At 36.9% G+C, this 61,165-nt stretch overlaps 1 protein-coding gene across 1 annotated transcript; it reads right to left on the bottom strand.

The window, feature by feature from the left end:
• Positions 1-4,805: 4,805 nt before the first annotated feature.
• LOC123547659 (uncharacterized) lies at positions 4,806-52,697 on the bottom strand. Its single transcript, XM_053535653.1, has 10 exons — positions 52,043-52,697; positions 43,871-44,167; positions 42,965-43,234; positions 40,023-40,319; positions 35,961-36,686; positions 27,846-27,873; positions 26,631-26,815; positions 12,159-12,220; positions 7,965-9,084; positions 4,806-5,694 (listed from the first exon to the last, which is right to left on the bottom strand). The coding sequence occupies exons 2-10, from the start codon at positions 44,046-44,048 to the stop codon at positions 4,934-4,936; spliced, it is 3,627 nt and encodes a 1,208-aa protein (XP_053391628.1). The 5' UTR covers positions 44,049-44,167; positions 52,043-52,697; the 3' UTR covers positions 4,806-4,933.
• Between the last annotated feature and the right edge of the window lie 8,468 nt (positions 52,698-61,165).

Genomic DNA, 61,165 nt, shown 5'->3' on the forward strand with positions numbered 1-61,165 from the left:
CTGACAAAAAATCAATAACTGACTGCTAGCTTACTTGTTTGCATAATGCCTTTGTTAAATTTTGAATACATGTAGACATGTGACAATTAGGCAATCAACAACACCGTGTCAAAATTAGGTTGTTTGCATTGATAACAAGCGTGTAACATTGGTCAACTATCAAGCCGTTTAGTTTGCATCAATTAAGCAGACGACATGAAAATTTGAGTGAATAAAAAAATCAAACAACGTGTCCAGTTTTGTAATAAAATGCAGCCGTTTTTCGTAATCATCCCATTCTCACTTCTTTATTATTGTAGATCTAGTTTATTTTACGAATTTCTATCTTATTTTATCCATTTTGTAAAACTGTTCGCAATTTTTTCTCCGTAAATCTACATTTTTACTTATTTTCCACGTGTTTAAAAACACGTGCTATTGTAATTTACACAACCGTGCGCTTCTCACACAGTGTTATATGTTTACTTCCGGGATTCAGAATTTCAACTTTCTTTTAGAATTACGACTAAATCGGATGATGACACAACATTATAATTTTTTAAATGTATTTTCCAGTAGCATATAAGGTAAATCAATGTCCCGTTTATACACTTAGAATTTGATATTTTAAAAGGAAGCAGCCTTCAAAATCATCTAATGCATCACGGGTGGGTGGGGTATTGCGCAATCAGCATATACGGCCAACCCGCGTTATAAATTTAACCCTGCTAGATCTGCGGGTCTCGAACCTTGGACCCCGACGACAGCGTTATAAAGGGGTCCCAGTGTATTTATGACAAAAACAACAACTTAAATTATTTTACTGTAAATAAATAATATAAGCTTTTTCTACAAACCATTCAGCTTTTAAGATTTCTTTCTATAAAGCTTTTGGACAGTGCCTGTCATTAATTATATACACACTGATTTAGTCCTTATCGGATAACTTTGGTTTTCATGAGATTTTTGTGGAAGAAAACAGCACAAAACATGCACCACAAATGCACCTCAGAATTTCAGTTCTGCAGCCAGTGTATTTAAGAGGCGCATTAATTATCACTCCATCTGTTATACCGGTACTCAAAAGTCTGCTAGACATAACAGCAGGCTTCGCAAAAATGTTGGACATTTAAGTCAGACAAACAACTTTAGTCAGATGGAGAAAAAAAATCAAAAAATAAATTAAATAACTGGCGAAACGAAACCGTTTTAATTTTTATACATATTTGTATCAATCCAGATATTTTGAGCCGCACCATGAGAAATCCAACATAGTGCGTTTGCGACCAGCATGGGTTCAGACCAGCCTGTGCATCAGTGCAGTCTGGTCAGGATCCATGCTGTTCGCTTTCAAAGCCTATTGCAACTAGAGAAACTGTTAGCGAACAGAACGGATCCTGACCAGACTGTGCGGATCTGCAGGTCCATGCTCGGGTCACAAATGCACTATGTTGGTTTACTCTTGGTGCGACTGAAGTGAGCAGAATCTGTCTTAAAACAATTCAATTTTTAAGTTGGTCAAATCTGTTATCCGATGGCTTGCTACAGTCTGACATATTGCCGTATCAAAAAGGTGAGTATTAATATCATCGCTGCGCCCGTTGAAAATTCGTGTTTTGTTAGACGAAATTGTATCGAATACATGTGTATCCATGCATTAATATAGTATCTTATGTTGTACATTTGCTGAAGGAAGATTATCCGTGAGGGAATATTATTTAGAAAACATACATGTCTTTGATTCTCATGGCAGGTCACATTGCAAACAATATTGAATGAATTTTAACTGAATATTCTTTTGTTTTGTTCACTCTCGTATTGCAAAGCATATTTAATTATATTTTGTTCTTAATATAACTATGAACTGTACAGTTATATCAATAAATTACTGTCCTGTCCAGTTCTGTTCATAAATCATCTTACTAAATTAGTGCGCTAATTAGTGTTAATTGGCAGTAGCAACGCCTGAGGAAATCCGTATCACTGCTGATAATCGATTTTCTATAAATAGCCTAATTAACATGTGGTCATATTTTTGAGTGTTTGAAACAACAACGAGACAGTAACTGTCTAAAATTCGGTAACATTCTTAGATCACTGGGGTTGCATTAATATAATATCTTATAATTTGATAGCTATGATTGACTAACATTTAAGTTTATTCTGACATACTTGAAAATTGTTACAACTTGCTGGAAAAGCTATGGTAGGTACAAACTGGTATTGTCTATGGACCGGAAATGTTCGGAAACTTTTCCGTTGAAATTCTGTTTCTATTTTTAGCCGTGGATTATCTGTAGATGTATATAATCTGTAGATTATTGCTATTAGAAGTCATCATTCTTTATCAAATACAGTCTTATATTTCGGGAGTTATACATGTGACAATGCGGTTAGGAAACATGTTTGGATTGTCAGTCTGGATTCCCGGCTAGGTTTCTACCTTTTCTATGTTATAAGCTACGTGACCTCTACGGCAGTACTATGCAATAGCTAATCAATATCATCGCTCAGTTCAGGTGGCATGAGGTCACCGTTTATTCACGTGATCATAAATTTGCATATTTGTATTCATACACGTGGTTGTTTTAATTAAAACGTTGACTTCAGTTTGTATTGATTTTAGTTGCCGAATTGACATTAAAAATGGTATTAAGGCATATTTTGTAGCATTGCATATTCTGCACGTTGTGTAGATAATTATTTCACTGGAAAGCCTTGAACTATTTTTGGTTGTGTTGTTAGGATGGTCTTAAGAACTGACAAGATTTCTCAAACAGAGTATTCTTTTTAACACCGGTGGCAGCAGCCACCAAAAATGAAAATGTTTTTTTTTTTTGGAGTTCATGCAAAATGAACGAAAGAATAAGATCGGCAAATCCACTTACTATAGTAACTTGTGTTTAATTTGCCAATCATATTCTGTTGTTCATTTTGCATGAACATCCTTAAATTGAATTGGAAGAATGTGAACAATCTTGGCAGAGACAGGACCACTTGCATGAAATTATCAAAATGGAACAAGGAGTTTAGGAGGAGATACTGCTTGAAGATTTTTCTAATTTTAGCTCCTGGGCCCATATGAGCAACCGAGGTTTCAGAGAAGATTTTGTTTGAAAAATGGGCAGACAAATGGACGACAGATGATTAGTGTTCAATACAGCTTACCATGAGCACTTTGTTCTCAGGTGAACTAATAATGTAAGGAGCAGAAATTGTTGTCTACCTTTGAAAGTTGTTTTAATAGTTTTCTGTTCTTTGAAATTTCTGAAAACTTACTTTTCTGTAATAACCAGAATGTTTTAGCCCAAAGGCCAACAATGTCAAGCCAATTATTTATTTACACACAAGTTTCAAAATAGGCTATTTATAGGAACAACAAATAGACATAGTTTACAATGTGCTACTTAATTGTAATGTATGGCATGGAACTTCCTTCTAGCCATACGAGAACACCATCTCATAATTAACAAGAGCTCGTCGAACACGAAATGTCCCTCTTGATGCATTCAGTAATTGCACAAGGAACAAAAATTATTTGCTCACTGTAAACAAAAGTTCTAAGGTTCTGGTTCAATGTGACACTGACCTTTGACCTACTAACCTCAAAATCAACAACAGTCATCTCCTGGTCATGATCAACCTCCCTATCAAGTTTAGTGATCCTAGGCCCAAGCATTCTCAAGGTATCGTCTGGAAAGGGTTTAACTGTTCCGGGTAAATGTGACCTTGACCTTTAGCCTACAGATCTCAAAATCTATAGGGGTCATCTACAGGTCATGACCAACCTCCCTATCAAGTTTCATGATCCTAGGCCCAAGCATTCTCAAGTTATTGTCTGGAAACGGTTTAAATGTTCTGGGTCGCTGTAACCTTGACCTTTGACCTACTGACCTTAAAATCGATAGGGGTCATCTGCTGGTCATGATGAACCTCACTACCATCTTTCATGACCCTTGGCCTAAGCTTTCTCAAGTTATCGTCCAGAAACCGTTTTATCTGTTCCTGGCTAATCTGACCTTGAACTTTGACCAAATCTCCCTATCAATTTTCCTGATCCTAGGCCCAAGCCTTCTCGAGTTATCGCCCAGAAACCGTTTTACTGTTCCTGGTCACTATGACCTTGACCTCTGACCTACTGATCTCAAAATCAATAGGGGTCATCTGCTGGTTATGACCAACCTCCCTATCAACTTTCATGATCCTAGACCCAAGCAATCTCGAGTTATCATCCTGAAACCGTTTGTGTTTAACTTTCTGGGTAACTGTGACCTTGAACTTTGATATACTGACCTCAATATCAATAGGGGTCATCTGCTGGTCATGAACAACCTCCCTATCAACTTTCATGATCCTAGGCCCAAGCGTTCTTGAGTTATCATCCGGAAACCGTTTAACTGTTCAGGGTCACTGTGACCTTGACCTTTGACATACAGATCTCAAAACCAATGGGGGTCTTCTGCAGGTGATGACCAACCTTCCTATCAACTTTCATGTTCCTAGGCCCAAGCATTCTTGAGTTATCATCTGGAAACGGATTGGTCTACATACAGACTGGCCTACCGACAGACAGACCGACGACATCTGCAAAACAATATACGCCACCTTCTTCCAAGGGGGGCATAAATATGAATGGATTGACTTTTCCTTGGAAATCCTTTCCCTTTTCAGCCCGTATCAAGCACCTATAATTAATCTGATCCTAGGATCAAAGGACAGTTAACCAGTTATTTTATACGTACTTAGCATATCGAATAATACATTAAGTTTTTCTAAAATAGCATGCTGATTAGATGGTATAACAGAACAAAAGCTAAAATCGCCACTCAGGGTCTGAAATAATTCTACCTGTAAATCTTTCTCATTTGCTGCATAGCCAAAATGCTTATAATCAAATGAGGAAATCCAAACTAAATCTAGAACAATAAATTTCACATTATTCTCTTCATAAACATTAAAGAAATATATTACCTATGCCTATCAGAGGCAAAACCACGGATGATATGTCTTTATCCAAGTACGCAGTACAGAAAATATTCCAGTAGGTCTTTTGGATGTCCATCTGGCGTTGCTCCAAAGTATTTCGTCTTGTGTAGTATGGAAACACTGCATGAATGATGAAGTTAAACCCACAATCAAATCCATGAGTTCTGATTATGCCTCCAAGATACTTGTTAACCCTTAGACCATTGGAAAGCTGACGACGGTATTCTGAAGCTTGACTCATATTGACCTTCTTGAAAATCTGTTTTCCTAAAGTTCCATACTCTCCAAGTTCATTAATAGTCACAACAACTGCTGATGCCTTCGAGTCAAAAATGTTACCGATTGTAGCAACAATTTTCTGATCATCAACACCACAAAAGATATATGCATATGTCATCCATTTTTCTTCATAGGACAAAGGGGTAGGCAGATAACTGCTGACTTCAGGAAAATTTTTCTTTTCATGCAAGCTTTTCTCGTGCTTCTTTGAATTTGCAGACCTCCCACTTTCTTTACTGATAAATTGGTTGATATCAAAATCTGGAGGTGATGCTGTTTCTCCTAACCAATCTTCAAACATGTTCCTTATTTTTGCAATAGTATCTTTATTTCTGTCAACAAAGTGAATTTCTTTAAGTGCCTTTGATTTTGATGCATATGATCTACTGTACAGAACAGTTGCTTTCACATAATGATAAATACACAGCTTCTCCGGAACACCAAATATAGCTGCAAGAAAATAATGTATACACGGTTTTAACAATGTTAACCATTATTTTGTCATTTTAAAGCCTAACAAGTCTTTTTTGTTAAGGAAACATTTATTTACAAGAGGACTTTGATCTATCTAAAGATGCTTTACTGACCTTGACCTTTAGAACTTAAATATTATGTCTTATTAAATGTAACACTTTCATTCAATGCCAAAAACATTCATACCAAAACATGACAGTCACTGTAAGAAGGAAGAAGTAAAGTGGAACCATTTGCCAAAACTTGAGATGAGGTCTTTAACCAAGTTTTAAATTAGTGAAAATCCATCAAATGGTTCATAATTAGAGGCTCTTATGACCCCTAAGTAATGATCCTCTGTCAAGAAGAACCACTTGCAAAGTTTTGAAAAAGGTTCACCCAAGGATGCTACATACAAGATTTGGTGAAGATCCTTCAAGCAGTTCATATTAAGAAGTCATTTAAAGAGGTTTCTATTTCTAGATGTAACAGGCTGTAAAATGAGCAAAGCCACATCATTTGAACAAAATAGGACAGAAATCCATAAAGGCTGACACATAACAATTTTATCTGGATATAGATCCTATGAAGGAATAAAAATGCAAGCAAACAAATATGAGCTCCTAGCACAGGCTTAAGCAGAACTCTATTTCAGGTAATAACTCCATAACATCAGCGAAATGTAAGTTTGTTGAAGAAGTTGCTTAAAGTATTTCTATTTCAAGCTCTTAAAATAATATTTGCCATATGAAACAATTTGAACAATCTTAAAAGAGGATCATGCAAGGATGCTACAGACAAAAGTTTGCTGAAGCCCCATCAAGTAGTTCAGACAAACTAAAGATAGAGATAAATGAGAATGCCTAATTAAAATAAGATGTCCATAAGTCAATTCACAAGTAGGAATGTACTTCAAATCTTATGTGTACTTAAACAAGAGGGCCAAGATGGCCCTAGGTCGCTCACCTGAGAAACACACCATAACACAGCATATTAAACAGAGTAAACATGTTTGACCTAGTGATTTCATGGAAAAAAATATTCTGACCAATTATCATTAAAATTGGAGCAAAAATATTGAGTATAAGTAAATATTTTCTTTGATTTGACCTAGTGACCTAGTTTTTGACTCAAGATGACCCATATTCGAACTTGACCTAGATTTCATCAAGGCTATCATTCTGACCAAATTTCATGAAGATCAATTGAAAAATACAGCCTCTATCGCATACACAAGGTGTTTCTTTGATTTGACCTAGTGACCTACTTTTTGACCCAAGATGATCCATTTTCAAAATGGGCCTAGATTTCATTAAGGTAATCATTTTGACTTAATTTCATGAAGATCAATTGAAAAATACAGCCTCTATCGCATATACAAGCTTTTCCTTTGATTTGACCTAGTGACCTAGTTCTTGACCCCAGATGACCCATATTCGAACTTGACCTAGATTTCATCAGGGCAATCATTCGGACCAAAATTCATGAAGATTAATTGAAAAATACAGCCTCTATCGCATACACAAGGTTTTTCTTTGATTTGACCTAGTGACCTAGTTTTTGACCCAAGATGACCCATTTTCAAACTCGGTCTAGATTTCATCAAGGTAATCATTCTGACGAAAATTCATGAAGATTAATTGAAAAATACAGCCTCTATCGCGTACACAAGGTTTTTCTTTTATTTGACCTAGTGACCTAGTTTTTGACCTCAGATGACCAATATTTAAACTCGGCCTAGATTTCATCAAGGTTATCATTCTGATTAAAATTCATGAAGATTAATTGAAAAATGCAGCCTCTATTGCATACACAAGGTTTTTCTTTGATTTGACCTAGTGACCTAGTTTTTGACCCCAGATGACCCATTTTCGAACTTGGTCTAGATTTCATCAAGGTAATCATTCTGACCAAAATTCATGAAGATTAATTGAAAAATACAGCCTCTATCGCATACACAATGTTTTTCTTTGATTTGACCTAGTGACCTAGTTTTTGACCCCAGATGACCCAGTTTCAAACTTGGCCTAGATTTCATCAAGATAATCATTCTAACCAAATTTCATGAAGATCAGTTGAAAAATACAGCCTCTATCGCATACACAAGCTAAATGTTGACAGACGACAGACAGACGCCGGACATCGGGCGATCACAAAAACTCACCTGAGCAATGCTCAGGTGAGCTAAAAAGCTATATTTTTGTATGTTTTTTATGCTTTGCCAAAACAAACAGATTTTTAAAACTAGTGATAACAAATGTTCCTACCTGAACTGATTGCAGGAAGAGCTATTGACTTTAAATTGTGATGTTCTGCCTCCAGGAAACTGTTGGTAACTGCATCCATCAGGTCCATCCCACATTCTCTTACTTTCTCTACATTGTGTGGATAGTAATCTGACCAACAGGGCCCGACAGCATGTATGACACAGTCATATTTGAGGTCTCCAGCTGTTGTTGTACAAGCCTCACCCGCTTTCAATTTTCCATGTTTTGATATATAGTCCCGACTTGCTTTCTTGAGAGCATATCCAGCTCCGCACTGTATAGCAGCTGCAACTCCTCCACCATGCTGCAATCTGTCATTTGCAGCATTTACAATGCAATCAACATCTAGGTTCAATATGTCTGCAACACAGACATACACTTTGACACCCTCTTTTGTCTGGAAAAAATCTCTTTCCCTGACATCATCTCTCACAGGAAGAATTTTCTTATTGGTTTCAACTGGCTCCTCTTGATTTTTTGACTCTTTTGTGAAACGCCTTCCTCGTGCAGTCGATTTGATTTCACCCTTCTTAACACGCAACAAATACTTAACCTTCATATTATTTTCGTAAGTATTACAAAATGCAAGTACCAAGTTTGTTTTTGGATTGTACACACAACACTCTTGTTCCAATTCTTCCTCTATTTCACTGCACCATTTCTTGATATTCTCCTCAGGAAATTTCTTTTCAGGATTAACTGGAAGTTCCAGGAATACCCGTTTTGATAAAGAATTCACATAGGTCTGCAATACCGAAAATATGTCACTTAACAGATCTTTGTTAGAAGCTGATAGGTGTATTTTGCCATTTTTAAACTCAATATTACCTCCATTTGCAGTAAACTCCCCAATATGTGCCTGTTTAACAAGACTCACAACATTCCAAATGTTATCTGAAACATTGTCTATTGTTTTACATGTAATGTCCAATGATTTCCAATCAGAAATAATGTGCTTCACAACCTTTAGTTGGTAAGTAGTACCAGCCTGAACTGTTCCATTTGTACACACATGCACATGAATGTCTTTCATTTTCTTCACAAACTCGTCATATTTTTGCTGAGAAGCAAGTAGCTGAAGCCATGCTCTGTCAACTGTTATCATGGGATCATGAAGGCACTGAAATTAAATCAAAATGGTCATGAAGATCTTGTACTGCACAGGTGACTGAGCTTCTAAGAAGACTTAAGATTTCATTAAGACAAACATTCTGACATGGTTTCAGGAAAATCATGTATTGGTGTGTTAATAAGGGTTTTTAAGACTTATTTTATATTCAAGTTGACATACTTCCTAATTTGACAAAAATTTCATGAAACAATTTTAAGATATGTGGATTCTGGAGTGCTAACACACTTTTTCTAATATTTGTCCTAGTGACATAGTAAAAAGCCAAAAGGGAATAAAATCTAACAAGAGGGTCATGATGACCCTGGATCGCTCACCTGAGTAATATGAGCTACATGTTTCAAATGTCAAACTGATGATAACATATTAAGAAAGTCAGTAGGTCACATTCATGGTCAATGAAATTCAGTTTTACGATTTGTGTGCAAAACTGTGTATGTCATTAAAATTTCAAGGCTGTATCTTAAAAAAACAAGAAAGTAGGTCAGTAGGTCAAGGTCACAGTCAAGTGATATCATATTACTTGGGGTCATCAGGTATTTATAATTTAACATTTTTTTTGTTGGGTTTAACTTCGCACCGACACAATTATAGGTCATAATTATGGCGACTTTCCAGCTTTTTAATGGTGGAGGAAGACCCCAGGTGCCCCTCCGTGCTTTATTTCATCACGAGCGGGCACCTGGGTAGAACCACCGACCTTCCGTAAGCCAGCTGGATAGCTTCCTCACATGAAGAATTCAGCACCCCGAGTGAGGCTCGAACCCACATCGATGAGGGGCAAGTGATTTGAAGTCAGCTACCTTAACCACTCGGCCACGGAGGCCCCTTATACTTTAACAGTCTTGGAAATAGGATCAGATGATTTTTTAAGTCTTTTATCTATATAACTCAAATAATAACTATGTGACCCCAGGGTGGGGCCTCTTTTAATCCCAGGGGCATAATTTGAACAATTTTGGTAGAGGATTACTAGACAATGCATCATACTACCAAATATCAAAAGCCTAGGTCGTATGGTTTCAGACAAGAAGATTTTTAAGGCTTTTTCCTATATAAGTCTATATAAAACTTGGGACCCCCCAGGGCAGGGCCTCTTTTCACCCAAGGGGTACAATTTGAACAATTTTGGTTAAGGACCATAAGACAATGCTACAAGCTAAATATCAAACATGTAAGTATTGTGGTTTCAGTCAAGAAGATTTTTAAACTTTTTTCCTATATAAGTCTATGTAAAACTTGGGACCCCCGGGGCGTGGCCATATTTGACCCTAGGGGGATAATTTGAACTATCTTGGTAGAGAACCACTAGATGATGCTACATACCAAATATCAAAGCCCTAGGCCATGTGGTTTTGTACAAGAAGATTTTCAAAGTTTTCTCTATATAAGTCTATATAAACCATGTGACCCCCGGGGCGGGGCCATATTTGACCCTAGGGGGATAATTTGAAAAATTTTGGTAGAGGACCACTAGATGATGCTACATACCCTAGGCCATGTGGTTTTGTACAAGAAGATTTTCAAAGTTTTCCCTATACAAGTCTATATAAAACATGTGACCCCCGGAGCGGGGCCATATTTGACCCTAGGGGGATAATTTAAACTATCTTGGTAGAGGACCACTAGATGATGCTACATACCAAATATCAAAGCCCTAGGCCATGTGGTTTTGTACAAGAAGATTTTCAAAGTTTTCCCTATATAAGTCTATATAAACCATGTGACCCCCGGGGCGGGGCCATATTTGACCCTAGGTGGATAATTTCAAAAATTTTGGTAGAGGACCACTAGATGATGCTACATACCAGATATCAAAGCCCTAGGCCCTGTGGTTTTAAACAAGAAGATTTTTTAAGTTTTTCCTTTGGGTTGCCATGGCAACCAGAGTTGTGCATGGAATTCAATTCTTTGAACAATTTTGGAAGGGGGCCACCCAAGGATCATTCCTGTGAAGTTTGGTGTAATTCTGCCAAGTGGTTTTCAAGAAGAAGATTTTTTTAGGAAATGTTGACGAACGGACGCAGACAATGCACGACGGACACCGGACATTGAGCGGTCACAAAAGCTCACAAGAACAAGGCAAACAGTGAAAATTGCAGACTCGGGATGACTGAGTCTGTTCAAGAGCAGTAATGGAAAATGCAACACTGCCCACGCCCTCTAGCTCCGAAGCTTAGAAGCAGTATTCAATCTTCAAATCTAAATGAGTTGAAATCAATGATCCCAAAGGACCAGAAAATATGACAACAGATGACAATAGAGGCGGTAGTTAAGGAGATATAGTAAAACTGAGACGCTTGGGATCATGATTTTGCAAATACATGTTACCTGTTAGGTGTCATTATATCTTTATTTATGTCTCATTTTAGCACACAATTCATACATTTACAATAGATAAATAAACATAAATAAACATAAAATCATGTGCAAAACCATTCTATTAAAGAATTACAGGAGCCTGAAACAGCTACTATTCATATCACAATATTCTATTAAATTACTATTACTATATATTAAGAGTTATTAAAACTAGATGCCCACGGGCAACATGTTGAGCCCCCACTTTGACCCCTAACTGTGACCTTGACCTTTGAGATAGAGTCTGTCTCACTGAGTTAAACATTCATGCAAATATAAACCGGATTCCTCAATACATGTCAAAGTTATGGGCCGGACAAGATCTGACATAACATTTGACCTCTGTGACCTTGACCTTTAAGATAGGAGCCTGGGGTTTGTGCATGACACTCAATCTCACTACGGTTAACATTCATGCTACATATTAACAAGATTGCACTATGCATGTCAAAGTTATGTTCCAGATAAACAAATCCGGTGGAACACATGCATGTGCATACTCCGAATAGTCATTTGGACAACTATGTCTTCGCTTCCGCAAGCAGGCTATGCTATGTAAAGACCGAGATGCTGGCATTAATCTAGGCTCTTAAATCCCTAACAACTGCCATGAAAATTACATTATTGGCTGTTGTGCATAAATTCACACCTTTGTATTTGTATAATCTGGGTAACTGATCGAAAAGATGAGTTTGTTTACTTACCAGTTCGTGGGGCTCAAATTCGAAAACATCGAATTTGCCAAGTCTGCAGAGTTTTGCTGCATCTGAAATTATATAAGTACGCTTTATAGCAGACATTTGCAAATACTGAAACACGTAAAGGAACATTGTTAATACAGTAAACCTCGCTTATAAGGAACAGCTTGGGACCTCTAAAAATTGTTCCTTATAACCGAAGTTCCTTATATCCGTATAGCGAACTAGTTCCTTGTAACCGAGGTTTGTATAACGAACACAATTTGTATAGCGAACACTATTTGACTGACGTTTGAAAAGGGCTATGTGTTCACACTCCGGGCCGACAATGAATCTTTATGTGACAATGTTGTGAGTCTAGTACCGGTCCTTTCCTGGAGAGATGATAATGTAAACTGCCTGCATGTTTATGACTGAAATAGTGTTGAAACACGGCGTTAAACCTAAACTAAGCCAAAATGTACGTCGGTAAGAATGACCCTAAATTGTGTTTATTTTTTGTGGGTTTTTCCTATCTTCTTTTTTTTAGAGAGCGCTACATTATGACTATGAGATATGTTGCAGTTACTCCCTTTACCTTGCTCGACTGCATGTTATGTGAATAGGCATCAATACTATACAAAAATGTTCAAATTTCAATTACAAAAATGTTAAACTAGACTACCCATTAAAATCTGGTGTTTATGACATATAGTGCATTACGACTAGACAACAGCGCCATACATACGGATTAAAGTGTAAATTATACCTATAGTTCTGCAATTGTCCATTTTAGCACCTGCTATATTTTTTACAATTGGAAATTTGATAAACTGGACTGTTTGCCATTGTTAATGACGTGTAATTAGCACATTTATTTAGGACAGTATGACCGTGACCGTTACTGATTTCGTTCACTGTTGTCAACATGAAATACCTAATACATGTAGATCTAGCTCTCGAACGTAATCTTGAGTAAATATAAGTCTTGTATTTGGTAAATGTTAATGATATTATATATTTTCTTTTTTTATCGTATCCGTGAATATCATGGAAATGAAATAAGTTGTGTTTATTCATGTGTATTAAAGCGCGTGAAAATGCCGACATTACTCTGATGTCATCAGCGATTCTCCTGTTTATTTCTGGTTTTCAATAATTTTTATTCTTTATGTCTGTTCGCTATAACCAAGGGGTTTTCCATTGAAGTTCGTCCTTTGGGACTAGAAGAAGTGTTCCTTATAACCGAGTGTTCCTTATAACCGAGTTCCCTATAACCGAGGATTTTTACATTGAATAAAGAAGGAATTAGATCAGGGATTTGAAAACTGTTCCTTATAACCGAGTGTTCCTTATATCCGAGTTCCTTATAAGTGAGGTTTACTGTAATGTTAATACAATGCTGGTGTGACAACTGATACACAATTACTTCTAGTAATTACTTCTGATATTTTTTTAGTATTTTGGTTATAATATTCAAATTACTAAGTCAAGGACTATAACTCTGGTCTGGCTGTGTGAAATCCCAGAAAACATCAGGTGCGCAATTTCACATGCTGAATGAAAATCTTGTAAGGTTTGATGACACTTGGTCAAATACTTCTTGAGATGTGCAACACAAATTAGACTGATGGATGGACATAGTACTGACAATGGCAAACCTAAGTGCGCCCCCCACTCTCCACCCCTACAAAAATGTTATTTCTGGCACAAATAAAATAACTAAGAAGTAACTTTAGAATGGACAGCAATATGCAACAGATGACTTTGTGCACACAAATAGTTGTTTCTTACTTACGACACTTTCTATAAAAGTTAGGTTCTTCATTGCAACATAATTATTGAAATTCATGATTCATGAGCGAAAATAACATTTACATTCAGAAAAGTGTGTGTGTGTGTGTGTGTTGTGTTGTGTGTGTTGTGTGTTGTGTGTTGTGTGTGTGTGTGTGTGTTTTCGGGTTTAAGGCCTTAACATCTTTTTCAGCAATTTTTCAGTCATATAAACGATGGTGTCTAGTTGTAGTAGTGAGCACGATGTCCAACTTTATAGTGCTGCTTCACTGAAATATCACACATGACATAATACCCCACCTAGTCACATTATACTGACACCGGGCTGACCAGTCCTAGCACTATCCTCTAAATGCTGAGTGACAAGTGAGGCAGCTACTAGTACCATTTTTTACGTCTTTGGTATGACATGGCCAGGGAACAAACCCAGGATCTCCCGCACGCAAAGCGGGCTCTCTACCACTAGGCTACCAAGGTAGTGCTCTGTAATGGTGTGTGTGTTCGGTTCAACGTCTTTTTCAACAATTTTTCAGTCATATAAACGACAGTATCTACTTGTAGCAGTGAGCACAATGCTAAACTTTATAGTGCTGCCTCACTGGAATATCACGCCGTAGACAAGTGACATGATACCCCACCCAGTCACATTATACTGACACTGGGCTGACCAGTCCTAGCACTACCCTCTTATTGCTGAGCGCCAAGCGAGGAAATTACTAGTGCCATTTTTTACGTCTTTGGTATGACGTGGAGTTTAGATTAATGTTCTGCAGCTGTTTGTAACTTATAAAAAAATTGCTCTTCAGTGGGCCAATAAAATATTTTATTATTTGTTTTGTTTTTCTTTCATTTTTTTTTATATAAACTGACAAGTTTCACAGAAAACGGTTTTATCCAGTTTAAGATTGTTTCTCATTTCCAATAAACCTTTCATAAACTTCAATTCTGAGCACATGTAAAAGTCATATAATTTTTTTATCAATGAATAATTTAACAACAAAATTCATTGGTGACACAAGTTATGATTCAGTCATATTCATTTTAATGTCTGAACATGTTGGTGAAACTGTCTAAACCTCTGTCTTGATAGGTGCTCATTTGACATAATGCTAAACCTATCTAAACTGGGTACCCAACTAAACCGGGTTGAGAACAAGAGCTGTCCATAAGACAACGCGCTCCACTATTCGGCGATTTGACAGTAAAATGAATTTATGTCTCAATAAGAGACCTCTACTTTAAAAGGAAGATACAAAAAGATATAACAAGAGGACCATTATGGTCCTGAATCGCTCACCTGTCCCCACATGACCAGTTTTGAACTGAGTATGACGTCGTTTTTTTCTATTATTTGACATAGTGACCTAGTATTTGAGCTCATGTGACCCAGTTTTGAACTTGACCTAGATACCGAGATAAAAATTCTGACAAAGTTTCATGAAGATCCATTGAAAAATATGGCCTCTAGAGAGGTCACAAGGTTTTCCTATTATCTGACCTAATGACCTAGTTTTTGAAGGCACTTGACCCAGTTTTGACTTGACCTAGATACCATCAAGGTGAACATTCTCACCAATTTTCATGAAGATCTCATGAAAAGTACGGCCTCTGAAGAGGTCACAAGGTTTTTCTATTAATTGACCTAAGGACCTAGTTTTTAAAGGAACGTGACCCAGTTTCGATCTTGACCTAGATATCATCAAGGTGAACATTCTGACCAATTTTAATGAAGATCTCACGAAAAGTATGGCCTCTAGAGAGGTCACAAGGTTTTTCTATTTTTAGACCTAATGACCTAGTTTTTGACCACACGTCATCCCCTTTCGAACTTGACCAAGATATCATCAAGGTGAACATTCTGACTAATTTTCATGAAGATCCATTGAAAAATAAGGCCTCTAGAGAGGTCACAAGGTTTTTCTATTTTTAGACCTAATGACCTAGTTTTTGACCGCATGTGACCCACTTTCGAACTTGATCTAGATATCATCAAAGTGAACATTCAGACCAACTTTCATGAAGATCCATGGAAAAATATGGCCTCTAGAGAGGTCACAAGGTTTTTCTATTTTTAGACCTAATGACCTAGTTTTGGACCGCACGTGACCCAGTTTCGAACTTGACGTAGATATCATCAAGGAGAACATTCTGACTAATTTTCATGCAGATCCATTGAAAAATATGGCCTCTAGAGAGGTCTCAAAGTTTTTCTATTTTAAGACCTACTGACCTAGTTTTTGAAAGCACGTGACCCAGTTTCGAACTTGACCTAGATATCATCAAGATGAACATTCTGACTAATTTTCATTAATATCCATTTAAAAATATGGCCTCTAGGGAGGTCACATGGTTTTTCTATTTTTAGACCTACTGACCTACTTTTGGACCGCACATGACCCACTTTCGAACATGGCCTAGATATCATCAAGATGAACATTCTGACCAATTTTCATGATGATCCATTGAAAAATATGGCCTCTAGAGATGTCACAACGTTTTTCTATTTTTAGACCTACTGACCTAGTTTTTGACCGCACGTGACCCACTTTCGAACATGGCCTAGATATCATCAAGATGAACATTCTGATCAATTTTCATTAATATCCATTTAAAAATATGGCCTCTAAGGAGGTCACAAGGTTTTTCTGTTTTTAGACCTACTGACCTAGTTTTTGACCGCACGTGACCCACTTTCGAACATGGCCTAGATATCATCAAGATGAACATTCTTCCGTCCAATTTTCATGAAGATCCATTGAAAAATATGGCCTCTAGGGAGGTCACAAGGTTTTTCTATTTTTAGACCTACTGACCTAGTTTTTGACCGCACATGACCCACTTTCGAACAGGGCCTAGATATCATCAAGATGAACATTCTCACCAATTTTCATTAATATCCATTGAAAAATATGGCCTCTAAGGAGGTCACAAGGTTTTTCTATTTTTAGACCTACTGACCTACTTTTTGAAGTATGTGACCCACTTTCGAACATGGCATAGATATCATCAAGATGAACATTCTGACCAATTTTCATGAAGATCCATTGAAAAATATGGCCTCTAGGGAGGTCACAAGGTTTTTCTATTTTTAGACCTATTGACCTAGTTTTTGACCGCACGTGACCCACTTTCGAACATGGCCTAGATATCATCAAGATGAACATTCTGACCAATTTTCATGAAGATCCATGGAAAAATATGGCCTCTAGGGAGGTCACAAGGTTTTTCTATTTTTAGACCTAATGACCTAGTTTTGGACCGCACGTGACCCAGTTTCGAACTTGACCTAGATATCATCAAGATGAACATTCTGACCAATTTTCATGAAGATCCATTGAAAAATATGGCCTCTAGAGAGGTCACAAGGTTTTTCTATTTTTAGACCTACTGACCTAGTTTTGGATAGCATGTGACCCAGTTTCAAACTCGACCTAGATATCATCAAGATGAACATTCAGACTAACTTTCATACAGATCCCATGAAAAATATGGCCTCTGGAGAGGTCACAAGGTTTTTCTATTATTTGACCTACTGACCTAGTTTTTGAAGGCACGTGACCCAGTTTCGAACTTGACCTAGGTATCATCAAGGTGAACATTCTAATTTTCATGAAGATCCATTGAAAAATATGGCCTCTAGAGAGGTCACAAGGTTTTTCTATTTTTAGACCTACTGACCTAGTTTTTGACCGCAGTTGACCCAGTTTCGAACTTGACCTAGATATCATCAAGATGAACATTCTGACCAACTTTCATAAAGTTCCCATGAAAAATTTGACCTCTAGACTGGTCACAAGCAAAAGTTTATGCACGGACGCACGACGGACGCTGCGCGATCACAAAAGCTCACACTGTCACTTTGTGACAAGTGAGCTAAAAAGACTGTACTACTCAGAGGGGTTAAAGGTCAAGTATGAAAGGGGTAATGATGATGATGATAAAGATATATTTTGAGTTTCAAGTCATTATCTTATATAGTACCAAAGTTATGTCCAATAAACGAAGTTTGTCAAAAACTTTATGAAAGGGGCATAATTTGGTCAAAAATACAAATCAGATTCATGGGGATTGTTACCACACATGCAGAGGATGATGATAAAGATGCATTTTAAGTTTCAAGTCATTATCTTATATTCTACTAAAGTTATATCAAGAAAGCAAAGATTGCAAAAAAACTTTTAAGTATGAAAGGGGCATAATTTTCTTCAAGATCTATTGAAACTCACTTTGCACTGGAAAACAAGCTTTGGAATGGAAATTATTTCCTATTGTTAATTATTCTTTAAAATATCTAGGACAATTAAAATGTAGAGTAAAACCTGATTCAGGCTAAATACCTTTTACTGTTGATATATGTTTTTGTGTTGTATTGTATGTCCATATCATTCTGTGATATGTAGTTTGTACAGCGCTTTTGAATGTTTATTTTATAGATGAAAAGAGCGCTATAAAAATCTGGTAAATAATAATAATAATAATAATTCTGTCAAAAATACAATAAGAGTTATAAGGATTGTAACCACACATGCAGATGATGATGATAAAGAAATATTTTTAATTTCAAGTCATTATCTTTTAAAGTACCAAAGATATGTCTATAAACAAAGCTTTCAAAAAACTAACATAATGTTTATGTTTAGTTACAGTAAGATACACGAGTTACACTGCTTGCCTGAACAGTTTTGGAAAATAATCATGCAAAGAAAATGTTAAATTATTATGAAATACCGTATAGCGGGTTACTTCTGCGGTCAAAATATTCTGCGTTTTGGCCCAAAAAATTGTGAAACACATTTCTGCGTGTTTAATTTCTGCGTTTTCACATAAAAGGAAGAGAAATTTCTGCGTTTTTGATGCCAAAGAGGAGGTAATTCCTCGCATGATCGGGCGTTGTGAGAATGGCAGCGTATGAAAACAATAAAGTAAATTACCGCTAACTGTTGTAAAACAACTTTACATTTAATGAATACATTGTAGGATATAATAACATGAAAATTAAAAAAATATAAGTCCAACAAAAATTGCACAAACAACAACTGCAAACTACAGTATATCGGCATAACGGTTGCTCTTATATAAAGGTTATTAAAGTACAGTTCTTACTTACAAGGGATTAATAAGAACAACACAAGTGAAAATCACTCAGTTTATTTTTTAATTCAGTCAAAATGCTTGATAGAATTGCCTCCTCCTTTTTACAAACTGAGGTCATGATGGTAAACAAGTATGCAAAATATCAAAGCAATATCTCAATGGACTTTGAAAATATTTGGAGTGGTACGCAAACTTAACATTTATTCTAAGTCGAAAAGGGGCCATAATTCAGTCAAAATGCTTGATAGAGTTGCCTCCTCCTTTTTACAGACTGGGGTCATGATGGTAAACAAGTATGCAAAATATCAAAGCAATATCTCAATGGACTTTAAAAATATTTGGACTGATACGCAAACTTTAACATTTATTCTAAGTAGAAAAGGGGCCATAATTCAGCCAAAATGCTTGATAGAGTTGCCTCCTCCTTTTAACAGACGGGGGTCATGATGGTAAACAAGTATACAAAATATCAAAGCAATATCTCAATGGACTTTGAAAATATTTGGGGTGGTACGCAAACTTTAACATTTATTCCAAGTTGAAAAGGGGCCATAATTCAGTCAAAATGCTTGATAGAGTTGCCGCCTCCTTTTTACAAACTGAGGTCATGATGGTAAACAAGTATGCAAAATCTCTAAGCAATATCTCAATGGACTTTGAAAATATTTGAAGTGGTACGCAAACTTTAACATTTATTCTAAGTTGAAAAGGGGCCATAATTCAGTCAAAATGCTTGATAGAGTTGCCTCCTCCTTTTTACAGACTGGGGTCATGATGGTAAATAAGTATGCAAAATATCAAAGCAATATCTCAATGGACTTTAAAAATATTTAGGGTGGTACGCAAACTTTAACATTTATTCTAAGTAGAAAAGGGGCCATAATTCAGCCAAAATGCTTGATAGAGTTGCCTCCTCCTTTTAACAGACGGGGGTCATGATGGTAAACAAGTATACAAAATATCAAAGCAATATCTCAATGGACTTTGAAAATATTTGGGGTGGTACGCAAACTTTAACATTTATTCAAAGTTGAAAAGGGGCCATAATTCAGTCAAAATGCTTGATAGAGTTGCCGCCTCCTTTTTACAAACTGAGGTCATGATGGTAAACAAGTATGCAAAATCTCTAAGCAATATCTCAATGGACTTTGAAAATATTTAGGGTGGTACGCAAACTTTAACATTTATTCCAAGTTGAAAAGGGGCCATAATTCAGTGAAAATGCTTGATAGAGTTGCCTCCTCCTTTTTACAGACTGGGGTCATGATGGTAAACAAGTAAACAGAATATCAAAGCAATATCTCAATGGACTTTGAAAATATTTGGGATGGTACGCAAACTTTAACATTTGTGTGCCGCTCACGCTCACGCCGACGCCGGGGCGAGTAGGATAGCTCCCCTATTCTTCGAATAGTCAAGCTAAAAATAGTAACTTTTGACCTTTTTTTTGATCATTAAGCTAGGGACCTGGGTTAGCTCATTGCACCTCATCAGATTATAAAGAACAAATATGTTAAGTAATATTGTAATCCTTCAATGAATAGCAGAGTTCTTAACAAGACGGGAAACAGACACTGTGAATGCCATGATAAGATTTGACTTCCAAGTGTGACCTAGACCTTTAAGCTAGGGGTATGAATGTTATGCACTACACATTATCTTATTATGGGGAATTTTTGCTTCAAGCAATATTAAAATCCCTTGATAGATATTTGAGTCAAAGATCAGACAAGAAAAGCCTGATTGACTGTTCCCCTCAGTGTGAACTTGACCTTTGAGCAAGGGTCCAAATTTTGCATAAGACAGGTCCACTTATTATGGGGAACATGTGTGCCAAGTAATATTAAAATCCCTCGATGGATGACAGGGTTATGGACCTGACACAGACTTGTGGATGGACAGACCGAAAGGAAAAGTGATATTCTATAGTCCCCGAAACTAGTTTTCAACATGTGCCCTCTATGTGCCGCAATTATGATAAGCCACATTTTGTTGGGTTTCATGTAACAGCAACACAATTATTGGTCATATGGCATCTTTCCAGCTTTGATGGTGAAGGAAGACCCCAGGAGTCCCTCTGTGAATTATTTCATCACAGACGGGCACCTAGGTAAAACCACCGACCTTCCAGAAGCCAGTTGGATGGTTTCCACATGACATTTCATGGACAGGCATGATGAAGTCAGGTTTTCCTGAGTGTAACCTTGGAGTAGCTATGGAAATTTTTGCTTTTCCTCCAAAAAAAGAAACAATTGTCAGTAAATGCATTGAAAGTTTTTTCCCTTTCCTCTTAACATTTTAAGATAACTCACAGTTTTCATAATATAAAAAAGGAAAGAGAAGACACTTGAAAGTATATTACAATGACATGTGCTGCAGTTTCAAAGCTAAATTGGGACAATGTATGATCAGCTGTGCTTCGGAAATGAAAACTCAATGGGTCTAAAATGAAATCACATCCTTCTACATATCACATCAGTGCTACCCCACCCACCGTATTATACATTTATACTCTATTGTAAAGTGATAGTGTATAGAAATTAGTGTGTCATGCAATAAAAATGATTTACCGGTCACGCTAAGTTACCATAAAATGAAAACGGTCATTCAGTGTTAAATGTGATTGTTACCTTGTTTTAATTTTAATGTTTTTCCGAAAAAATACTTGAAATGATAAAATTGCTGAGTCATTGTTTTCTTAGCACCATGTTTACCTAACTAGTCAAAAAAGCCAATGCACATGTCTTTGGTACCATATATGGTACTATTTATCTGAACTGTCAAAACATGTTCCTGGCTTTCATTATATTCTATTCACACCTATATAAGATTAACATGAAAGCCAGAAACATGTTTTGACAGTTCATATAAATAGTACAATAAACGGTATGTACTTTGTCATGTTTCCTCATTATTTGACGGATTTTAATAAAATACAAAGTGTCAAAGTAATTTACTCAACACATAGTCCTGCCAAATATCCTCTTGATTTTTATGAGTACTCAGCCACAAACCAAATGTGTAGGTTATGTGAATGTGTTTTTTAAGACATACAAAACGGCCATTGTGCAAAACAGTCGGCCAAGGTCGAGGTAATTTAAACTTTTTGTTTTAAAGTTGGCTAACGGTCTAAATTACAGGAGGGTTATGATGACCCTGGACGCTCGCCTGAGTAATTGGGCCTACAGCCTCTAGAGTGTTAACAGGTTTTTCCTTTGATTAACCATGTGACCTAGTTTTTGACCCTACATGACTCAGATTCAAACATGGTGAAAAGATCATCAAGATAAACATTCTGACCAAGTTTCATGAAGACAGGATCATAAATGTGGCTCCTAGAGTGTTAACAAGCTTTTCATGTGATAGGAACATGTGACCTAGTTTTTGACCCCACATGACCCAGTTTTGAACTTGACCAATGGATCATCAAGATAAACATTCTGATCAACTTTCATGAAGATAGGGTCATAAATGTAGCCTCTAGTGTAAGCTTTTCCTTTGATTTCAGCGAGTGACATAGTTTTTGAATTCACATCACTCAAATTCAAACTTGGCCTTGGAATCATCAAGATAAACATTCTAACCAAGTTTCATGAAGATCGGGTCAGAATTGTGGCCTCTATGGTATTAACAAGCTTTTCCCTTGAATTGAGAGGGTGACCTAGTTTTTGACCCCACACGACCCAGTTTCAAATTTTGCCTTGGAATCATCAAGTTAAATATTCTGACCAAGTTTCATGAAGATAGGATCATAAATGTGGCTTCTAGTGTTAACAAGTGTTCCTCTGATTTGTGTGGTTTTTGACTCCACATGACCCAGATTCTAACTTGACCTAGTCATCAGACAAACATTCTGACCAATTCTCATGAGTTTTAAACTTAAACTGTGGACTCTAGAGTGTTAACAAGATTTTCTTTGACCTGGCCTTCTGACCTAGTTTTTGACCCCACATGACCCAGTTTCAAACATGAACTAGAGATCATCAAGACGAACATTCTGACTGAGTTTCATAAAGACTGGGTCACAACTGTGGCCTCTAGAATGTTAACAAGGCTAATGTTGGCGGACGACCTAGGACGGCGGTGCTGGACGATAACCAGTCTCAATAGCTCACCTTGAGCACTTTATGTTCAGGTGAGCTAACAAGAGGGCCAAGATGGCCCTAGGTCGCTCACCTGAGAAACACACCATAACAGTGTAAACATGTTTGACCTAGTGATTTCATGGAAACAAATATTCTGGCCAATTTGAATTATTTGTTGGATTTAACATCGCACCGACACATGATAGGTCATATGGCGACTTTAATTTGAATTAAGATTGGACCAAAAATGTGGTCTCTTGAGTTTAAACAAGTATTTTCTTAGATATGATCTAGTGACCTAGATGACCCATATTCGAACTTGACCTAGATTTTATCAAGGCATTCATCCTGACCAAATTTCATGAAGATCAATTGAAAAATACAGTCTCTATTGCAAACACAAGGTTTTTCTTTGATTTGACCTATGACCTACATTTTTACCCCAGATGACCCATACTCAAACTCGAACTAGATTTCATCAAGGCAATCATTCTGACATAATTTTATGAAGATCAATTGAAAAATACAGCCTCTATCGCATAAACAAGGTTTTTCTTTGATTTGACCTAGTGACCTAGTTTTTTATCCCAGATGGCCCATATTCAAACTTGACCTAGATTTTATCAAGGCAATCATTCCGACCAAATTTCATGAAGATCAATTGAAAAATACAGCCTCTACCTCATACACAAGGATTTTCCTTGATTTGACCTAGTGACCTAGTTTTTGACCCCAGTTGACCCATTTTCAAAATCGGCCTAGATTTCATCAAGGTAATCATTCTGACCAATATTCATGAAGATCAATTGAAAAATACAGCCTCTATCGCATACACAAGGTTTTTCTTTGATTTGACCTAGTGACCTAGTTTTTGATCCCAGATGACCCATTTTCGAACTCTGCCTAGATTTCATCAAGGTTATCATTCTGACCAATATTCATGAAGATCAATTGAAAAATACAGCCTCTATTACATACACAAGGTTTTTGCTTGATTTGATCTAGTGACCTAGTTTTTGACCCCAGATGACCCATACTCCAACTCGAACTAGATTTCATCAAAGTAATCATTCTGACCAATATTCATGAAGATCAATTGAAAAATACAGCCTCTATCGCATACACAAGGTTTTTCCTTGATTTGACCTAGTGACCTAGTTTTTGACCCCAGATGACCCATTTTCGAACTCAGCCTAGATTTCATCAAGGTAATCATTCTGACCAATATTCATAAGATCAACTGAAAAATACAGCCTCTATCGCATACACAAGGTTTTTGCTTGAATTGACCTAGTGACCTAGTTTTTGATCCCAGATGACCCATTTTTAAACTCGGCCTAGATTTCATCAAGGTAATCATTCTGACCAATATTCATGAAGATTAATTGAAAAATACAGCCTCTATCGCATACACAAGGTTTTTCCTTGATTTGACCTAGTGACCTAGTTTTTGACCCCAGATGACCCATTTTCAAACTCGGCCTAGATTTCATCAAGGTAATCATTCTGACCAAATCTCATGAAGATCAGTTGAAAAATACAGCCTCTATCGCATACACAAGCTAAATGTTGATGACACCGGACATCGAGCAATCAGAAAAACTCACCTGAGCATTGCTCAGGTGAGCTAAAAAGAAGTGGGTCCCAGTCAAAAGCATTTGGGTCCAGTCAGAAGTTTTTAAGAAATTGTAAAATTAAGCTGGCTGCAAACATTTAAGGATTTGCTGCGAGAGTACTGTAGTGTCACATGCTAATTACAGACCAAATACCAAGGTGACAATCAGAATATGACATTTATTGACTACCCGAGGGTGCGATCAACAAGTTCATGCTTGGAAGGTTGTTCTGTATTGAGACTTCACACCAAATTTTATACTTTTTCTTTATTTACTTTTACCAGATCAATATTTTTTATTATTTAATGAATCGGTCTGAAAAGCTAACAAGAGTGCCAGAATGTCACAATATACGCCCATCATAGCAAATGGAATTTTAATTTTGTGGTTGTTTATAATTATTGTAATTCTTTTGTTTTTCTTAATCCACATAAAAACTCCTTACCAGGTAGAGATACCTTAAAATACACCTAAAATTTGAAAGTAACATCTATGTTGTTCCACAGAAAAGTGGTCTTGGTTTTTCCCTACGGTCAATTATAAAAAAAGTTACAATATAAGTTATTTATATTTACCAGGCAGACATTGGTAAAAATATACCTCAAAATTGGATGTAACATGCATGTTGTACTACAGAAAAGTGGTCTCAATTTTTCCCTACGACTAGTAATGAAACTAATGAAAAAGTTACAATATAAGCTATTTATAGTAACAACAAAGGGAAGTAATTCTAAAGAAGGGACCTGCGCATGACACTTTGTCTCATGATGGTGTACAATTGTGCCAAGTTTCATCAAAATCCCTCCATGCATGAAGAAGAAATACTTCAGACAAAGTCATTCTTGCATCTGACATTTGGCCTTTAAGTGTGACCTTGATCTTACACCTAGGGACCTGGTTCTTGCGCATGACACTCTGTCGCATGGTGGTGAACATTTGTGCCAAGTTTCATCAAAATCCCTCCATGTATGAAGAAGATATGCTCCGGACAGTCATTCTTGTATCTGACCTTTGGCCTCTAAGTGTGGAGCTCTGGACAAAGTCATTCTTGTATCTGACCTTTGGCCTCTAAGTGTGACCTTGACCTTAGACCTAGGGACCTGGTTCTTGTGCAGGACACTCCTTCTCGTGGTGGTGAATATTTGTGCCAAGGTAAATTAAAATCCCTCCATGCAAGAAGACATGCTCCTGACAAAGTTTTCATTCTTGTATCCTTTGACCTCTAAGTGTGACCTTGACCTTAGACCTAGGGATCTGGTTCTTGTGTATAACACTCCGTCTCATAATGGTGAACAATTGTGCCAAGTTTCATCAAAGTCCCACAATGCAAGAAGAAGATATGCTCTGGAAGTCATTCTTGAATTTGACTTTTGACCTCAAAGTGAGACCTTGACCTTAGACCCAGGGACCTGGTTCTTGCGCAGGACACTCCGGCTCATGATGGTGAACAACTGTGCCAAGTTTCATCAAAATCCCTCCATGCATGAAGAAGATATGCTCCGGACAAAGTCTGTGGATGCCGTCCGCCCGCCCACCAGCCCACCAAGGGCGTTCCCATAATACATCCCGTTTTTCAAACAGGCCTATAAAAACTGGTCCAAAACCAACAAACAGGCAAATTTCTGAAGCCCTGATGATCAGAACAGCTTGCCTGTAAGCGTTAAGCTCAGGCAGTTAAACCAGAATACAAATTTTAACCAGATACAATACAATACTTGTGTTGAAAAATTAAGTGCATAAGAGAACTGTGACACAAACAAAATCATTTTATGCATGAAATAAATATCTGGTTTCACCAATCACAGCAAACTACATTAGATCTACCTGTGAAAATTTAAGATTTAACCTTTTAATCTTCTTTTCAACTGTATCCAATAGAATACAGAGCACATAATTTTAGCTTTAAATACCTGCTTCACTGTTGCAAATCAGCAATGCATCTTTTTCTTTAGGATGATATATCAGTAATGGTGGTACAACTGGAAATCCTGGTTCGATCATATCTCTCCAGAGGCTTTCACTGCTACAACCTTTCGGAACATTTTTGACTAAAACATAACATTCCTTATTTTTGTCCTCTGTAGGTTCCATATATCTGAATAACATAAATTAAACTCATGCTGCAGCTTATTTATATATGTACATACCTGACGAAATGAACTTTAAAACAATTACAGGGTGATAATTCTGCAATAACTGAAGTGACATTTCTGCCCAAAAGTGACCTGTATTACTTCATACTGTCATAAAAAACATCAGTAGAGGTTACTTTAACAGCATATTTTTACTGAATCAAGGGGAAAAACAGTTACTGCTTTTACTGGGTCAAGGGGAAAAACAGTTACTGCTTTTACTGGGTCAAGGGAGGATATAACAATATGTGAACAAAGGTTGTGTGCAAAGTAATAACTAGGTAAAGTTTGGCTAGAGTAGCTAAAATATTTTTTAAATTACAAGCATTTTCAATTTTGGAAAGAAGGATGAACAATGCCCAATCTTTAATCTTCCCACCTTCCAGTGGGAGGATTAAGCACACTGATCATAAATATGAATATGAGTTGCACAGTGTATTAATTTAACAAAACTATTGTTATAATTATATGGGAAAGATTATTAATAAATAAAATTATTTTACACACTGTTTTTATCCAACAGGATACTGAATGTTTAAAGACTCTAATGTTCACTCTTTTTTACTTCATTAGTGCTTCTAAAGCTATGAGCTAAAAACTTAAAAGTTAATGCAAGTAACTCAAAACTTGATTTGTGAATATCTTTTAACCTTTAACCTGCTAAATTCTAAAATGGACAGGTCCATTATTCAGTTTGGGCTATACCTATTATCGTTTGAAGGGGTGTTTACTGAAGCTTTACTGACTGAACTGCAAACAGTGCAGAGCAAGATTAACCAGCACTGGATGTACAGGCTGATCTTAGTCTGCACTGGCCACAAAGGCAGAATTACTTGCCGCCAGCAAGCATTAGTGCCATGTTTTCACAAGCTTTTAGAAAGAAAATTCATTCACATAAACATTAAGTTGGGAGAGATCACAAGTAAGTCACTAAAATTAAGTTCAGGTGAGATGAAATATGACAATTTATGTATCAAAAGGACCAAAACTTACCTATTCTGGCTATCTCGAGACTGATAATCTGAAAGTTGAAAGGTAATTTCTGTTATCTTTTTGTGTTTTGTGTTCCTTTATCTTATTTTGTTTGAAATCATTTGACTGTGAAAATATTTTTGTGAAATAAAGCATAACAAAAGATACAAAAAAGATCAATTGACCACTATGATGACCTGTTGCTGAAAATGTAACATAATGGACGTTTTATTTCCTTTAATATTCTAAGCAAAGAAAAACTAAACAAGAGGGTCATGATTACCCTGAATCACTCACCTGAGTAATACGTGCAACATGATTCAAATGACAAAATGATCCTAAAATATAAAGAAAGTATGTCAGTATAGGTCACATTCATGGTCACTGAAAGTCAGTTTTAAGATCTGTGTGCTAACTGTACATGTCATCCGAATTACAAGGTTGTATCTTAGAAAAACATGAAAGCAGGTCAGTAGGTTAAGGTCACAGTCAGGTGACCCCTAATCACTTGGGGTCATCAGGTAATTATAATTAACAGTCTAGGAACTATAATCTAATAATTTTTAAGTACCTTTTCCTATATAATTCATACAACAAGTGATCCCCTGGGATCAGTGATCCCTCTTTTCATCCAAGGGGTATAATTTTAACAATCTTGTAAGAGATCCACTAGGCAATGCTACATGCCAAATATCAAAGGCCTAGACCTTGAATTTTAGGACAAGAATATTTTTCAATTTAAAATAAAAACTTGAAATCCCACAGGGCAGGGCCACTTTTCACTGCTGGGTAATAAATTTAACAATTTTGGTAGAGGACCACAAGGCAATGCAACATACCAAAATCAAAAGCCTAGACCTTGCAGTTTCAGGAAAGATTCTTAAAAAATAATTCCAACTATCCTATCAGGGATACCTGACAGTGACATCATATTGTGTTTATATTCCAATGTTTGGAATCCGGTCTGTGGAACTTTTTCCTGCACAGTATTTTCTTTCTCAACTATTATCTTGATTTTATGCGTACAGAATAAATTTTGTAGAAAACGTTTGTCATTTCACATATACAAGAGATCACAGAGTGATGTTAAGAGATCACAGAGTGATCTTGGCACCCATTATTGAGCCATTTTTGAATGTTCCAAATTTCAAGGCTAGCTCAAGGTCAAAATCAAGGTCAAATTTCATTTCGGTACACAACACTGTGCATGTGGTCCATGCATGTGGTCCAAATAGGAAAGTTTTGTATTAATTGACATATTGATGTACTTTTTGAGCTGAAGTGATCCAGTTTTTAACTTGAACTAGATATCATCAAGATAAAAATTCTGAACAATTTTCATGAAGATCCATTGAAAAATATGACCTCTAGAGAGGTCACAAGGTTTTTCTATCATTTGTCCTAATGACCTAGTTTTTGAAGGCACGTTACCCAGTTTTGAACTTGACCTAGATATCATCAAGGTCAACATTCTCACCAAATTTCATTAAGATCTCATGAAAAATATGGCCTCTAGAGAGGTCACAAAGATTTTCTTTTTTTATACCTACTGACCTAGTTTTTGACACACTTGAGACAGTTTCAAATATTACCTACATATCGTCAAGATGAACATTCTGACCAATTTTCATGAGAATCCATTGAAAAATATGGCCTCTAGCGAGGTCAAAAGGTTTTTTCTATTTTTAGACCTACTGACCTAGTTTTTGACCGTAGTTGACCCAGTTTCGAATTTGACCTAGATATCATCAAGAGGAATATTCAGACCGACTTTCAAACAGATCCCATGAAAAATATGGCCTCTAAAAAAAGTTTAGGAGAAGTTCACAAAGTTTTTTTAATATCTGACCTACTGACCTACTTTTTGACGGCACATGACCCAGTTTAGAAATTGAACTAGATAACATCAAGGTAAACATTCTGACTAATCTTCATGAAGATCCATTAACAAGAGCTGTCGGAAAATATTACCCAAAAAGGTTAAATATCAAAAGAGTTTTAAGTTCAAAAGGGGGCATAATCTGACCAAAATGCATATCAGTTATGGGACTTGCTGCTATCAACTAGTTTTATAACGCCGAAGGCACATGTGAAGTTTCAATTCAATATCTGCATTAGTTTTTGAGATAGAAACTCGCATGTAAAACTTTAACCAGAATTTTCAAAGTCCAAAAGGGGGCATAATTTGCCCAAAATACATGCCAGAGTTATGGGACTTGACCCAGTGAGGTTGGTAATTGATCTAGAAAAAGAAAAAATAAGTTTCAAATCTGTATGCCTTTTAGAAATAGCTGTATGTATTTGCACGCAAAACTTAACCAGAATTTTCTAAGTCCAAAAGGGGGCATAATTTGGCCAAAACTAGAGCTATCACTAAAGGTGATGAATGTACCCCCTGCATGCACTGACACAGTACATTGCAATTTGACGCACACAAGATTGCATAATTATGTGGACTGTATGTATATAGACTGTATGTATACAGTATAGTAACAAAAAACAAAGTCCCATAACTATGCAGAATATTTATCTAAAAGAATGTAACATGCACCATGCACAACTAGGGTTGGTACTGATCACTTGTGTGAAGTTTCATTAAATTGTGTGTAAGGGTTTGGTAGATTAGGCACGCACAAGATTGCATATGCAGACTGTATGTACATAGTATGTTAACAAGAAACAAAGTCCCATAACTCTGCAATTTTTGTCGCTGAAAGAACCTAACATGCCCCATGCACAACTACTGTTGTTACCGATCACTTGTGTGAAGTTTCATTAAATAGTGTCAAGGGGATGAGGAGAGATGGTGCACACAAGATTGTGTCTATGTATATAGTATAGTAACAAAAAAACAAAGTCCCATAACTCTGCAAATTTTTTTTCTGAAAGAACCTAACATGCCCCATGCACAACTACTGTTGTTACTGATCACTTGTGTGAAGTTTCATTAAATTGTGTCAAGGGGATGAGGAGAGATGGTGAGCACAAGATTGTGTCTATGTATATAGTATAGTAACAAAAAAACAAAGTCCCATAACTCTGCAAATTTTTTTTCTAAAAGAACCTAACATGCCCCATGCACAACTACTGTTGGTACTGACCACTTGTGTGAAGTTTCATTAAATTGTGTCAAGGGGATGAGGAGAAATGGTGCGCACAAGATTGTGTCTATGTATATAGTATAGTAACCAAAAAACAAAGTCCCATAACTCTGCAAATTTTTTTTCTATAAGAACCTAACATGCCCCATGCACAACTACTGTTGGTACTGATCACTTGTGTGAACTTTCGTTAAATTCTGTCAAGGGGATAAGGAGAGATGGTGCACACAAGATTGCGTCTACGGACAGACGGCCAGACGGACAACCTGAAACCAGTATACCCCCCCTTACAACTTTGTTGTCGGGGGGTACAATGAAGGTCAGAGTTATGGGACTTGCTGCTATCAAATAGTTTTATAACCCCGAAGACACATGTGAAGTTTCAAATCAATATCTGCATTAGTTTTGGAGATAGTAACTTGCATGTAAAACTTTAACCAAAATTTTCTAAGTCCAAAAGGGGGCATAATTTGCTCAAAATACATGTCAGAGTTATGGGACTTGACCCAGAGAGGTTGGTAATTGACCTAGAAAAAGAAAAAATAAGTTTCAAAGCTATATGCCTTTAATTGATGACTGTATGTACTTGCATGCAAAACCTTAACCAAGGTGTGACGCCGCACCGACGCCGACACCAGGGTGAGTAGAATAGCTAAACTATTCTTTGAATAGTTGAGCTAAAAAGTATGGCCTCTAGAGAGGACACAAGGTTTTTTTTATTTTAAGATCTACTGACCTAGTGTTTGACTGCAGTTGACCCAGTTGCGAACTTGACCTAGATATCATCAAGATGAAGATTCAGTCGAACTTTCATATAAATTCCATGAAAAATATGGCCTCTAAAGAGTTCACAAGGTTTTTTTTATTATGTGACCTACTGACTTAGTTTTTCACCCAGTTTCAAACTTCACCTAGATAACATCACGGTAAACATTCTGATCAATTTTCATGAAGATCCATTGAAAAGTATGGCCTCTAGAGAGGTCACAAGGTTTTTCTATTTTTAGACCTACTGACATAGTTTTGGACCGCATGTGACCCAGTTTGAACCTGACCTAGATATCATCAAGATGGTCATTCTGACCAACTTTCAAAAAGATCCCATGAAAAATGTGACCTCTAGAGTGGTCACAAGCAAAAGTTTACGGACGGACGGACAGATGGATGACGGATGCCACACGATCACAAAAGCTCACCTTGTGTGACAGGTGAGCTAATAAAAATAAAGGGCCATAACTCACTCAAAAATTGTTGAACCAGTCTGATTTTCAGAGGTACATAACAAGGGTACCAATACATCATTCTGACAAAGTTTGGTCAAAATCCCCCAGTAGTTTCTGAGAAGATGCGATAACGAGAAATTGTTAACGGACGGATGGACAACGGACCACGGATGCAAAGTGATTTGAATGGCCCACCATCTGATGATGGTGGACTAAAAATGGCTATGAACATGATTTTAGCTGTAACCAGCCCTTGGAGAATGACGAAAAAGCAATATCTATTCTAAAACACAATGGACTGACGGTGAGACAGGCATATGTTGCATTTACACTTGGTGTACTTCATAATAAAAGAAATGATTGATAATTTTTAAAAAAAAATAACAAGAAAAACATAATTATAAAAACAACATTTTTCCAAATCACGGAAAGCAAATGTAACTGATCTTTCCAACAATATATGTTTTTGCTACAAAAAATATATAAAATATATGTCGCCTGGGTTCGAACTAATGTCACCTGCTTGACAAGTAGCTAACACATCCACTGGGCCATACTTTACTTAGAGCTTCGCATAAAATAATGGACCTATTTCTATCTATTATAAGTATACATCTGTTTGGGGATATACTGTGTTTATTTATAGATTGTTGGCAAAAATTGTTGTGGATTAGTACTGGTACATAAGTCTATGTAAAACTTGAGACCCCACAGGGCATGGCCTCTTTTCGGTCCAGGGTAATGATTTGAACAATTTTGGTAGGGGACCACAAGGCAATGCTACATACCAAATATCAAAGGCCTAGGTCTTGTGGTTTTAGACAAAAAGATTTTTAAAGTTTTTTTCTATGTAAGTCTATGCAAAACTTGGGACCCCGCTGGGCGGGGCCTCTTTTCATCCCTGGGGCATAATTTGAACAATTTTCATAGAGAACCATTAAAGGATGTCACATGCCAAATATCATGGCTCTAGGCCTTGTGGTTTGGGACAAGAAGATTTTAAAGTTTTTCCTTTCGGTTGCCATGGCAACCAGAGTTCCGCATGGAATTCAATTCTTTGAACATTTAGAAAAGGGACCACCCAAGGATCATTCCTGTGAAGTTTGGTGTAATTCTGCTCAGTGGTTTTCAAGAAGGAATTTATTTAGAAATTGTTGACGGACGATGACGCAAGACGGACATTGAGTGGTCACAAAAGCTCACCATGAGCCTTTGGCTCAGGTGAGGTAAAAATTCTCCAGATTATTAGAAAGCCTCATCTCCATCAGCACATACTGAAAGTAAGTACAAAGTGATGTAACATTGTGAATATAATTGTTATCTATCTAATTAATCTCCAGACAAAAGAGCCATAAAGAACCAAAGATACAATATGTAATATTCAGCACAAAGTTAGCTTTGACAGACAATTTATTGACTTACTGAATGTGTGCAATTGTTATTTGAAGATTCTACCCATTATTGATTGGAAACTGTTTCAGGGTTTTAAAGTGACCTTTTGACTTACAGTCCCCCAAAACAATAGGTGCCATTTACTAGCCAGAAGCGATCATCCTGTGAAATCCAAGTCTAACCAACATGACCCAATTTCAAATTTGACCTAGAGATCATCAAGACAAACATTCTGACCAAGTTTCATAAAGATTGGGTCAAAAATGTGGTCTTTAGAGTGTCACAAGCTTTTCCTTTGATCTGACCTACTAACCTAGTTTTTGACCCCACATGACCCAGTTTCAACCATGACCTAGAGATCATCAAGTCTAACATTCTGACCAAGTTTCATAAAGATTGGATCACAAATGTAGCCTCTAGAGTGTTCACAAGGTACATGTTGATGGAGGACATAGGATGCATGCCGCCAGACAATGACCAGTCACAATAGCTCACCTTGAGCACTTTGTGCTCTGGTGAGCTAAAAAGGAAGGATAATTCATGAAATAATAGTGCAAAATTTATGGCCCTTATGTCATATGATGTGAGTGATGATGCTGAACAACTAATTTAAGTTTGAGTCAAATCCATTTAGTTTGTTTGTTTTGGGTTTAACGCCGTTTTTCAACAGTATTTCAGTCATGTAACGGAGGGCAGTTAACCTAAACAGTGTTTCTGGATTCTGTACTAGTACAAACCTGTTCTCCGCAAGTAACTGCCAACTTTCCCACATGAATCAGAGGTGAAGGACTAACGATTTCGTTGATCAAATAGTCATGGAGAACATGCACCCCGCCTGAGGATCGAACTTGCGACCCCACAATCCACAGACCAACACTCTTACCTACTGAGCTAAGTTGGTGGGCTGAAATCCATTTAGTAATAACTGAGATTAGTAATAACTGAGATAGAGTAAAAGTGCACCAAAACTTTAACCTGAAATTCTAAGCAAAAAGAGGGGATAATTCATGAAATATTGCTGCCAGAGTTATGACCCTTGTGCCATATGATGTGGGTGATGATGTTGAACAACTATTTAAGTTTGAATCAAATCCATTTATTAATAACTGAGATAGAGTGAAAGTGCACCAAAACTTTAACTGGAAATTCTAAGTAAAAAGGAGGGATAATTCATGAAATATTGGTGCCAGTGTTATGATCCTTGTGCCATATGATGTGGGTGATGATGAGGAACAACTGTTTTAAGTTTGAAGTAAATCCATTCAGTAATAACAAAGATAAAGAGAAAGTGCATCAAAACTTTAACCAAAGTGCGAACGCGGAAGGACACCGATGCCGAAGCCGACGCCAGGTCGAGTAGGATAGCTCTCAATATTCTGTATAGTCAAGCTAAAAATGTTACTGATTTTTTCATTGACTCTAATAATTTCATAACTCCTTATAGTTATTTTTTTTTATTTAGTTTCTATTTTCAATAAAATATACGACTCCTAAAATACCCTGAATCATGGTGTAAAGGTGTGATCATACCTATCTTTAACAAGAGGGTCATGGTGACCCTGGATTGCATACCTGAGTAATAAGAGCTACATGTTTCAAATGTCAAACCGATGCTAAAACATTAAACAAGAGGGTCATGATGACCCTGGATCGCTCACCAGAGAAATATGAGCTACATGTTTCAAATGTCAAACTGATGATTTTAAGAAATTTTTTGGAAGATTTTCCAATGTACAATCAAGTAACCCCTGGTGCGGGGTAAATTTTACCCTGGAGGTCATGATTTGAACTGTGTTTGTAGAAGTCTACTTGTGACCCACGGGGTGAAGACTCTTTTAAAACCCAGGGGCATGATTTGAACAATCTTGATAGATGATGTCACACGCCAAATATCAAGGTCCTACGCCTTGTGGTTTTGGACAAGAAGATTTTTAAAGGTTTTCCTTTTGGTTTCCATGGCAACCAGAGTTCTGCATGGAATTGATTTCTTTGAATAATTTTGAAAGGGGACCATCCAAGGATCATTCAGGTGGAGTTTAGTGTAATTCTTCCCCTTGGTTTTCCAGAAGATTTATTTTTAGAAAATGTTGACAGACGCACTAGATACAATGCACAACGGACACTGAGCATTCATAAAAGCCATAAGCCTTTGGCCAAGGTGACCTAAAAAGCTGTTATCAAAGTTTTTGGGAAGGGAACAAAAATATTTCACATTCACCTACAATGCATGGCGATCAGATATACATGTATGAAGTTTCATTGAAATCCTTTTGAAATTTTAGAAGTAGTTTGCAACAATATTTATATCAAAAGACAAGTTGTGAACAAATGACTAATTGCTTGACAAACTGTAATGACTCCTACATACAAAAGGAAAATACATCAGGCATAAACATTATATCAACCTATTATAAACAAACCTTTAATTCTAAATTCTTTAATCCCGTCAGTTAACTTTTCAATGTCAGAATCCAAATTTTCATTCTTGTTAAACTTTACTTCTCTCTGGCATGGGATTAGTTCCTCATTATGATGATCATTAGTAATAGACGAAGGACTGCATTCCTGGTTCTCTTTTATGATTTCAAACTGTGCTTCCTCTACTTTGGAAATCATTATTTGTCCACTTTCATAGCTGATTGAATATACTATCTCACCATCTATCAAAATATATTCGTCTTCCACAGAAACATTCAACTCCCCAGTTATTTGAGAGATCTTCACTGGCTCATGGATCTGTGAGTGAAGAATATAATTATTTCCAACCTTTACAAGTGTGTATTCCAGTGATTTCTGTGGTACAGACTTTTGAGACTCCTTGTTAAAGAACCCTTCTAATTCCATTTTGTTTTCTTCTTTATCTTTTACAGAATGTGTATTATGTTTCACTTTACCATTTGCTACTCCAGTATCAGTTTTCTTATCTAGTACTTTTACAGAACTTGATTCTTTATCATATTCCAGCTCCTTCCAATCGTCATCTGCCGTATAGGTCATGCTACTCATCTGAAATTGCACTGACGCATTTTTCTCATCAAAATTTGTTTCTCCCTGATCTTCATCTAAAAGTCTTTCAAAGTTACTTGATCTTGATAATGGTGAGCCAGATTCTGGGTGGGTATCATTATCTGTTTGCTGTGATTCTCCTGTAATGAAGTAAGAACATATCTCACCAATCAAAACAATGACACATCAAACAATTAGTTACAATTACCATTTAAAGATTTCAACAGGTCAGTCTAGTTTATTTCTCTTGCATTCAGGAGTGTCGTATCACAGTGGTTAACATAGTATGATTAAAGATAGTCAATCACACTGACCACCAGATTGTATGACAACAAAAAAAGAGAAAAATTTTAGGTATCAAGAAAATTTATAGCTATGTTTCTTGAGGAGGCTTTGATTTCTCATATTCTCAGGGGGGCCTTAAGGGTTGTTTTATTCCCAGTAACTGACAAACCATTTCATTGACAGTATTTGGGTGTAAATTTGTAGAAAATTTACTTGTCTCTCAGGTGAGGCCACAAGATGTTACAGAAATTATCCCATCTAATTAAATTTGTTACAGTATTTGATACAAGCCCCAACCTCAGAAATGAACTAAGGGTTTCTCATATTCCTGTGGATTTAGATTTGACTCTTTAGCACACACAACATGTAGAATTAAAAACATTAAAGTTACCATGGTACAATAAAAAGATATATTTTGTAGTAATTGAATTAAGAAACATGACAATTAATAGAATATTGAATAAATTATGGAAATTTTCAGTATGTCAGTTTTGTGCAATACCTGCCTAGAAAATAGCCAACATGTCATTTGACAACTTTAAGCGAAAATACTAGACTACTATAAGCTGCCTATAGGCCATGATTCATTTCAATGTCTCAACCCAAACTAAAGTTATTGAACAACAAGAGGGCCATGAAGGCCCTGTATCGCTCACCTGACCTATTGACCTAAAGATCATCAAGTTTAACATTCTGACCAAGTTTCATTAAGATATGGTCATACATGTGGCCTCTAAAGTGTTAAATAGCTTTTCCTTCAATTTGACTCAGTGACCTAGATTTTGACCAGACATGACCCAGATTAGAACTTGACCTAAGGATCACCAAGATTAACATTCTGACTATGTTTCGTGAAGATACAGTCATAATGTGGCCTCTAGAGTGTTGACAAGCTTTCCCTTTGATTTGACCTAGTGACCTACCGTATTTTCCCGTATTAACGCCCCCGGGGGCGTTATATTTTCCAAAGAGGGTGCGTTCATTTGAGGTAAAAATATAAAAAATGAAAATTTACAAAACTTAAAAACATCGTTCAAACTAGCTGTAAAGTGTTTCTGTGTTGTTTAATCCCCCCAAAACGTAATTATCTGGCATCCAATTTTATGCATTTAAATATGGTACCTCGTGTATTCCATGTCTGGCTATTTGACACGCTCGCGACATTACACATTACGTCATGACCCAAACAGCTGTGTACTCCGATAACATTTTCCTTAGTACATGCGGGTAGCTAATAGCGCAATACACAATGTCAATGGTTTGACACGCTGCTGTGCCTGCTTTTAAATTAAAAGTTCTTAAAACTGTCGAAGAAAAGGGTAAACACATTGCCGCAAGTTTGTTTAACGTCGCAGGAAGCGTGTGCGCGAGTGGTGTAAAACAAATCAAAAATGTATTCTGTTTGATGATTGGATACGTACTGTACTTAGTACAAATGTTTGGACTGTTTAAAAGTGTGTTTAATTTTTAATACACTGGACTTTAGTACTGTAAATTACTTATTATGTGGACTTATAAAAATGAGGTAGGTGATTTTTTTTCCCCGTTCTTGTTGACTTTTTCCCCTCCAAAATGGATGGGGGGTGGGGTGCCTTAATTCGGGAAAATACGGTAGTTTTTGACCCCACCTGACCCAGATTTGAACTTGACTTATAGATCATCAAGATTAACATTCTGACTAAGTTTCATTAAGTTTTGGTCATAAATGTGGCCTCTACAGTGTAAACTAGCTTTTCCTTTGATTTGACCTGGTGACCTAGTTTTTGACCCTACATGACCCAGATTCAAACTGGACCCTGAAATCATCAAGATTAACATTCTTACCAAGTTTCATGAAGATACAGTCATAAATGTGGCCTCTGGAGTGTTAACAAGCTTTTCCTTTGACCTGGTGACCTAGTTTTTGACCCCAGATGACCCAATATCAAACTCGTCCAAGACTTCATTGAGGGTAACATTCTGACCAAGTTTCATTAAGACTGGGCCAAAATTGTGACCTCTAAAATGTTAACTAGCTTTTCCTTTGATTTGACCCAGTGACCTAGTTTTTGACCCCATAAGACCCAGATTGGAATCTGATCTTAAGATCATCAAGATTAACATTCTGACTAAGTTTAATGAAGATACAGTCATAAATGTGGCAACTAGAGTGTTAACAAGGTTTTCCTCTGATTTGACTTAGTGACCTAGTTTTTGACCCCATCTGACCAAGATTCGAACTAGACCTTTGTATCATCAAGATTAACATTCTGACCAAGTTTCATGAAGACATGGTCATAAATGTGGCCTCTAGAGTGTTAACTAGCTTTTCCTTTGATTTGACCTGGTGACCTAGATTTTGACCCCAGATGACCCAATATTGAACTCATCCAAGATTTATTGAGGGTAACATTCTAACCAAGATTGGGCCAAAATTGTGATCTCTACAGTGTTAACAAGCTTTTCCTTTGATTTGACCTGGTGACCTAGTTTCTGACCCCGGATGACCCAATATCAAACTCGTCCAAGATTTTATTGAGAATAACATTCTGACAAAGTTTCATGAAGATTGGGCCAAAATTGTGACCTCTAGAGTGTTAACAAGCTTTTCTTTTGATTTGACCTGGTGACCTAGTTTTTGACCCAAGATGACCCAATATCGAACTCGTCCAAGATTTTATTGAGGGTAACACTCTGACCAAGTTTCATTAAGTTTGGGCCAAAATTGTGACCTCTATAGTGTTAACAGTCAAATTGTAGATGACGGATGACTGACGAACGACGGACGACTGACGGGCGACGGACACAGGGCTATCACTAAAGCTCACCTTTGAGCACTTTGTGCTCAGGTGAGCTAAAAACAAAACCTTGACCCATCCATCCATCAATCCATCTGCCCAACATCATTGCCAATCTTATACCCAGGTTTTCAACTTTGAAAAACTTGGTTAAAAATTGAAGAGCACAGTGTAAATCAAAATGTTAAGTTTCTCTATTTCCGAAAAGAAAATGCAGATTCAGCGACTTCTGACCACTGAAATAACAGCACAGATTTAATTATATGTTGCAGATATATCATAACACCACAGAAACCATTTAGCAAATTGCCCAGATGGAGGTGTAGACTAGTAGGATTAAGGAAACTAGATGTTCACTCTGGTTCACCAAATGGTCACTGTGGAAGTCTAAAGCATTTTCAGATATCCATTTACCTGAGATATCCTCTGTAGTTATAGGTGCTGACAGTTCCCCAAATGCTCCTATGCCAACTTTGTTTTCTGCTGCTACTCGAAAACGATACTGTGTCTTTCTTTGTAATTCATTTACAACAATGTCAGTGTTAGTACTTGAACCAGCTTCCTTCCAGTCCATTTTCCTGTTTTCACATATCTGAACAATGTACTTCGTTATACGGCTTCCATTCTCATAGTCAGGTTTTTGCCAATGAAGGTGACATGATTCAGAGGTGATATCAGAGATGGTCAGTTTTTTAGGAGCTGATGGTTTATCTGTTTAAAATGTATAAATCAAACACAGGATATAATTCATTAGTCTGTGCACAATATTAGTAGTCTGTTGTGGACAAAATATCAAGGAAAAATTCATTTTAGCAATGTTACATAATACCCATAGGAATATTCTACTGTAGTAACAAGGCAGTCTGAAAAACAGCTATATCCGCTGCCACTGTTATGGATAGTGAAAGGGTTAATGGTATTTGGTGGAAGCATTAAACATTCGAGTTGTGACCTTGACCGTAAGCTGGTAGGGATGAATTTTGAATTCTGCACATTGTCTTGGTAAGGGGAATATTACAGTCAAGTCATATCAAAATCCTTCAAGGGGTTTAGGAGATACAGAACAGAAATAAATAGGAAGGCTCAAACCTTTGACCGTGAGTTGTGACCTTGACCTTGAGCCAACAAGGCTGACATGAGTTCTGCATATCGACTTGTTGAGGTGATCAATTGACCAAAGTTTCATGAAAATCCTTCAAAGGGTAAGTAGATACAGAGCGGACACAAAATGGAAAGCTCAAGCATTTGACCCTGAGTTGTGACCTTAACCTTAAGCTGACACAGCTGAGTCATGAGTTCTGCACATTGTCTTGATGAGGTGATCATTTGACCCAAGTTTCTTGAAATTCCTTCAAGGGGTTTAGGAGATAGAGTGGACATAAAATGGAAGGCCCAAGCATTCGACCCAGAGTTGGGACCTTGACCTTGAGCCGAAATTGCTGACTCATGAGTTCTGCACATCGTCTTGATGAGGTGATCATTTGACCCAAGTTTCTTGAAATTCCTTCAAGGTGTTTAGGAGATATAGAGTGGACATAAAATCGAAGGCCCAAACATTCGACCCAGAGTTGGGACCTTGATCTTGAGCCGAAATTGCTGACTCATGAGTTCTGCACATCGTCTTGATGAGGTGATCATTTGACCAAAGTTTCTTGAAATTCCTTCAAGGGGTTTAGGAGATATAGAGTGGACATAAAATCGAAGGCCCAAACATTCGACCCAGAGTTGGGACCTTAACCTTAAGCCGAAACTGATGACTCATGAGTTCTGCACATCATCTTGATGAGGTGATCATTTGACCCAAGTTTCTTGAAATTCCTTCAAGGGGTTTAGGAGATATAGAGTGGACATAAAATGGAAGGCCCAAACATTCGACCCAGAGTTGGGACCTTGACCTTGAGCCGAAATTGCTGACTCAGAGTTCTGCACATCGTCTTGATGAGGTGATCATTTGACCAAAATTTCATGAAAATCTTTCAAGGGGTTTAGGAGATATAGAGTGAACACAAAATTGAAGGTTCAAACTTTTGACCTCCAATTGTGACCTTATCCTTGAGCTGACAATTGGCTGACTCATGAGTTCTGAACATCGTCTTGATGAGGTGATCATTTGATCTTAGCTTCATGATTATCCTTGATGGGGTTTAAGACATACAGAGCGGACAAGAAATAGAAGGCTCAAACCTTTGACCTTTGATTTGTGACCTTGACCTTGACCCGACATGGCTGACTCATAAGTTCTGCACATCGTCTTGGTAAGGTGATCATTTGACCCAAGTTTCATGAAAATCCTTCAAGAGGTTTAGGAGTTACAGAATGGACATGAAATATTATGGATGGAAGGACGGAGACCATTCCTATAACCCCCACCACTAGCGGCGGAGGATTAATAGTTTGAAATTTGAAATAAACATTTTGATATACCATTATAAACTACAGTAAAACTCCAAACAGAAAAGAATAGTGAGTGCTTAGTCATAACGAACAAGTTTTCATTCTGTGACTTCGCTCTTCTTTACTTAATATTAAAATCAACACATAAATCAAACTGGGTAGAAGATAAAGTACCAGTGACAATTTAAGTAAGAAAATAACTGGTTACATTTGATGATTCCAGTGATATATACAAATTCAATCAAAGCCCTAAATAGGCTAAATGCAGTCGTCACATTTATCTGTAAACTAGAAATGTTCCCTTTCAACAGACTAAATAATAACCCTGTAATACCTCCTCCCTGAAATTAAAGAATTTGTATGTCAAGAAGGGGCCATAATTCACCCAAAACTTGGTGGATTACTACTGAAATCAAACTTGACATCAACATTCTGCAAACTGTAAGTCAGAAAACGGGTTATTATTTTGCCAACATTTAGGGATTGTAACTTAAATTCAACTTGGCCTGTATTTGATGATCATATACCAGTAAAGACCTTTCTCTGCTGAAGCCCGAACAAACTACCAGTATTTTAAACATAGCTACATATTTGTGGAAAGCTATTCCATCAAATTACAAGATAATTTTTCAATGTTTAAATGCAAATTGAAGGATCATTTATTACAAGAACAATGTTACTGATACTGAATTTTATTTTAATTTACTTTATTCTGTTTTCACCCCTTTCACCACATTTACACTGAAGACCATATCTGAATAAGTTGTATGCTTACTTTTTACTCTTAATATATAACGTTCTCAAAATAGAATAATTATAATTATTATCATCAAAGTACATAGTACAAATCTGCTTCCGAATCATTTTAGTGATCATACATGTATTACTCAAAATGTTGTCAACCTGATAGGTTGGACAGAAGATAAAGTCATCTTCTGAATACAACAATTTTTAATCCATACCTAAAACAGTAAGAGTTGTGACTACAGTTCCTCTTCCTGTGTCATTTTCCACTGTTAATGTGTATTTCCCTTGATCTGCATGGTCAACCTCATGAAGATGACAGTATACACAACTGTCTTTGGTTTCTGCACTTATTCTTTCCATATTTTGGATTGGACCATCATTGTGCAATAAGAATACACTTGGTTTTGCACCTTTGAAGGGTACTTGCAACACTGTAGAATCACCGCATTTCACCTTCACTGTATTTTCATCATGATAGTCCCATTCTATTTTGAAAAGAGGAAATATCACAAGAGGACATGACAAGAATATAATTAAAATGTATTATAAATGACAGTGATATCAAATTCAACAGGATAATCTTAGTTCTTTTCTGAATCAGATTTCTGCTAAATAATTATTCAACACTTATTGAACTTCAGGTTCTTCAGCCTTAGTCAAACCAAACCAGTCTCACTTCATTCATTTGAAGGTGACTCTTCCACACATTTTTCTCTCAAAATAACCATAATATGTATGTCATTTGAAACGTACAAGTGGAACAAACTTTTTTAATACAATTTTAGCTAGATATTCTACTAAATAACAAAAAAATATAAAGCAATTTTGATATTAAATGCATATTCAACATTCAGCATAACATGGCTGACAATACAACCATACAGATATTTCATTATTATGAAATAACCATTTAAAAACATCATACTAGTTTCCATATGAGTGGCAATTCTACATAAGCTCAACTAACTAATTTTCCTCTGAATCAGTTGTTCTTCACAATGAAATATACAATGTAGTTTTTGTTTGATATGGGAAATTAACACTTCCCAAGTAACACACAAACTAGGATTAATCAAACTAGATGCTGTGAAAATATTAAGCATGTTCTAATCTTAATTTACCCAAGATATCCTCTGTGGCTATAGGAACTGGAAGTTCCACAAATGCTCCTGTGCCAACTTTGTTTTCTGCTGCTATTCGAAAACGATACTGTGTTTTTCTTTGTAATTCATTTACAACAATGTCAGTGGTAGTACAGGAGCCAAATTCCTTCCAGTTCTTTTCACTATTTTCACACATCTGAACAATGTACTTTGTGATACGGCTACCATTCTCATGGTCAGGTTTTTGCCAATGAAGGTGACATGATTCAGAAGTGATATCCGAGATGGTCAGACTTTTAGGAGCTGATGGTTTATCTGTTTAAAATGTATACAAACAAAGGATATAATTCATCTGTTTGTGAACAATAATGTTGACAAAATATCAAGGATTGATTAATTCTAGCATTTTATGTTTTATCCACAGGAATATTCTACTGTATTAACAAGTGAATGAAGTATTGCCATGCAATACAAAGTCCCCTACTGGAAGGCACCTAATTTTCTCTACTGCAGTATAACATAATGAACTGATATCTGTCAATGATATATAAACAATATTGTACTATACATACAATATCTGTCAATGATGTATAAACAATATTGTACTATACATACTAATAAACTTTGATAAATTGGCAGTTGAGTCCAATAAGTCCAGGTGTGTTCAAAGATAATCCGTCACAGATCTATTGTAAAGCAAATATTGGATTTACCTGTATTGGAAAATAAACAGTGTCCATTGTATTGAGTTCAACTGCCACATTAGCAAAGTTTATTAGTACAATATGTTATAACAACACATTTGGATTAAAATGTGCATATATAAAACCCACAGTTTTTTTCATATTGAATCTTACTGGCCGATTATAAGAAAGTTATCATATAAGTTATTTATCATAACAACAAAGGGAAATTAATCCTAAAAACAAGAGCGGTCTCCATAGGATGACACATGCCCCCCGATGGCACTTGGAATGAATAGTTATGGCCGATGTTAGAGTTTAGGACCTTTGACCTACGCACATTCATGCGTAGTTATTTTAAAATCCATGCATGAATGACAAAGATATGGACCGGACATGCCCATCATTGCACTATCATGAAATATGACATTTAACGTCTAAGTGTGACCTTGACTTTTGAGCTACGGACCTGGGTCTTGCGCGCGACACGTCGTCTTACTGTAGTACACATTCATGCCCAATAATTTTAAAATCCATGCATGAATGACAAAGATATGGACCGGACACGCCCATCAATGCACTATCATGAAATATGACCTTTAACGTCTAAGTGTGACCTTGACCTTTGAGCTACAGACCTGGGTCTTGCGTGCGACATGTTGTCTTACTGTGCCACACATTTATGCATAGTTACTTGAAAATCCATCCATGGATGACAAAGATATGGACCGGCCACGCCCATCAATGCACTATCATGAAAAATGACCTTTAACGTCTAAGTGTGACCTTGACCTTTGAGCTATGGACCTGGGTCTTGCGCGCGACATGTCGCCTTACTGTGGTACACATTCATGCCAAGTTATTTGAAAATCCATCCATGGATGACAAAGATATGGACCATCAATGCACTATCATGAAATATGACCTTTAACGTCTAAGTGTGACCTTGACCTTTGAGCTAATGACCTGGGTCTTGCGCGTGACACGTCGTCTTACTGTGCCACACATTTATTCGTAGTTACTTGAAAATCTATCCATGGATGACAAAGATATGGACCGGACACGCCCATCAATGCACTATCATGAAAAATGACCTTTAACGTCTAAGTGTGAACTTGACCTTTGAGCTACGGACCTGAGTCTTGCGCGCGACACGTCGTCTTACTGTGGTACACATTCATGCCAAGTTATTTGAAAATCCATCCATGGATGACAAAGATATGGACCGGACACGAAAATTGCGGACAGACCGACAGACGGTTCAAAAACTATATGCCTCCCTTCGGGGGCATAAAAATCAAATTAAAAAAAAACCCTATATAATATAAGTCCACAAGAAACTCTTCACCAGGTAGAGATTTTAGGTCAGTTTACACCTAAAAATTGGATGTAACATGCATGTTGTTCTACAGAAAAGTGGTCTCGACTTTTCTCTACGGCCAGTAATAAAACAGTTACAATATAATCTATTTATAGTAATAACAAAGGGACGTAATTAAAAAAACAAGGGTGCCTCATGGTGGTAAACATTTGGTCCAAGTTACATCAAAATCCCTCCATGCAAGAAGAAGAAATGCTCCGGACAAAGTCATATTTGAATTTGTCCTTTGACCTCTAAATATGACCTTGACATTAGACTTAGGAACCTGGTTCTTGTGCATGACAGTCCGTCTAATGTTGGTGAACATTTGTGCCAAGTTACATCAAAATCCCTCCATGTATGAAGAAGAAATGCTCCAGACAAAGTCATTATTGTGTCTGACCTTTGGTCTCTAAGTGTGACTTTGACATCAGACCTTGGGCCCGGGTTGTGCACATGACATGTTGTCTCATCCAGGGGAATATTTGTGCCAACAGATATTTAAATCCTGTTTTGCATGACAAAGTTATAGACTGGACAAGAAAAAAATCCTATTGACCTTTGACCTCAAAGTGTGACCTTGACCTTCAAGCTAGGGTTCAGGGTGTTGAGCATGACATGTCGTCTCATCATGGGGAACATTTATGCCAAGTAATATCGTAATCCCTTGATGGATGACTGGATCGGACAGGAAAAAAACCCTTATTGACCTTTGACCTCCAATTGTGACCTTGACCTTTCAGCTAAGGGTCTGGTTTTAAGCATGACACGTTGTCTCATTATGGAAAACATTTGCGCCAAGTAATATTAAAATCCCTTAATGGATGGCAGAGTTATGACCTGGACAGGAAAACAAACTGTTGACCTTTGTCCCCAAATTGTGACCTTGACCTTTGAGCAAGGGGTCCGGGATTTGCGCAAGACATGTCGTCTCATCATGGAAAATACTTGTGCCAAGTGATATTAAAATCCCTTAATGAATGTCAGAGTTATTAACCGGACACGAAACAAACCCTGTACGTGCCATGTTAACATTTGACTGCTAAGTGTGACCTTGACCTTTGAGCTAGGGGTCTAGGTGTTGCGCACGACATATCGTCTTATTATGAGGTACACTTGTACCAAGTAATATCAAAATCCCTTCATTGATGGCAGAGTTATGGACCGGACAGGAAAAAAACCCTGTTGATCTTTGACCTCCAATTGTGACCTTGACCTTTCAGCTAGAGGTCCGGGTTTTGCACATGACATGTCATCTCATCATGGGGAACATTTGTGCAAAGTTATATTAAAATCCCTTTATGGATGACAGAGTTATGGACCGGTCACGAAATTGCAGACGGACGGATGGAATGACGGAAAAGCGCATTCCTATAGTCCCCAAAAGTGATTTTCAACCAGTAGGGGAATAATAATGTGAAATTTAAAATATACATCTACCATTATAAACTACAGTAAAAATCCAAACAACAAAGGATAGCAAGTTCTTGGATATAAAGGACAAGGAATGGATTCAACATTGCTCAGATGCAAAATCTTATCAGAATACAATTTGCTGAAAACTTTTAACTGAACATTTCTCATCTTCATATACTCAGATGCACCATCTTATCTGAATACAATTTACTTCAAACTTTTATTCCAACATCTTTCATGTGAAGATGATGTCTGTACTAAAGACTATTGCAGTATGTTGGGGCATCTGTGTCCAAAGGACACACTTCTAGTTAAAACTTATAGTCAAAACCCAAATCAAATTCAAACTTGGTATTATTTAATGTGTTTGTTCTGATGAATTTCTGTATCAATTTGTGCTACTGTTTTTGTCCTTTTTTAATTTCTTTAAAATTTCTTTTTGTTGGGTTTAATATCACAATGACACAATTATAGGTTATATGGTGACTTTCCATCTTTGATTGTGGAGGATTTATTTATTAATTTATTTGGGTTTTACGGCGCACCAACACAGTATAGGTTATATGGCACCAAACAGACAACAAAGTTTGGTTTCACATCTCATTTACGAGGTTTGGAATCAAAATTTGCACACCTGCTGGAATAAGAGTTACAGCAAAACCAAGTGTTAATTAAGACCCTATTAGTCACCTCTTACGACCATGCAAGGGTAAGGCAGTGGTTCCAACTCTTTTCATACATAGATCGTCCCAGAACCACATTGGGCTTGATTGTGGAGGAAGACCTCCGGGGCCCCTCCTTGCATTATTTCATCACAGGCTGGCACCTGGGTAGAACTACTGACCTTCTGTAAGCCAGCTGGATGGCAGGTTTCCTCACATGAGAAAGTGAATGCGCAAAGCGAGGTTCAAACCCATATCAGTGAGGGGCAAGTAGTTATTACTGTTACTGTTGTAGACACTTGTGCATCTAGCTGGCTTACGGAATGACGGTGGTTTTACCCAGGTGCCCGCTCGTGATGAAATAATGAATGGAAGGGCACCTGGGGTCTTCATCCATCATTAAAGCTGGGAAGTCGCCACATGACCTATCATGTGTCTGTGCGACGTTAAAGCCAAAAACAAAAACAAAAAAAAACATCTCAAATAAAAGTTATTTTAATAGTTATTATATATTTTCTCTTATAGACTAAGTGAAACATGTAACAGAAAATTGCACATTTCAATGGACTCCTTTTCTTTTTTCTGCTTTTTTTACTGTATAAATAGCTTGTATCATAAATAAAAGACAGGAACCATAAACAAGAGGGCCATAATGGCCCTATATCGCTCACCTGTTATCATTGCACTTAAGGACAAGAAGGTCAAAAAATTATAATCAAAATCAATCAAAAGAATCATGAGAAGATATTGTTGAAATTTTCTTAAAGGTACAGATATGTCAAAATACACCTGAAAATTGGAGGTACCATCCATGTTGTACCACAGAAAAGTGGTCTCGGTTTTTCCCTACGGCCAATAATAAAAAAGTTACTAAATAAGCTATTTATAGTAACATAAAAGGGAAGTAATTAAAAAAATTATTGTAAGCGAACAAAAGAAGGATCTGCCAAATAAAAACAAGAGCACTGCAATGCAATGCAAATGCAGAGCAATATACACAAAAAAAGTCATATGACTTTTGACCCCTAAGTGTGACCTTGACCTTGAAGTGAGCCATCCGAAACATGCACTCTGCACATCGTTTCGATAAGGTGAACATATGTGTCAGGTTTCTATGAAATCCTTCAAGGGGTTCAAGAGTTACAGAGTGGAAGGGAAATTGCTAACCAACAGACAGACAGACATACGGACACCGAGGCCATAACATAATATGTCCATTAGGGTGTATAAAAAGGAATCGAGATCTTATGGTGATACAAGTTGTGTGCAAGTTTGGTTGAAATCAAATTATAAATGAAGCTGCTATTGTGCAGACAAGGTCAAAATAGCTAATTTTTGGCCCTTTCAGGGGGCATAACTCTGAAACCCATTATGGGATCTGGCCAGTTCAAGAAAGGAACCAAGATCTTATGGTGACAAAAGTTTTGTGCAAGTCTGATTAAATTCATATCATAAAGCTGCTATTGTGCAGACAAGGTCAAAATAGCTAATTCTGGCCCTATCAGGGGCCATAACTCTGGAACCTATAAAGGAATCTGGCCAGTTCAAAAAAGGAACCAAGATCTTGTGGTGATACAAGTTGTATCAGAGTGTGCAAGTTTGGTTAAAATCAAATCATAAATGAAGCTGCTTTTGTGCAGACAAGGTCAAAATAGCTAATTTTGGCCCTTTCAGGGCCTATAACTCTAAAAACCCATTATGGGATCTGGCCAGTTCAAAAAAGGAACTGAAATCTTATGGTGACACAAGTTTTGTGCATGTTTGATTAAATTCAAATCATAAATGAAACTGCTTTTGTGCAGACAAGTTCAAAATAGCTAATTCTGGCCCTTTCAGGGGCCATCACTCTGGAACCCATAATAGAATCTGGCCAGTTCAAGAAAGGAACCAAGATCTTATGGTGATACAAGTTGTGTGCAAGTTTGGTAAATGCTATTGTGCAGACAAGTCAAAATAGCTAATTTTGGCTCTTTCAGGGGTTATAACTTTGGAACCCATAATGGGATCTGGCCAGTTCAAGAAAGGAACCAAGATATTATGGTGATACAAGTTGTGTGCAAGTTTGGTAAAAATCGAATCATAAACTAGAAGATGCTTTTGAAAAAAAGCGCATGTCTCCCCCAATGCAAAGTCGTATAGGCAAGAAGTCAATAGGGGTCAGGAGCGATAGTCAAAGAGACACTGATGGTTTGCTGCAATAGGGATCATCTACTTGGCATGTCCAGTCATCCCACTAAGTTTCAACACTCTTGGCCTGGTGGTTCTCAAGTCACTGTTCAGGCTCCTGTGACCTTGACATTTGATCAAGTGACCCCAAAATAAATAGGGGTCATCTACTCTGCATGTTCAATCATCCTATGAAGTTTCAACATTCTGGGTCAAGTGGTTCTCAAGTTATTGATCGGAAATTGTTCCCATGTTCAGGCTCCTGTGACCTTGACCTTTGATCAATTGACCCCAAAATAAATAGTGGTCATCTACTCTGCATGTCCAATCATCCTATTAAGTTTCAACATTCTAGGTCAAGTGGTTCTCAAGTTATTTTCCTAAAATGATTTTACATGACCAGGCCCCTGTGAACTTGACCTATAATAGACTGACCCAAAAATCCATAGGGGTCATCTACTCTGCATGTTCAATCATCCTATGAAGTTTCAACATTCTGGATCAAAAGGTTCTCAAGTTATTGATTGGAAATGGTTATCAATGTTCAGGCCCCTGTGACCTTGACCTTTAACGGCGTGACTCCAAAAACTATATACTCTGAATGACCAATCATCCTATGAAGTTTCAAGTTTCAACATTCTGGGTCGAGTGGTTCTAAAGTTACTGACTGGAAACGGTTTTCCATGTTCAGGATCCGGTGACCTTGACCTTTAATAGAGTGACCACAAAATTAATTGGGGTCATTTACTCTGCATGTCCAATTATCCTAAGAAGCTTTAACATTCTGGGTCAAGAGGTTCTCAAGTTACTGATCGGAAATGGTTTTCCATGTTCCGGCCCCTGTGACATTGACCTTTAACAGAGTGGCCCCAAAATCGATAGGGGTCATCTACTCCGCATGTCCAATCATCCTATTAAGTTTCAACATTCTGGGTCAAGTGGTTCTCAAGTTACTGACCGAAAATGGTTTTCACTGTTCAGGTCTCTGTGACCTTGACCTTTAACGGAGTGACCCCAAAATCAATAGGGGTCAACTACTTTGCAGGTACAATCATCCTATGAAGTTTCAACATTCTGGATCAAGTGGTACTCAAGTTATTGATTGGAAATGGTTTTCAATGTTCAGGCCCCTGTGACCTTGACCTTTAAAGGAGTGACCCCAAAAACAATAGGGGTCATCTACTCTACATGACCAATCATCCTATGAAGTTTCAACATTCTGGGTCAAGTGGTTCTCTAGTTATTGATCGGAAATGGTTTTCAATGTTCAGGCCCCTGTGACCTTGACCTTTGATGGAGTTGGGGGGAGGGGGGGCATAATAAAGCTGCTATTGTGCAGACAGAATCAAAATAGCTAATTCTGGACCTTTCTGGGGCCATAACTCTGGAACCCATAATGGGATCTGGCCAGTTCAAGAAAGGAACCAAGATCTTATGGTTAAGGTTTGGTTAAAATAAAATCATAAATGAAACCACTGTCCTACAAAACACACCTACAGACATATTTGCAGATGACACAACCATCAGTGCATATGACACCTCACTAGCATGTCTTTGTAAAACATTACAGACCAGTCTTGATATCATCAACAAATGGTGTCACAGAAATTCTATGAAACCAAACCCCCAGAAGACTAAGGCAATGTTAATAATTCACCATCAAATAGGATCTATAATACAGAACTTAAATCAACAGATATAACTAAACTAACCCTACAACATCAAGAAATAGAATTCAGTGAATGTGAAAAGTTATTAGGAATTCATGTTGATCATACACTTCATTGGGAAACACAGATTGGCCATCTTAAAATATGCAACTCATTGCTATATCTTCTCTTACGCATTAAGCAATACTTGAGTACTGAAATGTGCAAACTATTTTTCAATGCATATATCTTACCCCACCTAGACTACTGTTGCACAATATGGGGAAACTGTAATAGTGATCTTCTGAACAATATCTACAAATTTCAAAAAAGAGCAGCAGGAATTATTCTCAACAAAGACCATGACACACCATCAGAAGAACTCTTTCAAGAACTGAAATGGATGAAAATCCATAATCGAATTTCATATAAAAAGGCAATCTTTGTTTACAAATCAGTCAATAACCTTTTCCCACAGTACATGTCTAACTTATTCTCACATTCAAATAATACTGCCCTCAGATCACACACACAACAATTTCTAAATGTACCTAAACCAAGATTAGAATTTTGCAGAAAGTCACTGGCCTACTCAGGTCCTATCATATGGAATAAATTCCCACTTAATATCCGCCAATCAAACTCCTTGTCAACATTTAAAACTTCGTTCTTGTCATGGTGGTACTCTGGTGGGCAGCAAAACTTTATGTAAATCTTAAATATTCCATCCAATAAATATTTAATTTTACAGACTAACTTAGTTAAATGTATTTAGTTAAATGTCTTTCATTGTAATTTTATTATGTTTTAATATGTTTGTATCAATGTATTCTTTCTCATGTACATGTATATATGTTGAGGCCCATATGTAAGATTGGTTTCCAAATATGTTTGCCTAAAATAAAGTCATTATTATTATTATTATAAGTAGTAGGTAAAGACTAATTTCTGTGGATTACACATTTGGCATATTTACCAATTTACAATATGGTCCACAACATATATACAAAATATAAAATAAATATTATCAAACATTATTATAAAAGCTGAAATGTAGAAAATATACATAAGTACATATAAACATGAACAAAAGCAAATTTATACAAACTTAAAACACGGTTGTGACGTAATCCTTTGTTAGTTTTATCCATTATATAGGTTATTGTACCGATACCGCTCTATACACACGATTATTTTACTATACCTGTCCATTATTAACCTGTAAGAGTCCATTCTTAAAATAATGGATACTTTAAGAATGGACAGGTACAGGTTAATAATGGACAGGTATAGTAACAACCTTGTACGTTGAGAGGTGTGAATACATCAGTCTTTGAAATTCGAAAGTTTCGAAATATATTAAAACTGCAACGTGTTTTTTTTCAGAATTTGTAGCTGCAATAAAAAAACCCTTATGTGGAACGTATGATATTTAACCCAATGTTTGTTTGTTTGTTTTAGGTTTAACGCCGTTTCTCAACAGTATTTTAGTCATGTAATGACGGGCAGTTAACCTAACCAGTGTTCCTGGATTCTGTACCATGTGTTCATACGGCGGTGCACATGGAACCTTCAATGATGCACAAAGTGCAATTCCTTGAAAAGCGAATAAAATAATGGTTGGGCTCTAAACGAGAAAACCGTGGGCAGAATTAAACTGGAAACCGCTCTACTTATTCTTTGAATAGTCCAGCTAAAACACCTGGTTAATTTTTTTTGTCATAACTGACATTCAGAAATGTGCAATTTCACATTTCTACTACAAAGACAAACAAACAAAAAAAAACACACTAAACACGTCAAATTTCTTATCGTTTTACTGCATGTTTCGGTATTTCGGTATACAGGGAAATTTGGCCGCAATGATTTCAATTTAACAATACATTATTTTGTTTTTAATTTTCATAACTAGCAAACGTCTCATATAATACGTGTTATTGTCTTCTAATAAAATTGATAGAAAACAACGTAATTGCGAGATAAGAACGGTTGTTTTGTAATAATTATATAAAATACATATACATACATTTTAGAATGTCTTCACCTGGACCTGTCATCTATATAAAACTGCAAACTCAGCACGAACAAAGCGTGGAAAACTATTAATACATACATCATAAGGCCAAGCTAAATTTTACTTTTTGTAAAGATACTTCAAATCATATGTAAATATGACAAAACGTGATATGTTCGAAACTGTCCTAAAATCAGCACTGCATATCATTAGTGTTAAAAAATCTTTTCATTGCAATAAATATTTCATGCAATCTTATTTAAACTCTATTTGACTTGGTATTTTTACTTAGCACAGAGACACAAATCAATGATTTGTCTTTGCCTCAAAGAGGACAATATTAGGGACATTATATAATATCACGACAATCTTGATTTATTCGAGAGGACCGTGTTTTAAGTCAGAGAAAAGCCTCAAACTATCCATTATGTGAAAGAATGGACAATCTCGGCGCGTTGCACCTCGATTTGTCCATTCTTTCACATAATGGACAGTTTTCGGCTTTTCTCCTTTACTTAAATGTCTGCTGGAAAGTCCTAAGAATTATGTACATAGAATTTTCTCTAGGTTACATAGTTTTATTCAGTACTAAAATGCCATTTGAGATACTCTTGTTTGAATTTTTCCAAGGTGTCAGCTGATCTTATATGATTAGGGATATCATTCCAAATGACAGACCCTGAGTAATAGAATGATTTTCGAAAAAATTCTTTTTTAGGTTTTTGTACAAGAAGTTCATTATTATCTTTTGATCTAAGAGGATAAATTGACAAATTTTTGAGTTTGAATTTAGATGTAAGATATTCTGGACATTGATTGTTTAAAGCTTTGTAGATCATGATAGCTTTCTTGTATTTTATTCTGTCTAGGAATTTCATCCACACACTGGATAACCGGCTATCTTGACGCCCGCTGGAAATGTAACCCCGCTGGAAATGTAACCCAGCTGTAAATTGGTAGGTAAAGTTTTTCATTTATTTCTATTAAAACGAAGCTAATTCTTGCAAATCAACTTGACAGTTTTGTCAAGGAATGACCATGGCTTACATTTACAATTTCTGGGCCGAAAACGATCGTTATGTTTTGAGATATTCGCTAACAAAATCTTCAGTTTGAAAAATCGAGCAAAAATCCGAAGTTTTGCGCAGATTGTTCTGTTTATGAACAACCTGTGAAAACATTTATCATCTGGTTTAACAGATGTGTCCTTTCGGAACACCTGTGTAAAGTTTCCGGGTTCTACGTTATTCCTGAAAAAGTATATTAGCTGTTAAATAGGCATGGCCGGAAAAAAACAGACTTTCGAAAACGGCCGCTTGTGCTGTCGTTGAACTCGGATGTTAGCATTTATAGACTATCCATTAACTCCGATGATTTAGAATACATTTGTATGTAAAAAGTATTAATGGCAGTGATTTGACGGAAACGTAATTATTTTCAAAAATGGCACTTTCATTTCAAGAGGTTTTGGCGCTATATTCCTTCACCCCCGGGCTGAATTTTAACCTAGTTCACGCGTTCTTGCCATTTTTCCGCCATGCGAAACCATATATATATATATATTTGCAGTTACACCGAAGCAATATAGTGCATATTGCCATTTTGCCAGCTTTTGATGGTAGAGGTGCCTCCGGGCTACTACAGAAATAGAGGAAAGTGGAAACTTCACAGGTCGCTCAACACGATAAAAACGAAAATGTTGCAGGCTCGGTTTGATTGAGCCTGTTCGTGGACGGTAGTGGAAATGCATGCTACCGTCCACGCCCTCTAGCCCCTGGTTGAGCAGAACTCAACATTTACACATGCTAAAAGTACAAAAAGCAATTTAGAGACATCCGCAGTTGTATTCAAATGGCGGTGAACATGGAACCTTCAATGATACACGTGTTGAGGCGTGTAATTCCATGAAGAGCGGCGTTTGGTCCCCAGATAAAATAATGGGTTTGCCCCAAACGAGAAAACAATGGGCAGAACTAAACAAACTGGAATATAGGAAGGGGATCTGAGGTTATAGAGCCTGCGTATCACAGGAACTGTCAAAAGACAAAATTAAAAAGCAGGCACCATATCCAAGGGGTGATTATACAATACCCAAGACTATGAAAGCGGGAGTATTGGAACCACCCAGGCCGAAATGGTCATGTTGAGAATCTAAACAGTACCAATAACACGACATAAAAGTCGTGCTGAACGATCTGAGAAGATCGAAATATAACAGCCCTGATTGAATGTACGGGGAGACTTTTTATGACCGCCAAATGGCACAAAAAAAAACTTGGGTTTTGCAAGTGCAAATGATTGCTTCTGGTCGTCAGTCCTTTGAATTTCGTCTGAAGAACTCAGTATCTTTAACGAAACTAAAACTGCAAGTTGTTGATGTATAGAGGCAAACAATTGAAAACGACTGTTTCAAATCTAAATAAGCAGAACTTTGCAAAATCTCACATGACTGTTAATCAGTTGTTTCTTAACATCGCAGCCACATGTAGCTTAAATCAAAATATAACAAGGTAGATCGGAACTCTTCCTTACTTGTTTACGATCTTTCACACTCAGCTATCAAATAAAACCGCATGAAAACAAAAGTTCTACTATACGACACAATATATTTGAAATTTTGTCTATGCATGTAGGAATTGCCAGTCTGACACAATACTTATTTATAGTTCTGTGTTAAAGTTTTTTTATTATATTAACACTGGAGGTGGTCATTAATGAACGGGCCTCACTAATACTTGTATCATCGGTAACACATGTTTGAAGTTTAAAAACCAATACCTAAATATCAGTCCATGCATGTTGAATCAGAGCCCAGACAAGACACTGTGGGCGGACGTACAGACAAACGAAAGTAACAAAGCAACTTTTAAACCCTAAACCAAAAGGACAATGATAATGAAATCAACAAGAATTACTCGACATGGCAATAAGGACCTAAGTATATACAAACATACAAACTGTTTACTGACTGCATGTATACACATTTTACACAAATGAAAGACGAAAGAAATCACAAAACACAGACAAACTAAACAGATACAAAATATACATAAAGAAGAGACATTACGGGGCATATAACATGTCTACAAGACAGTTTTTTTTACTTTTATACAGCTGTGTTGTCGATAGCCGACAGCTGACTTCAACGACTGCCTATTTCAAATACAGCGGCCGTTTTCGACAGTCCTTTTTTCTCGACCATGTCTATTTAACGGCTAATATACTTTTTCAGGAATAACGTAGAACCCGGAAACTTCACACAAGTGTTCCGAAAGGACACATCTGTTAAACCAGATGATAAATGTTTTCACAGGTTGTTCATAAACAAAACAATCTGCGCAAAACTTCGGATTTTTGCTCGATTTTTCAAACTGAAGATTTTGTTAGCGAATATCTCAAAACATAACGATCGTTTTCGGCCCAGAAATTGTAAATAAAAGCCATGGTCATTCCCATGACAAAACTGTCAGGCTGATTTGCTAGAATTGTTTTCGTTATAATAGAATTAAATGAAAAACTTTACCTACCGATTTACAGCTGGGTTACATTTCCAGCTGGGTTACATTTCCAGCGGACGTCAGGATAGCCGGTTATCCAGTGTGATCCACTTAAGTTGTTTAAACAGATCTGAGGATGGGACACTATAGTCTTGGTCTAGAATTATTCTTGCTGCCCGTTTCTGAAATTTTAGCAGTGTATCTAATTGCTCTTCATTGCAATTTCCCCATACTGTGCAGCAGTAATCAAGATGTGGTTGGAAAATTGAACTGAAGTCAACATTTGTTAAAACAATTGTTACAGACAGTCTTAAATATGAGGAATCTTGAATGAAATAACATTTTTGATAAGTTTTATCAGTAATCAAAATGTTGATTATTGTAAAAAAGTTACAATATAAGTTATTTATAGTATTTATAGTAACAACTAAGGGAAGTTAATATGGGTAATATACGGGATCCCGTACACTCCCGTATATTAACTCTTTTTTCGCAGTGTTGATATTTGTAATGTAGCATCATCTAGTGGTTCTCTACCAAGTTTGTTCAAATTATCCCTCTAGGATCAAATGGGTCACATGGTTCATATAGACTTATATAGGGAAAAGCTTTTAAAATCTTCTTGTCAATAACCTACAACATTCAAATTTGGACCACCTTTATGGTTTTGAGTGGCAAGATGAACCTTGACATGAGTTGACCTTGATATTGACCTAGTGACTTACTTTCCCATTTCTGTAGCTACAGCCTTTAAATTTGGACCACATGCATAGTTTTGTGCACTGAAAAAAAACTTTGACCTTGACATTGACCTAGTGACCTACTTTCACATTTTTGAAGGTACAGGCTTCAAATCTGGACCACATGCATTATAAGTTTCATGTTCCGAAATAAAATTTGACATTGATTTTGATCTAGTGACCTACTTTCATATTTCTCAAGCTACAGCCTTCAAATTTCAACCACATGCATAGTTTTGTGTACCGAAATAAACTTTGAATTTAAGATTGACCTAGTGACCTATTTTCAAATTTCTCAGACTACAGCCTTCAAACTTGATGCACATGCATAGTTTTGTGTACAAAGAACTTTGTCCTTGAAATTGATCTAGTGACCTACTTCCACATTTCTCAAGCTACAGCTTTCAAATTTGGACCACATGCATGGACCACATGCACAGAGTTGTGTACTAAAATTTGACCTTGAGCTAGTCAATAAGTCTTGAAATTTGGAACACTCAAAAATGGCACATTGGTGGGTGCCAAGATCACTCTGTGATCTCTTGTTCAATTAATCTTCATGAATTTTGGTCAAAATGTTTGACTTGATGAAATCTAGGTCAAGTTCTAATATGGGTGATCTGGGGTCAAGAAGTAGGTCACTAGGTCAAATCAAAGGAATAGCTTGTGTATGTGATAGAGGCTGTATTTTTCAATTAATCTTCATGAATTTTGGTCAGAATGATTACCTTGGTGAAATCTAGGTCAAGTTTGAAAATGGTTCATCTGGGGTCAAAAACTAGGTCACTAGGTCAAATCAAAGAAAAACCTTGTGTATGCAATAGAGGCTGTATTTTATGCCCCTGAAGGGAGGCATATTAGTTTTCAACTGTCCGTCCGTTCGTTCGTTCGTTCGTCACAATGTTAACTTTTTGCATGAAGGCACTTTACTCACGAACCACTGCACCCAGGACCTTCAAACTTCACATGCTGATAGTACTTATTGAGTACACTACCCCTACTGACTTTGGGGTCAACAGGTCACAGGTCAAGGTCACAGGGGTCAACGTTAACTTTTTGCATGAAGGCACTTTTCTTGCGAACCACTGCATCCAGGACCTTAAAACTTCACCTGCTGATAGTACTTATTGCGAAGACCACCCCTATTGACTTTGGGGTCACCAAATCCAAGGTCAAGGTCACAGCAGCCAACGTTATCTTTTTGCATGAAGGCACTTTACCGCAAACCACTGCACCCAGGACCTACAAACGTCACATGCTGATAGTACTTATTGAGTACACTACCTCTACTGACTTTGGGGTCACCAGGTCAAAGGTCACAGGGGCCAATGTTAACTTTTTGCATAAAGGCACTTTACTTGCGAACCACTTCACCCAGGACCTTAAAACTTCACCTGCTGATAGTACTTATTGCGAAGACCACCCCTATTGACTTTGGGGTCACCAAATCCAAGGTCAAGGTCACAGGGGCTAACGTTATCTTTTACATGAAGGCACTTTACTTGCGAACCACTGCACCCAGGACCTTCAATCTTCACTTGCTGATAGTACTTATTGAGTACACCACCCCTACTGACTTTGGGGTCACCAGGTCAAAGGTCACAGGGGCCAATGTTAACTTTTTGCATAAAGGCACTTTACTTGCGAACCACTTCACCCAGGACCTTCAAACTTCACATGCTGATAGTACTTATAGAGTGCTCCACCCCTACTGGCTTTGGGGTCACCAGGTCAAAGGTCGAGGTCACCAGTTCAAAGGTCAAGGTGCTGCGGGAGCATTTGTCACCATTAGTGACAGCTCTTGTTCAATTAAGCTTCATGAATTTTGGTCAGAATAATGACATTGATGAAATCTAAGCCGAGTTCGAAAAAACTAGGTCAAATCAAAGGAAAACCTTGTGTATGCAATAGAGGCTGTATTTTTCAACTGATTTTCATGACATTTTTTTCGAAATGATAGCCTTGATTAAATCTAGGTCAAGTTTGAATATGGGTCATCTGGGTTGGAAAACTAGGTCACTAGGTCAAATCAAGGAAAAATCTTGTGTATGCAATAGGGGCTGCATTTTACACTGGATTTTCATAAAATTTGGTCAGAATGGTTGCCTTGATGAAATCTAGGTCAAGTGCAAATATGGGTAGTCTTGGGTCAAAAACTAGGTCACTAGGTCAAAAAAAAACAAAAAAACTTGTTTATACTTAAGATTTTTGCTCCAATTTTAATGATAATTGGTCAGAATATTTTTTTCCATGAAATCACTAGGTCAAACATGATTACACAGTTATGGTGTGTTTCTCAGGTGAGCGACCTAGGGCCATCTTGGCCCTCTGGTGTTAATATAAATAGCTTATTTAGTAACTTTTTTATTGTTGGCTGTAGGGAAAAAAACGAGACTACTTTTCTGTGGTACAAAATGGATGGTACCTCCAATTTTTAGGTGTATTTTGACATATCTGTACCTTGTAAGAATTTTATTTTCATTTTGGTTAAATTCTTCCTTTTGTTGTTCCTGTCCTTTGGACTAAGATATTTTTTCTGAGGACTTAGATTTATTTTTAATTTCTTCCCTTTGTTGTTTCTGTCAAAATTTTGCTCCTAACCTCCTCTGTTGTAAACCTTCGGGCATGAAGCTATGAAAGCAAACCAAAGTTGACAATAAAATCTCAAATTTTGTCTTGATTATTCCAAAAGATATAGAATAAAATTAGTGCATAAATCGACAGCCCTGCATTTTATGTAACTATTACCGTGAAATTAAAAGTAGCACGTGTTATCAGCAGACAATCAATATGTAGTTTAATTATTTCTTCCCCACTTGATACCTCGGCATGTGTGAACTACTGCGCATGCTCAATGCTATCTTCATGCCCCGTTAAGACAGAAAGTTGTTTTGTAAACACAGATGAATTATCATCATAAAAACTAACATAAAACAGCCTTGTAATGTAGTGGTTTGTTTTAGACATGAAGAACAAACACCTTAATGATCTAGATGAAAAATAAACTGAATAACAATGAAATAAAGCGGATATCATATGTGTCCGGAAACTGGTTCCCAACCAGTAGGGCTTCTGGTTTTTGAAAAGAAGATTTTTTAAGATTTTCTGACGTAAAATCAAGTGATC

This window comes from Mercenaria mercenaria, unplaced genomic scaffold, assembly GCF_021730395.1.
Source record: "Mercenaria mercenaria strain notata unplaced genomic scaffold, MADL_Memer_1 contig_4979, whole genome shotgun sequence".
NCBI lineage: Eukaryota > Metazoa > Mollusca > Bivalvia > Venerida > Veneridae > Mercenaria > Mercenaria mercenaria.

Coding starts and splice junctions, on each gene's coding strand:
- LOC123547659 (XM_053535653.1), bottom strand. CDS start 44,048: ATGTGTGAAAATAGTGAAAAGAACTGGAAGGAATTTGGCTCCTGTACT. Junction 26,816..27,845: donor TCTCGAGATAGCCAGAATAG/GTAAGTTTTGGT, acceptor TATGTTATTCAG/ATATATGGAACCTACAGAGG. Junction 12,221..26,630: donor GATTTGCAACAGTGAAGCAG/GTATTTAAAGCT, acceptor ATATAATTTCAG/ATGCAGCAAAACTCTGCAGA.